This window comes from Lactuca sativa, chromosome 4 (genome assembly GCF_002870075.4).
Source record: "Lactuca sativa cultivar Salinas chromosome 4, Lsat_Salinas_v11, whole genome shotgun sequence".
Classification (NCBI taxonomy): Eukaryota; Viridiplantae; Streptophyta; class Magnoliopsida; order Asterales; family Asteraceae; genus Lactuca; species Lactuca sativa.
The window spans coordinates 105,737,834-105,809,922 of record NC_056626.2 but is presented as its reverse complement, the minus strand read 5'-3'; the positions used below and the strand labels follow the sequence as shown (position 1 = coordinate 105,809,922).

At 36.9% G+C, this 72,089-nt stretch overlaps 5 protein-coding genes and 1 non-coding gene across 16 annotated transcripts; 4 read left to right on the top strand and 2 right to left on the bottom strand.

The window, feature by feature from the left end:
• Positions 1 to 7,342: 7,342 nt before the first annotated feature.
• LOC128133993 (small nucleolar RNA R71) lies at positions 7,343 to 7,449 on the top strand. The gene has a single exon (XR_008232318.1). It is a non-coding gene; the product is annotated as a small nucleolar RNA R71 (small nucleolar RNA).
• Positions 7,450 to 23,303: 15,854 nt separating this feature from the next.
• LOC111886238 (phosphatidylinositol/phosphatidylcholine transfer protein SFH2) lies at positions 23,304 to 26,070 on the top strand. The gene is made up of 11 exons (XM_023882472.3): positions 23,304 to 23,603; positions 23,685 to 23,713; positions 23,831 to 23,914; positions 24,022 to 24,075; positions 24,185 to 24,262; positions 24,421 to 24,474; positions 24,571 to 24,630; positions 24,715 to 24,810; positions 25,012 to 25,113; positions 25,231 to 25,311; positions 25,515 to 26,070. The coding sequence occupies exons 1-11, from the start codon at positions 23,450 to 23,452 to the stop codon at positions 25,830 to 25,832; spliced, it is 1,110 nt and encodes a 369-aa protein (XP_023738240.1). The 5' UTR covers positions 23,304 to 23,449; the 3' UTR covers positions 25,833 to 26,070.
• Positions 26,071 to 26,213: 143 nt separating this feature from the next.
• LOC111886199 (WEB family protein At1g12150) lies at positions 26,214 to 28,128 on the bottom strand. The gene is made up of 2 exons (XM_023882431.1): positions 27,901 to 28,128; positions 26,214 to 27,740 (listed from the first exon to the last, which is right to left on the bottom strand). The coding sequence occupies exons 1-2, from the start codon at positions 28,126 to 28,128 to the stop codon at positions 26,214 to 26,216; spliced, it is 1,755 nt and encodes a 584-aa protein (XP_023738199.1).
• A 3,911-nt stretch (positions 28,129 to 32,039) lies between these two features.
• Positions 32,040 to 35,221, top strand: LOC111886244 (uncharacterized). 10 transcript variants are annotated; one of them, XR_002848363.3, is made up of 5 exons: positions 32,040 to 32,564; positions 33,597 to 33,772; positions 33,969 to 34,118; positions 34,653 to 34,751; positions 35,000 to 35,221. XR_002848363.3 is itself a non-coding variant. In XM_023882481.3 (5 exons), exons 2-5 carry the CDS (start codon positions 33,647 to 33,649, stop codon positions 35,188 to 35,190), a joined length of 375 nt encoding a protein of 124 aa, XP_023738249.1. In that variant the 5' UTR covers positions 32,056 to 32,564; positions 33,600 to 33,646; the 3' UTR covers positions 35,191 to 35,221. The 10 variants fall into 10 exon arrangements, 5 of the variants coding, with proteins under 5 accessions (XP_042757045.1, XP_023738249.1, XP_023738247.1 ...); XR_006190586.2 differs by having other exon boundaries at positions 32,042 to 32,564; positions 33,600 to 33,772; positions 34,645 to 34,751; XR_002848364.3 differs by having other exon boundaries at positions 32,042 to 32,564; positions 34,060 to 34,118.
• Positions 35,222 to 35,865: 644 nt separating this feature from the next.
• On the bottom strand, positions 35,866 to 53,515 carry LOC111886230 (meiotic recombination protein SPO11-1). Of its 2 annotated transcripts, none has more exons than XM_023882466.3 (17): positions 53,385 to 53,515; positions 53,160 to 53,259; positions 52,457 to 52,530; positions 52,272 to 52,373; positions 52,014 to 52,087; positions 51,884 to 51,900; positions 51,752 to 51,821; positions 51,598 to 51,634; positions 51,421 to 51,468; positions 51,263 to 51,321; positions 51,162 to 51,193; positions 50,980 to 51,085; positions 50,776 to 50,896; positions 50,643 to 50,706; positions 50,448 to 50,557; positions 50,247 to 50,324; positions 35,866 to 36,342 (listed from the first exon to the last, which is right to left on the bottom strand). In XM_023882466.3, the coding sequence occupies exons 1-16, from the start codon at positions 53,449 to 53,451 to the stop codon at positions 50,293 to 50,295; spliced, it is 1,113 nt and encodes a 370-aa protein (XP_023738234.1). In that variant the 5' UTR covers positions 53,452 to 53,515; the 3' UTR covers positions 35,866 to 36,342; positions 50,247 to 50,292. The 2 variants fall into 2 exon arrangements, with proteins under 2 accessions (XP_023738234.1, XP_042757044.1); XM_042901110.2 differs by lacking the exon at positions 35,866 to 36,342 and adding an exon at positions 42,132 to 42,312.
• A 5,060-nt stretch (positions 53,516 to 58,575) lies between these two features.
• Positions 58,576 to 59,265, top strand: LOC111886198 (protein CANDIDATE G-PROTEIN COUPLED RECEPTOR 7). Its single transcript, XM_023882430.1, has 2 exons — positions 58,576 to 58,809; positions 58,900 to 59,265. The coding sequence occupies exons 1-2, from the start codon at positions 58,576 to 58,578 to the stop codon at positions 59,263 to 59,265; spliced, it is 600 nt and encodes a 199-aa protein (XP_023738198.1).
• The last annotated feature ends 12,824 nt before the right edge of the window (positions 59,266 to 72,089 follow it).

Genomic DNA, 72,089 nt, shown 5'->3' with positions numbered 1-72,089 from the left:
TAACTACCCCTGACTTAATTGTCTTGTGGTTCTTTCTTTTACGAACAAAGGTTCGTAGTTAAACTTAGTCCATTCATTCAATATCTTTATCGATCCTTGTTTGCTGCTAGAGGATTTCTGAAGCAGTTTCGTAGTTAGTTGTGGATGTGCACAAAAGTACTCACTAATTTTAATATTTATAACCTAACAAACTTAACTAACTATGCACTTATAGGCAGTGTACCTAGTCAGATTACAGTATAGCTTGGGTAAGTCGGGTGTCGATCACAGGGAACGGTGTTACTAATTAATTTACTTACTATTAAATTAACCTAATTTTTAACAAGTTTAAAAGGGGTTTTATCTGATTTTACAAGATCAGATGAACTTAAATTCAAATTCAATATTTAAAAACACACACTCTTGTTTAGTTCGAATCCACTTCCCCCTTATGACTAGCTAATGATTACGGATTATTAAGCTGGTTTTTAGTTGTATTAGTAATTTAGTTCTATCTTACCAATAATTAACTAATTCATGTCAAACCATGTATGTTCACACATAATTAAACACAGAACTAATTATGAATGTAAATATGCTATGTAAGATTTGTTGTATAAACGCAATTATGGTCACAATACACGTTCTCTAGCATAGCTAAGCCTATTTATTCTAATTACTAACTAAGATTGGTCAATCCTAGCCCTAACAATTCAATGTTCACTAAATCATTAGGTAAACAGGTTCATGTAGTTTAATGGTCACTAAGCTACACAGAACATGCAATCAAGCAATTAGATAAACAAATAATAACATGCTAGGTTAAACAAATCAAACACAAGCAATTTTTACCAACTAAACTTAATCCATAAGTATATAACTATTCATAAGTTCAAAGCTTCATCTAGCTAAACAAGAGTAGCTAGATTCAGCTGCTCATCATAGCAACTAAATCAACACAGCTAAAACTAATGAAAGACATGTTCTTATTTGACTAAAAATAAACCTTTACTTCTTTTGGTGTTGAAAACCCTCTTCCAGAACCTTTCTTTCGTTCTAAATCGTCTTCTGGAATTCCTTTCTTCTGCCAAAAGCTTATTCTATTCGTAATTGTCAAGGATTTATATAGTTGCTGATATCCATAAATTCACGTCGTGAATAGTAAGCAATTCACGTCGTGAGTTGTAGATAACCGTGCCCGTCAAGGATTCCTTCACCCACATACATATCTTCTAGAACCAACGATTCACGTCGTGTATCATTTACGTCTCACGTCGTGAATAACCTTTTTCCAGATTTACTTCACTTTTAATCTTTTAATTCCCAAAGTTTCTTTCTTTAACACTTTCAGTCCCCTTTTCTTCAAAATGTCTTCTTTTTGGCTGTAAATAACATTTAAGCTCATAAGTACCATTATTCTAAACAAATTACCAACTTTTTAATAAAAATGTACTTAAATATTGCCTAAAAATAAGTATAAATATGGCAATATCAAAATACCCCACACTTAGGCTTTGCTTGCCCTCAAGCAAATTTAAATTTAATCCTTGATTACTAACATCACATGGAACAATCCGACTCTAGTTCAGCCATTATGCCAAGACTTCAACGCATACATTTGTGTCTAAAATTTTCCTAAAATACCCCCCATATTTTAAATACTCACAATCTTCATAAACACTCGCCCACTTTTTCCGAACAATGCTCATTTTATGCAACCCTCCGAATCCATCCGCAGAAAACCTCCTAACCTCAAGGTATTTTTAGTTGAGCAACCTAAGCATACATAATCTAGAATTACAACTTTTTCGATACCACTATGGAGCTCTTTTGGAATTCTTCAATTCTTTGACATTTGATCTTTGATTTCTTTGAATTCACCACCTTATTTGATTTCTGGTATCTTCAACTTTTTGGATTTCTTTAGAATTTTGATCTTTTGATCTTCACTTTATTTGCTCCAAAATTCTACTTTCCTCGTAATTCTTTTTTTTTATAACATGTACCTCACTTTTTTCACTCAAAACCTACATGCTTAAGCAGAGGCGCTCAACCTCAACCTTTATTGGTTAATGATAATAATTTTCCTGGATACATTTTAGGTTTAGGCTGCTAAACATATTGCATCCCTCAAACCAAGTGGGTTATGTTTTTGTTCCATGATTTCACTAAAATAAGGGAGACCACAAATGCACTATAACGTGTATTGGCTCAACTAAACATTTGAACTTTCATCGGATCATCCCACATAACACTAGCAATCATAGCTCTAATTAATATTACTAGATTCAATTATTAAAAATTTTCAAAATTTTCTAGCAATTTACTTCTTCTACCCCTACCCCACACTTATTTCATACAATGCCCTCATTGTATGCATCAAATTTAAAGAAACTTGAAGAAAAGGGAGAAAAAGGAACAGACTCCCCTGGGATAATGGCGTGAAGATCTCCAAAAGTGTGGAAAACGTGCATCTTGAATATGGAATCCAAAAATAGAAACTTGGTTCTTGAACTCGCGAAATAAGGAGTGTACCGGCAAAACACGAAATCGAGGCTTCAATCGTCTTCAAATATGGTGTAAGTCTTCAAATGTGGGAAAGCGTACGCCACATTGCATGGTGGTAAAAAAATGAGCCAAAATAATCTTGAATATATTGACAAGAAGAATAGCATTAACCCATAAAAGACTAAAATGTCAAGGGCCTTGAATCTTGTAAAAATCTAATATTCACAACGTGAGTGTGGAATAATTCACGACGTGAGATCGAAATTGAGCGTATTCTGAGAACCTCCTGATAACTGACTAACGACGTGAATAATAAATGTTCACGTCGTGAAAACTGGACAAGCAGAAAACATTGCCCAATTCTTCTTCTAATGTCTTAATGTATTAAGACTCTTCGAAAGTCATCAGTTTATGACTCTTTCGCTGACACTCCACTCTCTTTACTCACCCCACACTTATTTTGAAAATATGGGTCTCGACTCTCGGCATTAAACACTCCCGGCTAAAAACGTACGCATTCATAACTCGCTATCCCTCCTAGTCGCTCCTTAGCAATTTCTGAGAAACAATCAACAACGAAGAATAAAAGTAGCATAATATTCAAAGTAGTTCTTACAATTCCATAAAAACAAACTAAAAACAAATCAAACAAAATAAATAACGATCAATCATCCTCCTCATTATCTTGCGCTCCCCTGGTACCAGTTCCATCACCTCCACGACCACCATACTCCGACCATCGTGGGCAAATCGGGTAATGATACCCTAAATGAGGCGGCTGTTCCATCCCAAGATGTCGAACAACATTCTCCATCGTGCCGCCTATCCAATTCACACTCAACGATAACTAGTCAAAGTAACAAGCCATATCGCCCTCAAAAGGCGCACCAACCATGGAAGCAAGTGGGTGTATCGGCTGCCCGCGGTCTCCCCTTCCTCTCACGTTCCTGCGCCTCGGTCTAGGTTCTGGCGCAGGTGGATCGGCTGGCTGATCATCCTCATAATCACCCTCAACATCCGATGGAACTATGCCCCAATGCGATCCAAAATTTCTGACCACCCGCATAGTCTCCAAATATCCCATACCAAAGTCATGCTCGTCCACACACGTCATGGATCTAGTAATATCAGGAACAACCAAATGATAAGAACGGGCCAAACGAGTAACAAAATGTCCCCCGCAAATAAGGCTCCCAGGGAGCGAACTCGCGGCAGACCCGGCCAGAAAACGGGCTAGAAAATACGGGATGTGGCAACAGACACCAGGCTGTAAGATGCACCATAAGAAAAATAAGTTCTGCTTAGTCACTTTGTCTCCATGCCTCTTATGGTTGATGGAAAAGGTGATGAACCGGTGGAGTAAACGATGGATCGGGGACCGAATACTGCTCTCGGGAGATACTCCGGAATTAAACATCCCGGAGGCAATGTTATGCCAAAAAGAATACCCCGTGACACCCTCCGCATATCCTCTAGCAGCCCCACTCAAAAACATGCCAAACTCGGGAGTCATAGCCTCCTGTCTATCATACAGTCCTACTCTCCAAGCAAACTCAATCAGGCTGCACTCCCGGTACTCACCCCCCAATCGAAATACCAACGCCTGTGGCCAATGTGGATCTTGGACCGTTTCCTGAAATGTCACCGTTGCGAAAAACTCGACACAAAATTCCTTGTAGACCCGCTCTTGCACCCGGAACAGATTTTGCCAACCAGAACAGGTGAACGAATACCCATCTCCAATGAATATCTTTGTCAAGAACGGGCCCACCCGGTCTACGAGCCCTACTTCCCTCAATCTTGTCTAATTGACTATTGGAGCAACTACAATTTCCCTGTTGTAAAGCCACCCCAATCTGTTGTTCCAACGGGTCAAAACATCACGGGCCGTTGTTGCGGGAAAATTGTAAAACGGGTGCAAACCCGCAACCCCAGCTGGAACCTCTCTTCTTGGAGCCATTCCTGCAAAAACACGGAAATGAAACAGCCAAAACAAATATCCACAAATTAAACATAGAGGAATATGAATTCTGTTCAGCCCCAGAATTCACGTCGTGAATCATGTAAGATTCACGTCGTGAGTTCGTATTCCCAGAAGGCAGAATCTTAACAATCGGGGAAAATCCAGTCAAAATATCCTTAGGTTTTACTCCTATACCACTTCCAAACACTTAGCATGAACATTCCAAGGTTATTTACGAACTGTACAGAATTAATTTCGTCATTTAACAAACCCTAACCCTAAGTTCCTCTACTAGAACCAAAAATTAAACTTAATAATCAATAATTGGTACCTTTGTTGGAAGTATTACGTAAGCACAAGGGTGATTAGTAGAATTGTCGGCTAAAATCGCAGCAATGGGGACCAATTTCTGTTTCCACTTCGTGAACAATAAACAAATGAAAGGGTTTACTGGTTTCCAGGGACTTATCATGTGGTCCCGTACCTTTAAACATTCACGTCGTAAATTCTATACGATTCACGTCGTGAATAGTGTCTGGGCTTAAATTTGGGCCATGTACTCACGGACTGATCTTGGGCTTGCTAGTCTAATGGGTTAAGCCATATCATGGATTATGTGTCCGGTTCATTCACAATTCACGTCGTGAACGGCTAACTATTCACGTCGTGAATAAAGTCTGAAAAAAAAATCAATTGTGACTAAGTTCTCAATTATTACTACTTCCATTTTAGGGTCCCTACATTTTGTTCTAATAGAGTTGGATGACTTGATCTAAGTTTTTTTTTAAAACTAAAATGAAAAAAGAAAGAAAAAAAATTTCAAACCAAATTCGGGTTGCCTCCCGAGAAACGCTTCTTTTTCTTGGAGTCTTGAGCTGGACTCCGTGCCTCCTACGTTGAGTCTTCGGAAGAGTCCTCCACCAAGATCTTTTGTTCCTTGAACCGCCTCTTGTAAGCTTGAACTCGCCTTTTATATGCCTTCTTTGAATTCTCCTTTTTAGCTTTTCCCTCTTCTTCAAGCTTGCGTTTTGTGCCCTTGGATTCCTCCTTGCACTTTATGTCATTCTCCTCCTCTTTCACCACCGGCCTTGTTACTCTGGAAGTGACTTCCTCTTCATCACTTGTTATTTCCTCATCCTCTTTGCTTACCCAAGAAGGCGGGCTCTTGTAAGCTATGACTTCAATCAAATATGGAACAGATGCCCTTGGTTTTGTCCTTTTGACTTGATGAACTGCCTTTATCTCTTCTTCCATAAGCTTTTCCAGTTCTTCTAGTTCATTCTCTTCATTAATTGTGAACACCTCTTCTTTATCTTCTTGAAAGTCATCTTTTATCCTAAAGACTTCTTGTTCATCTCCAACCCTCAAAGTTAGCTTAGACTCGCGGATATCAACAAGAGCTCCAGCAGTGTTAAGCAATGGCCGACCAAGGATAATTGGAACATCGTGATCTTCTTTCATGTCTAAGACTACAAAGTCTATTGGAAAAACAAATTTTCCAATTTTCACCAAAATATCCTCCACGATGCCGCGGGGTTGTGTCACCGAACGATTCGCCATGTGAACCTTCATTCTTGTAGCCTTCATCTTCGGAATCTCTAATTTTTGATAAAATGAAAAGGCATCAAATTAATGCTAGCCCCAAAATCGGCTAAAGCATTAACCTTCAATTTATTACCAAACTCACACGGTAGAGTGAGGCGTCCAGGATCCCCCATCTTTTCTGGTGTTTTTCCTAACACAACTTTTGAAGTTTGTTCACTTAGAATCACTGTAGACTGCTTCTTTAATTGCCTTCAAGTGTCTATCAAGTCTTGCAGTAATTTTTTATGCTCGGGAGTTTTGGATAGGGACTCGACAAAGGGAGTATTAATCAGGATCCCCTTCACATGCTTGACAAACTCTATATGCTCTCTCTCCAGTGGACTAAGGGTAGCTTGGGAAGGAAAAGGCAAATGCGGCTGATAAACCAAACTAACTGCAGAATTTTTCTGTTCATGATGGGCCCACGTCGTGAACATATAAGGTTCACGTCGTGAATTCTGGAACTCAGTAGCTTCATGATTTTCGAGCTTGATCTTCTTCATCTTTTGATCGGGCTTCCGTGGTTCTTCTTCCAATGCTTCCAGGAACTCCGAGATGGCTTCTTCTTTGGTGTCTATGGCCATTACATGAGATTGGTTCTTTACTTCGAGATTCTTCGGGGATAACTTCTCATGAACTAGAGTGGCTAGTTGACCAAATTGTACTTCAAGGTTATGGATGGAGGCTTGCTGATCCTTTATCAAAGTTTGTTGTTCCAGAATAGCAGAATCAGTGGCATCGTGTCGCTTTTCCGATGCTTCAATAAACTTCATTAAAATGGTCTCTAGGTCGGGTTTCTTCTCGGCTGGTGGCTGCTCCTTTTGATAGAGGCCTCGACCTGTCTGCCTATACTTCTCTTCTTTTTGCTTCTTATACTCCTCATATGGCAGCCACTCCATCTTCGGTTTCCCCCAGTCCTCATCAAATTTATCCCCACTAGAGTAGCATACTTGAACCTTTCTGTTCCCATAATCATCTACATTGCAGTCCTTTGTCAAGTGTGGACCACTGCATCTCTCGCAACCTACTCTTATGGCATGTATCGACTGGTCCATCTGTGTTATCCTGCGGTCCATATTATTTAACATGGCCATGACCGCTGCTATTTCTTCAGTTTGGGACCCTCCTCCGCCTTTGATTCCTTCTTGCCTCGGGTTATGGTATTCGCAAGAATGCTTCGCGAATTCTTCAATTAGCTCCTTGACCTCCCTTGGATTTTTCTTTGTCAAAGGTCCTTGAGAATCAAGGAGTTGTCTTGTCATCACGTTGACCCCATCATAAAAGATTGACATCTCTTGCTACACATTTAGATCATACTGAGGGCAATTTCTGAGTAAGCCCTTGTACCGCTCCCATGCTTCATATAGGGACTCCCCTGGCTGTTGCTCAAAGTTGGCTATTGCCTTCTTGAGTTTGGCTATCTTGGATGGCGGGCAAAACTGGTCCAGGAATTTCTCACGCATTTGAGCCCAAGTGGTGATTGTACCCGGTGGGAGTGCTTTTAACCACTCCTTAGCAACTCCTTTGAAAGTGATGGGAAGCATCCTAAGCAAGACTGTGTTTCTGCTGACATTTGGGACATTGAAGTAGTCCGCAATGTCATTGACTTCATCTAGATGCTTAAAAGCATCCTCATGATCTTTCCCGAAAAATGGGATGTCCTTCAGGGCAGTCAATATGTGTCCCTTCAGCTCGAATGTGGCAATGGCAGGTATTTCGGGTTGGACTAAACCGGGACCCATATCTTCTCGGATCCGCTTCTTGTAAGCTCCCATGGACATTTCTTCAATTGCTTCCATCTCGTTCCTTGGCTCGTTCTCGGGTTCGCTTGTGTGTTCTTCAAATTCTGGGTCGGTATCGTATTCGGACTCGGTTTGGACGGGTGTCTGATCAAAGTGCTCAATATTGCTCTTGTGCCTCGCGGATGAACTTGACTCTCCTGTTTTCTTTCCCGACTTCCTTGAAAAAGCTGACTTCAATTCTTGCAAGGGCGTCTTTTTCTTGTGAATTGCAGACTCGGGATCTTCAAGTGGTGGCACCAAGGGTGTGTTTGAGCCTCTGGTCATGAACTCCTGCAACTTGCTAAACTAAAACGTAAAACTGGACTAAAATAAGAAAAATTAAAAACTGAACTCTCAGCTTTCACGTCGTGAGTTTATTAAAACTCACATCGTGAACTCTGTGACAAAAAAAATATACTATCTATGCAAGTGAAATGATATCAACGAAAATAAAACTAAAATAATAATAAAAAACTAACTAAAAACAAATAACGAATAATCAAATAAACTAAATTAATTGAAAGCCGTTCCCCGGCAACGGCGCCAAAAACTTGATGTGCACAAAAGTACTCACTAATTTTAATATTTATAACCTAACAAACTTAACTAACTATGCACTTATAGGCAGTGTACCTAGTCAGATTACAGTATAGCTTGGGTAAGTCGGGTGTCGATCACAGGGAACGGTGTTACTAATTAATTTACTTACTATTAAATTAACCTAATTTTTAACAAGTTTAAAAGGGGTTTTATCTGATTTTACAAGATCAGATGAACTTAAATTCAAATTCAATATTTAAAAACACACACTCTTGTTTAGTTCGAATCCACTTCTCCCTTATGACTAGCTAATGATTACGGATTATTAAGCTGGTTTTTAGTTGTATTAGTAATTTAGTTCTATCTTACCAATAATTAACTAATTCATGTCAAACCATGTATGTTCACACATAATTAAACACAGAACTAATTATGAATGTAAATATGTTATGTAAGATTTGTTGTATAAACGCAATTATGGTCACAGTACACGTTCTCTAGCACATCTAAGCCTATTTATTCTAATTACTAACTAAGATTGGTCAATCCTAGCCCTAACAATTCAATGTTCACTAAATCATTAGGTAAACAGGTTCATGTAGTTTAATGGTCACTAAGCTACACAGAACATGCAATCAAGCAATTAGATAAACAAATAATAACATGCTAGGTTAAACAAATCAAACACAAACAATTTTTACCAACTAAACTTAATCCATAAGTATATAACTATTCATAAGTTCAAAGCTTCATCTAGCTAAACAAGAGTAGCTAGATTCAGCTGCTCATCATAGCAACTAAATCAACACAGCTAAAACTAATGAAAGACATGTTCTTATTTGACTAAAAATAAACCTTTACTTCTTTTGGTGTTGAAAACCCTCTTCCAGAACCTTTCTTTCGTTATAAATCGTCTTCTGGAATTCCTTTCTTCTGCCAAAAGCTTCTTCTATTCGTAATTGTCAAGGATTTATATAGTTGCTGATATCCATAAATTCACGTCGTGAATAGTAAGCAATTCACGTCGTGAGTTGTAGATAACCGTGCCCGTCAAGGATTCCTTCACCCGCATACATATCTTCTAGAACCAACGATTCACGTCGTGAATCCTTTACGTCTCACATCGTGAATAACCTTTTTCCAGATTTACTTCACTTTTAATCTTTTAATTCCCAAAGTTTCTTTCTTTAACACTTTCAGTCCCCTTTTCTTCAAAATGTCTTCTTTTTGGCTGTAAATAACATTTAAGCTCATAAGTACCATTATTCTAAACAAATTACCAACTTTTTAATAAAAATGTACTTAAATATTGCCTAAAAATAAGTATAAATATGGCAATATCAGTTGTTCATATCGATCCTTTAGGCTAGATCTAGTAAGATCACTATATAAGGTTAGTATGTGGGGATCAATGTTGTTAGTTCCTGTTAAGTAAACCTTGGTGATGATGTGACTTCGTGCCTATTAGGTAAACCCTGGCGACTATGAGACATAGTGCCTATTAGATAAATCTTGGCAACGATGTGACTTCGTGCCTATTTGACCTAAATTGTTGTAGGAAAACAATGTTGTCACCCCTAATGAAAATCCTTAGGCTAGGTCCCTTGTGATAGTTGTTTTAGGGGCGTAAGGTGAGGATAATGGGAATGGGTAGTTGGGGTAATTTGGTTGACTGATTGATGTTTAAACATAATAAATTTATGTATTGTGGGTTGAAAACCCTATATGCTCACCAGGCTATCAAGCCTGACCCTCTCAGCTTTTTATGATTACAGGTAGTGGACCCCGAGCATAGTCGGATGATGATGATGAGTGATTTTGGATTATAGGCCATTAGTTATAAATAACTGTTGTAAGGCTTATAATGTCTTGTTTATGCTTTTGATCTGTATCGGAACATGACATCCCGAGGTTTTGTTATGAAATAAAAATATATATTTCTTAAAGCAAGGTTTTGATAAATTTTTATCATGTTTGGCTTTGGGAACAAATTCCGCAACACTTTTAATGAAATGATTACTCTGATTTTATTTTAAAAAGCATAAACAAAATCGGTCTTTTCTGGCCGTGAAATTGGGGATGTCACATTGACCTTCCTACAGGTCAAGCACCGCTCCACATACCATGCTACGTCCCGCTTCATGCAGGGCCACCAATAGTCAAGACGAAGATCCCTATACATCTTCGTCGCCCCAGGATGGATAGAAAAATTGGATTTGTGCGCCTCCTCCATCAATGTCTGACGCACGAATCCATGATAAGGGACCCACACCCTATGGTGGAGGGTCAACAACCCCCGGTTATCATAGTCGAAGGGGAAACCTGACCCACAATACGCTCGCTCTTCCGATGTTCCTCCTTCATAGCCTCCTGTTGGGCCTCTCGGGTCTGCTCCAACAGCGGAGTCACCACGGTCATCCGCATGCAGATATCTCTAATTGGCGCTCCCTTGCGGCTGAGCACATCGGCCACCACATTGGCCTTCCCCGGGTGGTAAAGGATCTTACAATCATAATCATTCACCACATCTAACCACCGACGCTGCCTCATGTTAAGATTCGGTTGGTCCATGAGATATCTCAGGCTCTTGTGGTCCGTGTAAATGGTACAACGAACCCCATAGAGGTAATTACACCAAATCTTGAGGGCAAAAACAACCGCCCCCAACTCCAAATCATGCTTCGTGTAGGTCGCCTTGTGAGACTTCAACTGCCTCGCAGCGTACGCAATAACATGCCCTCTCTGCATCAATACCGCGCCCAAATCCAAGATGGACGCATCGCAGTACACTAAAAAAATCCTCCATGCCCTCCAGTAGGGCTAAGATTGGTGCCTTGCATAATCTCTGTCTCAATGTCTCAAACGCAGCCTGCTGTTCAGGCCCCCAGCGAAAGACCACGGCTTTCCGTGTCAGCCTGGTCAGAGGTACGACTATCTTGGAGAAGTCCTGGATGAATCTCTGCTAGTAGCTTGCCAGCCCCAGGAAGCTCCGAATCTCAGATGGAGACCTCGGGACTTCCCACCTCATCATGGCCTCCACCTTGGCCGGATCCACCGAAATCCCGTCCCGGTTGACAAGGTGCCCAAGAAACTGCACCTCGTGCAACCAGAACTCACACTTGGAGAACTTAGAATACAAGTTATCCTTCCTCAAAGTACCCAAAACCTCCTTTAAATGCTCCTCATGCTGCTCTCGCGTCTTGGAATAAACCAAGATGTCATCGATGAAAACTATCACAGACCAATCCAACATCGGTCTGCATACGCGGTTCATGAGATCCATGAACGCGGCAGGAGCATTGGTGAGCCTGAAAGGCATCACCACGAACTCATAGTGGCCATATCGCGTCTGGAACGCAGTCTTCTGCACATCCTCCTCACTGAACCTTATCTGATGATACCCCGGGCGCAAATCAATCTTGGAGAACCAAGATGCTCCCTGTAACTGGTCAAAGAGGTCATCAATCCTCAGAATTGGGTAATGATTCTTCAGCGTTACCTTATTCAGCTCCCGGTAATCTATACACATCCGATGCGACCCGTCCTTCTTTTTCACAAATAGAATTGGGGCTCCCTAGGGTGAACTGCTCGGTCTGATGAATCCCTTGTCTAACAGATCTTGCAGCTGTGTAGACAACTCCTACATCTCAGGAGGATCCAACCAATATGGTGCCTTGGCTATCGGAGCCGCACCAGGGACGAGGTCGATCCTGGACTCCACCTGCCTCTCCGGAGGTATCCTAGGCAACTCCTCGAGGAATACATCCACAAACTCTCACACCATGGGCACATCGCCCACCGTCGCCTTACCCGCTTCCCGTGTATCTGTAACATAGGCGACAAATCATGTGCAACCCTACTGGAGGTAGCGCCTCGCTCTTGCTACCGAACTTAAAGCTGGTCCTCGTTGTGGCCTCTCGTCCTGGATCCCCAGCTCTCCCCCTTTTGGGGTCCTGATCCGCACAAACTGCTGAGCACAGTGGATCACTGCCCATTGGGGATTAGCTAATTCATACCAATAATAACCTTGTTCCCCCGCAAAGGTATGGGAACTAAGTCTACCAGGTAACGTTCCTCGAACAGCCTCAATACACAATCCTGGTAGACCTATGATACTCGCACTGACCGGTCGTCCGCAATCTCGACCTCTAGAGGGAAGTCTAACATACCCGAAGACTTAGGGAACTTCTTGGTAAGCGCAAGAGAAACAAATGATCGGGTAGCACCCGAGTCAAACAATACCTGAACCGGGATACCGTTCACATGGAACGATCCTAAACAGATCATACACATAACATATCAAAATCACAGCGACATATCATCAAGAAATAAGAGAAGAAACCGTACCCGTCACCACATCGGGTGCAGCGCGAGCCTCCTCGGCTGTCAACTGAAATGCTCAGCTCCGCACCACTGGAGCCTCTAACTTGGCCTTTCGTCCATCCATAACCCGCGTTGCTGTTGGGGTTAGCGTCGCTGTTGGTGCTGCTGTTGTCGCTGCTGTCAATCTAGGGCAATTGGCCTTCTTGTGGCCCCTCTGATTGCAATGAAAGCAAATCAGATCTGTCGTCTGCACTGTCAGGGAGAGGGAAGTAAAATCCCTGCCAAAATGCCCAACCTTGCCGCACTTATAGCAGCCAGAACCCGAACCAGTGCGACAAGCTCCCTCGTGTGACCGACCACATTTTCCACAGCGGTCCCGGCCCTACTGGCCCTTCGACCTAGAGTCGAATCCCTTGGGTTTCTTCCCCGAAGCCCCTGCAACCTGTCTAGTGTCGGCCTTCCTCTTCCTGAGGTGCTCCAAATCCATCTCCCTCTCTCGCGCCCTGGCAATCATAGAGTCCAAGGTCGGGCATGCCGAGAAGCTGACATGCTCAGACCCAAACGACAATCGCCACAGCAGCAACGACTGCGGTGGCTAGAACATCAACAATATTAGAAAGTGCAGCAGATCGATCGTCGAAGAACTCCATCATAACGGTCTTAATAGACCCAAACAACTCCGGTATCTGACCCCAGAAGATGGAAATAACCTCCTTCTGAATGATCTCCCTAACCCGGTCCTCAGTCAATGTTGGCCTATCCTGGGCACCCACTCCTAGTCCGGATCCGGATCCTGACTCAAATCGCCTCGTAACCACCATACTGAAAATAAACAAGGGAGATATCAGATAAACGCACTTAATACCATAAGGACCAGTTCCCAACAAAACCCTATGGGTTGTGACTCCCCTGCTACGCGTACGGGTCGTGTGCTTCTGGTAGTACTGGCCCATAATACCTTCCACACCTACTCGTATTTGTCTTAGAAGATCATCACAACAACCCTAATAGCACTCGCTAGAATACGCATGCACCCAATTCTCACTTCCTAGAGAAAGGCTAGACATCCCTCGGCTGGTCGGCTGACCCCACATAACTCATCCATGAAACTTCCACCAACCCTGCAACACTCGTTTATGCTAATCATACATAACACTGGATCTTATATACAATCGAATACTTGATTCTATCATAAGCCCACAACCAAACAAGGAAGGAAATAAGGCTAAATCAAACCTTTTCAGGCTATACAATCTTAGTTATGTACAATTTTGATGCATACACTAAGCAACTACAGTAATGATTAAAATTTCATATAAGGAAAATCCTAGGCTATCAGACATCATATAATCAGACAATTCTATCATGTGATTCCTAAATATCCCTAGCCTATTACTAGCATGTTGTTCTAACTTATCACAATATTAAATAACAGTGTGGTAATTTGGGGTCTACTTACTGGCTCCGACTGATCATACACATCACATCTACTCTTGATTATTTTGAAAATCGTTTATAAAACCTTTTCATTTCCTTAGTTTGAGACTGGATTCACACGGATGTTCTTCCAATTCACTCAAAACAAGACTCTAATACCAACTTGTAACGTACATAAAAATCATAACAAATTTAAACTTTTAAAAACAACCCATAGTCATAAAATGTTTACAAAATCATTTTTTCAAATTGTTTATCCATATTAGAGTATCCCAAAAATCATGAAGCCATAAACAGAGGATGTGTATGGTCACACCTTCGCCTACCCGCGATCATCAGAAGTACCTGAAACAACAACTAAAAACCAAAAGCCAAAGCTTAGTGAGTTCCCCAAAGTACCAACACACAAAAAAATAACACACACACACACACACACACATATATATATATATATAACAACATGTCGGGTCCAATCAACCATCGACCATCGGGTTGGAATAACCCAAGCCCCGTCAACCTCCGGGTCCAATCATCCTCGGGATGGAATACCCTAGGTTGGAATGCCAATATACAATGAGTCCACTCGGTCTTCGGACTAGAATAACCTCAGGCCCTCAATATGAGTCTGGCATGCTAACCAGACCTGAGCTCGTATCTGGAATGCTCCTGATCCCTCAGTATGAAGCTGGCATGCCAACCGGCCCTCGACTCATATTTGGAATGCTGCTAGTTTTCTTGGCTATAGCACAAAGCAGTACAACTTCAACCCAACACAATATGTCGACATATAACAGATAACAAACATAAGCAACATGCAGATAATCATGCAGACAGAATCACAAGTAATCCTAGAGCTCTACCAGTCTAAGCATATCGGCAACTAGCATATAATCATGAAAATATATCCCATACTCAACATATTAATGTATAGTAGGATATCAATTCAATAGGCTGGCCTTGGTGCCTTCGACCCATAAGTACAGTGAGGAAAACTCACCTCACAGTCTGAATGATAGCTGATGAGGTCCCAACTCGGAATCTAAGCTCTAACCGACACCTATTCATCCAAATGACCAATTTTCAAACACCATTGAAATTACCCAAAATACCTATTGGTTAAACTTGGTCAAAGTCAAAGTCAAATTAGTCAAAATCAACAAGTCAACTTAGTCAACCTAACTGAGTTGACACAAAACACGTACGCGGGGTGTACTCCAAATGTATGTGTGATGTACTCAAGTATTGACCACCATCGGGGAGGTTGACCACGTACGCGCTGCGTACTTAGGTTACACAGGGCGTACGCCCAGTCTTCCCAAAACCTCATTAAGAGCTTAATGCCTTAAGCTCTTACGTCCAACTTTCAGATCCAAGACTAAATCATCCTCAAGAGTCATAAATTTTCCAACTTTATGACTTTGCATGTCCATTAAGTGCTTAACTCAACATATTAATACATTATTACACTCTAAAGAATGCATGGAGCAAAACCAACCATTAAGACCCCATTTTTATGGCTCAAGACCCTTCCTAAGGTCTGAAAGGACGGCTTAATGGGTCAAGAACATTCCATGCTCAAGAATCACCATTTTAGGACCAAAAAGTGTCTTAAAAGATCAAGAATCTAGATCTACAAGATGGAGTGGTAGAGATGCAAGCTTTTTTACCTTCTGGAGCTTGCTAACAAGGAAGAAATCCCAGACCCAAAGTGCTTCCTAACTCCAAGCTCTTCATACTACACTGTTCACCTTCAAGAATTCATCTAAACACTCCAATGGGCTTCAAAAAGGCACTCTTTCACTTAGGGTTGCTTGGGGGTCGTTCTCATAGAGGGTGGTTGAAGAAGGAAGGGACATGAGGTTATAATGATGATTTTATAGTGCCAAAACCCTAAAAAATTAGGGTTTTCATGATCTTCACGTACGCCCTGCATACGAGGTGTACGCCCAATGTACTAAGGCGCACCCTAGTATGCTTAGCGTACACACATACGCTTAGCATACTCCTCAAAGTTCGAATTTACCAAAGTGCCACTAGGGGACCCTTTTGCACTCTTTCTTTTATTTAGGGACCAATATGCAATAAATCTCAAAACAATGAAAGTACCTCAAAACAAGATGTTACACCTGATAGCCTAGGAAGACTTTCTGTATGTTAGATGAAATCGAAATCATTACTGTAGTTTCTTAGTGTGTGTGCATCATAGTTGTACATAACTAAGATTCTATAGCCTTAAAATGTTTGATTCATCCTTATTTCCTGTTCCTTCTTTGGTTGTGGGCTTATGGTAGAATCAAGTATTCGAATGTCTATAGGATTCAGTGTTATTTATGATTAGAATGCACGAGCAGTTATAGTGTTGGTGAAAATTTCATGAGTAAGTATATGGGTATAGCAGGCCAGTTGAGGAAGGATTATCCAATCTCGAGAGAGTGAGGATAGGATGCATGTGTGTTGTAGATGTGGATTTTTTTGTGTAATTTGTGATGATCCATTGTGACAATATATGGGTAGGTGTGGAAGGTAGTATGGGCCTGTACTACTGAAAGCACATGACCCATACGCGTAACAAGGAAGTCATAAACCCTGAGGGTTAGTCTTTACACGTTGATTAAATCAATATGAATTGTAGCCTTTTTTATGTACATATGTGTTTATTTTCAGTATGGTGATGATGAGAGGTTTTGGTTCTAGAGCTAGTGGCCAGGATAGGCCGAGATTGACAAGATCAAAAGACCTAACATAGTAAGTGGATCCTCCTTTAGAGGAAACTGATGAGCGACCCCACACATCAAAATACACAAGATCAAAAGAAGCAAAAAAACGAGTGACACTTTTATTAAACGATAGAGCATAAAATTTTGTCAATTTACAACCACAACAGTATGAAATATCATGACTGTTCAAAAGACCTAAAACACCAGTAGAAGCTAAAAAATTTAAACGTGATACTGAAACATGTCCTTAACGAGAATGCAAAGATAAAAATCAGAAAACGAATGATTTAAACGAAAAGATAACAAATCGACACTATAGGCAGCGAAATTTGACACTTGTAGTTGGTCTAAAAACATAAAGCTCCCCAAGTCTACTGTTGATCCCAATCATGATCCGAGATTATTGATCATGTACATACCATAATGAATAAGAATATAATACATAATAACCAAATTTAGGGGTCGTTTGATAGTTATTGACTGGGTTAGGGCTGCCTGAGTTAGAAACTGGTTGGGTTAGAAGTGATGATTGAGTTAACTTCTGACTGAAACTTGTTGTTTGATTTTGCATTTGATTGACTATGCAAAATGACTATATTACCCTCAAATAATATTTTTTTTAAAAAACACTACAAGAAAATAATCAATTTTGTTCATTGATCTAATAATATATCCAAACATTTTATCCAAAACGACACTTAATAAAAGCATTAATGACTTCAAATCTTTAACCAAAAAACACTTGATATTATTCTTAAATGCATACTCACTTTGTGACACCCCCATTTTCACGGCCATAAAAGACCGATTTTGTTTATGCTTTATAAAATTCAGAGTACCTCTTTTAATAAAAATGTTGCGGAATTTGTTCCCAGTAAAACATGATAAATACGTTATCAAAGCATTTCCGAAGAAAAGTATTTTTAATTCGTTTTAAAACATTTGGGATCTCATCGTCAATATAGAAACATAAGCATAAACAGAACTTACATTTATTAAACTAGTGATCTACATCTCTTTAATCTCTTAGTGTAATGTGACTTCATCTCAACACCTGTAATATAAATATGCTGAGTGGGTCAGGTTGGGAAACCTGGTGAGTACATAGGGTTTTCAACCCACAATAATATAATTATTATGTTTAAACAATCAAACAATCGACCCAATTACTCATTTCCATTATCTTCTTTACTCTTAAGGATCTATCCTAAGAGTCATATATCTCGCATTCGTTCATTCTGAAGTCCTTTGCTTCCAGAGTTATAGGACTGGCACTAAATCCATAGCTGCCAATGCTCGTTCGTAAAACACTAATTCCATAGCTGTTGGGTACTAAATCCATAGCTACCAGTGTTTATCTAATAGGTGCTAATTCCATAGCTACCAATTCCTAACAGATACTAAGTCCATAGCTACCAGTGTTTGTCCAATAGGCACTAAGTCCATAGTTGTCGATGTTATTTGTTAGGCACTAAGTCTATAGCTGCCAATGTTTACTCACATCATCTTTTATCTCTCATCATTCATCTACCCATCTCATACCTAACATACTTGTATATTTAAAATACGTATACAGTTCAAATCATTTAAAACATGTATAAAAAAACGTTCATCCAGCATAGACAACAAGTATTCAGATAATATGCACACATAGCACGTAGTTTATATAAAATACTTCATATCTATGTGTAAGATGAAAGTAACTATGCACTCACCTGAGAAGGTGGTGACTCGGTACTCAGACAACGCTTCGTTTACTTTAAAATAATTTCCTTCGACGAAACCTAGTATTATTACCACTAGCTTTTAGTCTAATATTTATCGTGACTAATTATTAGTCTTATTATTATTATATAAGCGTTTAAACAATACTTTCCAACCACTATGTACAGACAGGGGCCAGACATAAAACACCGGAGGGTATGACCATTTTGGCGTATAGCACTTCTGAAATCTAACAACCCTATGCGGCCCTTTAAACCAGATTCCCCGTATCGTGAGTAGTTAAACGATATTATAACAACACTTTTATAAGTCATAATAATAGCTCAAATATTTATTATAAATTTATAATAACAATACTAATTTTAAATATAAACTATATTTAAAACAGGGTAAGCATAACTTACTTACAAGGGGATTTTAGCTAGGAGTCGGGCTCTGCAAGGGCAGAAATTCGTCGCTGAATCTTTCTAAGAAAGATTTGTGCAGCGCTTCAGCGCTCACCTTACTATACTAAAACTACAGAAAGAGAAGTCGAATCACGAGGGGCCGAAATGCTCGGGGGATAAGGAGAGAAAGACTCTTGAATCAAGAGAATGGTGCAAGAAATATGAGAGCCCAAGTCTCTTATTTATACTAATTGAATTTTCAAAAACTACCCTCCATAATTACTTAATGACCTTTTAGTTATATAAACAACTAAACACCCCTCTATAATACTATTTTAAATGGGTTTAATGATATTTGTACTAAACTAATGTCGAAAGAACTCAACATTAGTCTTATAATGACCGCATCGTCGATACCTTTCTAATGATATATACATATGTATATATATGTGTATGTATATATATGATTTATACTTTATTTTAATACGTAAATATGCTATTATAATTTGTAACTCATTCATACGAACTCCGTTTTTGACGTTATTTATATAATTATACCCACGCGTAGGTGGAGACGTACTTTACAACTTTCGTTTAGTCTCCGTCGACTAATTTGACTTTATTTTTAAAGTTATATTTTTAACAGGCCGGGACAGGATTGATACGTTAAAATCTCATAACTTCTTCATCCGATGTCCATTTTCGTCTGTCTTTTTTATCGTTACGCTACTAATAACGAGATCTTCGATTCTCATTTAGGTTGTGTCGGCTAAAAACTGCTCGATCTAATACTCGAACTTCGGGCTGTACACTGCTAATCCGAAACTTCGAAAAATCATAACTTCCTCATATGAAGTCAGATTTGGGCGTTCTTTTCATGGACGCTTTTAATTTAACGTATTCTACGACTTTCGTTTAGATCGCTAAGGATAAATATCGCTTTATCGTAAATTCACTATTTACGTTTCCCAGTATCTGTCGGTTCCGTTGCGAAACTTCGACGGGTCATAACTTCTTCGTTATAACTCGGATTTCGGTGGTCTTTATATGTACGGAAACCTTGTAACATATACTACAACTTGGTTAAGATTATTTATTCTAAATAATATTTTTCCGAAAAGTCATTTCCGACCCCTATTATATCTAAATTGACTAGCCTGGATCTACGGGCGTTACACACTTAATAATAAAAAAATAGAGAATCTCATCCTAAACCACCTACAAACTAAAACTTTGACCCATTCTAGATCATCACTTCACATTTGAGAAAAACTATAATGTTTTGCAATATGATCCTTTTCATTCTAGAATCTCATCCTAAACGACCCACATGAAATCATATGAGCAAAAACAAAAAATAAAAAACATGGCTATGAAGAAAGAAAGGCTTCAACTTTTGCAATTCATTCTTCACACTACGACTCTCGCTTCATGACAAAGATCATGCTTCCATCTTCCTTCCTTTCACTTCATTCCCACAAACAGGTTAAAAAGAAGATCAATAACATCATGGGCAATATCGTCCAACCTTTTACAATCATTACTACTGGTATTATAATTGTTAACAACACATCTGAAACAACCGTTAGTCAATCTATAAACCTTATATCTAACAATTTCACAAGAAACCAACTCCAAAACTCAAATGATGAATAGATGATGTTCTAGCTTTTGAAAACAAAATTTGATTAAAATCGAACAAACACAATAAATTTTGTGATAGAACATTTAGATAGCAGGAGTATTGGCAAATGTGAACAACGAAAAAGCAATCCAACAAACTAATAAAAACAAGAAGAAAAAAAGAGCAATACGCACCTGAGTCGGAGGAAGACGTCGGAATTGTTCAATGGAGCAAGCAAGAAAGGGGGGGGGGGAAGGGTTTTTCCTACAGCTTGAAGGAGGTCAATCTCAGGTTAGGCACGACGACGAGCGGATGTGGACGAAGGCGTATGTGGAGGTGCGACGCGTCAACGTACATGTCGTTGGTGGATCTATAGAGAAGAAACATCGTTGGAGCCTGGAGATGCGATGATCAAAGGAGGGGAGATTCGTATAAAGGATTAGGGCAATATGGGTAATCTCCACTTTTTCTCCAGATTTGTCTCGATCCTTCAAATTTTGAGAAGGGACCGAATCAGATGAATATCATAGACCGAGTCCAAGGTTTAGACCGAGTCCATGAGTTTAAAAGCCAAATCAAAATTTTTGGACCCAGTCTCCATTTGGACCCAGTTAGAAGCCTTATCAAACAACCCCTTACACAGCTGACTGACCTACGCAAGATTCAAAGCAACTGTGTGAATATAATAAACATCGGTCAAAGATATATGAGCAGTAACAACAAAACCAAACCTATTACCGACATAGTTGTAACACTAGTTGACATAACAGAAATAGGTGAACCAAAAGATAACGAAGCAAAAAATGACAAATATGGTGACATATGATGAGATACACCAGAATCTATTATCCATAAGGATGAAGGAATACCTGAAGTGGGGCGTGGCAAGAATTGTACAGAATACCGATTTTGCTATGGAGGCTGAAACTGTCTAGTTGGTCTGATTTGTTGTTGCTGCTGATTTCCCTTGCTTAACAACAAATGACGTTGTGATTTCCAATAGTTTTTCTTTTTGCAAAAGGCACACTCATCAAATGCAACTTTAGGGTGATTCTGATTTGAGTTTTGAGGTCGTTATGGAACAACAAAAACAATTGGAGTGGTGGTTGTCTTAGACCCTTTGTCGGCTTGAGACTTGATACAAGTTTCTTTAATAATCAACTCATGAACAACCGAATCAACAGTGGGAAGAGGGGTACAATACAAGATAGATTCACGTAAGCCTTCAAAATCAGAATGTAAAGCCATAAAAAATTGAACTAACCATTGCACATCCCTTGTGGCAATGTAAGGCTGGAAGGATTTCAGATCAACATATTTAGTAAAAGCCAATTGATCCTACAAATCAGACATAAATGCATAAAACTTTTGAATACTCACAATAGTTTGTTGGAGAGCTTAAATATCAAACTGTAATTAATACTGTTTTGCAAAATTAGAATGTATGTACAGTCTAGTTAAGTGATCCCAATCACCAAAGGGCTTCTAGCCCAGCGGTATCGGGTGTTGCCCTCCCACCTAGAGATTGAGGGTTCAAGCCTCATTGGAGACATATGTGGAATTAGGAATAGTTTAGGAGTAGAGTAGATTTTCCGTTCTAAAAAAAAGTGATCCCAAACTTCTTTTGATATGTCATACTTTGCTAACTCTATGTCAATAGAATGATTTACATAATTGTTAATCCAAATAACAATGTTGGAATTATCTGTCTCCCACTAGTAAGGTTGCATATTTTGCAGCTTTTTCATCTGTTGATTTGTCCTTTGTACCTAGCACAATTCCCCTCACATCCTTCCCCCACAAAAAAGATCTTCATAACATAACTCTAATAGATATAGCTCTTGCCATCGAGTTGGATACTAACGGGTTAAAGCAAAGCATCTTTTAGAGCTATATTGTCGGTAACAATCAAGTAACAATTAGAGAAAACGGATGAAAAATATGTTATGATGTAAAATTGTGGCACGATAATCTAAATCACGTCAAGATTATCGAACGGAAATTCAAAATTGGTACCTAAAGTAAGAGCATCTCCACAAGTCATTTTTTTATAACTTATTATTATTGATCTTTATTTTTTTTTATAGCTTATTAGTTAGAGTATGGAGCTTATTTGCTTTTTTTTTTATTAATCATTTAATATATATTGAGTGGTCAATATACTTCTATACTTTGTCATTTAACCCCCTCATACTTTATTTATATTTCATTTTACCTTCCTAAATATATTTTAGTTTTAAATATTTTTTATCTATTTACTAATTAATTATTTATATTAAATATCTAATGACATTTCTTATATGGAATATAAAATTCTAATGATTATATTTATTTTTTTCAGTATTTTTTTATCATTATTCTGTAATACGTTTTCGCATTAATTTTTCTGAACGATATTGCAGTGGTTTAATCATGATACATGACAATAGTTTTAAGTCATATGACTTAACTGTTGAAAATGCTCTAAGTAACTTTTATCAATTTTAGTTTGAGGGCCAAAATGTCATTTCACCTTGTAAGATTTGAAAACGAGATGGACCACAATATAAAAAATATCAAAACTTTGAACTAAAATTACAGATCCAATCAAACAAGATGAACCGTAATTTACTCCATTTTCCATCCAACCCAGTCAGGACATTAAATTCGAAGATATTTCTTGAAAGAAAAAAGCGGGAGGAAAAAGCATAACAGGACATAAGGAAAAATAGAAAGACGACGGTTTCGTACCTGCCTTTCTTGACCCTACAATACAAATAAATTCTTTCTCTCTCTCTCTCTCTCCTGGCACCTACTACTAATAAAAGAAGAAGAATAGACCCTTTTAGCTATATTCAGTAGTAAATGGAAAATGCCCAGAGAGTCGATACAAGACCTATAGAATGCTTCGAAACTTCAAAAAAGTCTCAATCTTTGAAGTGAAAAATCGTGATATTTCTTCACAAAAACCATTTGGTTTGGAACAACCAACAAATAAGCAAATGGGTGTCGTTACTCATGAAGCAATCAACCAGTTGAAAGCCTTGATGGACCAAGGTTCGCTTACAATTGAATTCTTCACCATTTTGTTTATGATTATCACTAATTTTTGACCTTGTTTGGCGGGGATATATGCAGTTGACGAGCCTCTTAAAAGAACATTTCAGGTTTGAAAACTTTCCCCATTAATTTCCAATTTATCTTTCCTCTTACACTTTTACATCTGTTTGTTTTAGAAAATAGAAATTAAATTGCTAACCAGAAATTACTATCTTTATTTACAGAATGTTCATCAGGGATATATAGTCGAAACTTTGGATCGATTCTTAAAAGCAAGAGAGGGGAATGTTGCCAAAGCCCACAAGATGGTTCGATCTTAATTAATTATCTTATTTTTCAATTACTTTAAAATCTCATTTTTTTTCTTCCCGAAATTGACGTGGGATCCTCATCTTTGCATAAATTTGATATACAGTTGGTAGATAGCTTAAACTGGAGGCTGCAAAATGGTATCGATGACATATTATCTGTAAGCATCAGTATTATTCATTTCAATTTTCATGGGTGTAGAATTTTCCCTTAGTTAATATCGAACATTTATATAATAATACGAATAATTCGCAAATTATTTCGTGCAGAAACCCATACTTCCTGTTAATTTTTACAGAGGAGTGCGTGATTCTCAGCTGATTGGAGTTTCTGGTTATACAAAAGAGGTGCGCATTTGCTTCCAATTTCATAAGAGATTACTATACATAACTGAGTTTGACAATTTGTATGCCTATTTTCAATGATGCGACAAAAAGTTACTGTTTTTGTTTTTGTTGTATCTTGTGTCAACTTGACTGAGATTTACTCATTTTGTCTACAACAGGGTCTTCCAGTCTTTGCTATTGGTGTAGGTCTCAGCACATTTGATAAAGCATCTGTAAGACTTTTTTATAATATTCCCTTTTTACAACTTTTATTAGACTTAAAACTACATAAAAGAGTCTTATGGTTTATTTTGATGTATTTATTGCAGGTTAACTACTATGTGCAATCGCATATTCAAATTAACGAGTATCGAGATCGTGTAATATTGGTGAGGATAGTTTTTTATATTGTTCATTAGCTTGTAAGAATTAAATGTGTTGAAATTGAATTTATTAATTTAATTGTAATGTAGCCTGCTGCAACAAAGAAACATGGAAGATATATTGGCAAGTGTGTGAAGGTTTTAGATATGAGTGGCCTTAAACTATCTGCATTGAACCAAATAAAAGTAAGTCGTTTTATAAAAAAAAAAAAAACTATTTTAGTTGTCACAAGATATAAATATACCTGGTGATATCTCTCAAATTTTCTACATAAAAAGCACTTTTTGTATATGATTAAATGCAAGAAATAGCAATGTACTTTTGTTTAAAGTACATTGCTATTTTTTGCATTGGGACCTAATTTCATCTGTGTTTCATGATTGCAGCTACTAACAACTATATCTACCATTGATGACCTCAACTATCCTGAGAAGACAATCACATATTATATAGTCAATGTTCCATACATATTTTCAGCTTGTTGGAAGGTCAGATACATACCATGTTGCTCATATCTTACAAAAACACTAAACTTTGAAATGTTCAAATTCTCTTCGAACGAAAAATATGAACAATTATATTTTTTTTTTTAAAATTATTTGCAGGTTGTAAAGCCCCTTTTGCAAGAGCGAACAAAGTTGAAAGTTCAAGTCTTGCAAGGCTGTGGACGTGATGAGCTATTGAAGGTGAACTTATTTTGTGTTATCTCCCCATTTAAGGCTATGTTTGACAAACTAGCTGTTAGCTGAAAAGGTAGTTAACTGATAAAAAATAACGTTTGGTAAAACTAGCTGATAAGCTAACTGAAAGATATAAAATGACATAAAAGGTCAGTTGTGTTGTTATGATAAAATGAGTTTACTAACATTTTTTTTTTTACCTGGTGTAGATAATGGACTATTCTGCCCTTCCTCATTTTTGTCGAAGAGAAGGGTCTGGTTCTTCGCGAAGATCTAATAACAACACAACTGAAGATTGCTTCTCATTGGATCATCCTTTTCATCAAGAACTATACAACTACATGAAACACCAATCAGGGATTCAAGAACCTACAAAACCCTTCAAGCAAGGATCCATGCATGTACAACTACCCTTAGCAGACCCTAAAAAGACCGAATTCTGCAAAACCTTGGCTTCTGAGTGGAGGAAGTTTGAAACTCAAGATGATCTTTCTATCTCTTTACATGATATCAAGATCAGTGATTAACTAAATTAAACCATTTGGCCTTCTGTTTTGATGTGTTTTCTCATAAATTACAAGCATGTGGTGAAAAACAAGCAATGTATGTAACGTAATGTAATAATCTAGGTATTTCGATGTGATTGTACATATAGAGATGCATAATAAAGCAATCATCCTATTGTACTACTTTCTGTTGTTACAATTACAAATTAAGGTGGCTGTTTTTGTATACATATATATATACATGCAAAGTTACGTACCACTGCACCTATTGTATGTATCATTAATTACAAGTGATCAGAAACATCTGTCATCCACTAAAACTAAGGGTGACAAGATAAAGATATAGTACAAGATATGATCAAAAGAATTTAGTCTGATCAAATCTATGTGTTGATTGATTAATTAATTACCATCTTTCTGATCCTTATATTTAAATTTTTTGAGTTCACTTTCGATAGCTTCTTTTGCTGCTTCAGCCATTTCAGCCATTTTTAAAGCATCAGCTAGGGACTCGTCTATACCATTAGCCTCTTCTGTGATCTTTTCCAGCTTCTCAAGTGTTTCTTTCTCTCTTTTCTTGATTGTCTCCACTTGAGCCATTGCAGTTGCTATTTTTTCATCAGCTGCTTTTTCTGCTTCATCTGTTTTCCTTTTCAATGCTTCATACTCTTCGGTTGAGATCTTGATCATGTTGTTGTTATCATTCCCAGCTTGATCCTTCTCTGAAGTCTTTTTTTGTATTTGTTCATTCGCAAGCTCTTGTGCTGCTTTTGCTTTTTCAAGCTCTCTAAGAGCAACTTCCAGACTCTCTTCGGCTGCTTTGTTGGAACCCTTGTTGTTTTCAGCTTGTTTGTTGAGTGCTTCTGTTTGTTCTTTAGCGCTCTCTTCTTCTTTTTTTGCTCTTTCGGCTTCTAATACCATTTCTTTAATCTTTAGTTCTAGTTCCTTGATACCATCTGTTGCTTTTGTTATTTCAAATGAAGCCTCTTCAATTTCGTTTTTAATTCTGTCTAATTCAGCTTGCTGTTCTTCCCTTTTCAAATCGTCTCCCCTCAACAAATTAATATCCCGCCTCACTTTCTCAAGCTCCTGTTCTAATGTCTTCACCACAGCTGCAACTGAAACCTGTTCTTCTTTTGTCTCTTCAAGTCTCTTTTTGGCTTCTACAACCTCTAACTTTGCATTTTCTAAAGTCTCCTTATCTGCTACACGCACCTCTCGTAATTGTTCCTCTAAAACGTTAATCGCTTCGGTTGTTTCTTCTAGCTTTTGTCCTAAAATCCTAAGTTCTGAAAGTTGATGTTCTTTTCTCAAAGACTCGATTTTCATGTCAAGTTCCTCCTTGGCTTTCTTGGTTGACTCTACACGATAATCTTTCTCTTCTATAAGATTGAGATGCTCTTCATGAGCTTTCTGAGAAGCAAGTTTCACCCGATGAAGGGTTTCACGCATTTGGTCAACTTCTTTAGTTAAACCAACCATTTTCTCATTGTTAACTTTTGCAGCATGTTGGGCATCTGCAGCCTGTTGAAAAGCAGCTAACTTTGCTTCTAAAGCTGCATCAAAATCTTGTTTAAGGTTAGTAAGTTCTTGTTTGGTTGAGATTAGCTCGTTAGCAGAGGCTCTATACTGTTGTCTCTCCATGTCAAGATCTTCTTCCCAACCATCGTTACTTAATTCTGTGCTGCTGGATTTTAACAATTCCAGTTGTTGAGCTTTATACTTTGCAGCTTCAGTGATCTCAAGGGCTGCATGTTTATCTTCACCTATTATCTCTAACTTGCTAGTTAGCTCATGCAACGTGGTCCTTGCCTTTTCTAGATCACGACGTGCTTGAGCTTTTATACTTTCTGAACTTTTTACAAGTTCTTTATACTTATCAAGCTCCTTTAATGTCCAATGTAGCTCTGTCTCCTTCTCCAACACTTTCTGTATCAACCACAAAACAAGTACATATATATTATCATGTATATGAGAGAGAATTCATTAAACCCATTCATGCATGCATGCATGCATAACGAAATATATATACAAACTCCTTGCTTTATCTATATCATAATATCAATATATCAAGATATTATATATATACCTCATCATTTTTACTTCTGGATCTTCTGAGAGCGGGTTTTCCTGATTTTGGTGATGTTTCTCCAAATAAATTAACAGCAGCTTTGACAGATTGGAAAGGTGCCCTTGTATCGATCTCTCCAACTACAGGAGAGCCTTTGGGAGAACCTGTTAATGGAGAGGGAGAAGCTGCTGGTTTTGAAGGAGAAGTTGCCACATTTGGACGAGTTCTTATTTGAAAACTAAACATTGTTTCCGGTTATCCACCTTTGATTCATATAGATAAACATAAATCAAAATCACGATAATAAGATATTAATAAAAGGTATATTATATGACCACGAATCAAAGTTCAACGATATTTCTGATTGATGTTATTCAACATAACGTATATATGGATGCATGTGTTAAGAGAATGTAATCAAACGTAAATACCTCGAGGGATCCGTTGCGTCTTTGTGATCCCGCTTTCTGGCTCAGACGTGTAGATCTTTCGCCTTTCTTGTTTTCTACATGAGATACACCATTAAATTGGAGGAAAAAGAATGGGGAATTTTCTTTTCTCTTGAAACGGGAGAGATCCGACTGCAAAAAAGCGAATAACAGAAGGAAGGATGGTGACAGGAGGTCAGCCTGGTTTTTTGGGAGGAAGATAACATGAACAAGTTCAAAATGTTGTTTTTGGGAATATCATTAGGGTGAGGGAGAAAGAGAGAAAGAGAAAGATTGAAGGCCTTTTTTTTTCTAAATTTAGAAACCTCACTCTTCTCTATTATTTTAATTTGCTTTGAAAGAAACTTGCCAAGGGGAAGGGGGAGGAAGATCATGAAGTTTTGGAGAAATTCTCGGATAATATTTATACAATTATTAAGGAAGTTTAATTTTCATTACAATTTTCAAACCCCTTCTCATTCTTAACCATCCATTTCTATGCATGACAAACATATCTTTCAATTAAAATATGAAATATTTCATCATATATTAACATGATATTATCATCAAAATTCAATTATTGCTAATCATGTAACAAATGTGTCAATACATAGGCGAAAAGATGAATGGGATCATGTCCCCCAGCTTTTTAGCCGACTGATATTAACATAGCTTTTGCAACAGAATCGATCAATGTTGTGAAGTGATTAAGAAGCATAATTTATCAACAAGCGGAATCCAATATCAGTGTATGTATTTCTTTTCTAACAAATCTGTTGATTTAGATGCATATAGAGTGTTTGATGAAATGGAAATGATTTTTTTTAATCCAAACGCCACATTTGTGGTTTATTGTTTTTTTGATACTGCAGTTACTGATTTCATAGATTATGATTTTTTAATGATTCCATAGATTATGTCTTCTCATATATATATGGGATCTCAAATCTTTTACATGATAATCTAATATTCATGTTAACTGACATGAAGGACTCCTAATTTTCTTTTAATTTTTACGTCGTTGCTTCTATTTTTTCTTCATTGCACATAACTCTTTTGATTAATATAGGCGAACGTAGAGGCAAGAAACCAAAGCTATGACACATTAAAATTTAAACCAAAAAAATGGACACCAACAATATGGACAGAACGGAGAGCCAAAACTAGTATTCACAATCACAGTCACCACCCAAAGCACCACCTTTCTAAGAACATGATTCAACGGAGTCAACACTTTATCTAGTATATATAGTTAATATATATTATATACCCACAAAAAATTTGTAAACTTTATGCATGATGTCAAATCATCCAACTAAAAGTTATCTTTTTTTGCTTCGGGACATTGTCTTTACCATATGCACTCTCAAAAGGGGTGGTTAAGCCTACATTTACTATTTTTTTTTAATCATGTTGCATAGAAATTCATATAGAATTTTTACATCATCTTTTTACAATCCATATAATTTTATTATTGTTTTCCTATAATTTATTGAACTCAACTTTATTATTGTTTTCCTATAATTTATTGAACTCTGAGAATATTACAAAAGCTAATATATATATATTGATAACGTTAGGTCTATTTCTAGACCTGGCTGCTAGCCAGCCGGCGAATTGGCGAGACGGAACTGTCCGGCAGTTTTACCCGACAGCCTTGTCTCGCAGCCTTTCCTGACAGACCCTTGGCTACACTACAAGAAATTAGAGTATTACCGGCGACAATCGTCCTCGCTAAAAGTGGGGCGCCGCTAATACTATTAGCAGCGACGCGTTGTCGCTAAAACGTCGACGTTGATGTTTCGTCGCTATTAATCAAATTGTCACCGCTAATGCTTGTTTGTCGTCGCTAAAGACATGTCGCCGCTAATAAGCTAATGTCGCCGCTAAAGACCTGTCACCGGTAATAACCTATTGTTGTCACTAAAGGCGTCGCCGGTATTGGTGTTTTTCTTTTATATATATATATATATATATATATATATATATATATATATATATATATATATATATATATATATATATTTCTCATTAAAATTGAAAAAAAAAACTTGGATGATATTAATTAATCTAATCCTACATCATTCCATTCCAAAATATTAATACAATATTTGTTTAAAATACTCGTCTGATTTAACATATAACAAAATATCGAAAATACTAGTCTAAAATACCTGCACATATAAAACATAAAAAAAATCCTACAACTATCTACTCGTCATCATCGCTCTCTTCGTTTCCTCCAGTTTCATTTCGTTGTGGCAACGAACGAAACCAATCTTCAAGTGCAACACTACATGTCGGATCTTTTAACATTGTTTGAAGCATTTCCAACTACAAATAAAACAACATAGTCTTATAAAATACCAATATATCAAACTATAACCAAACTAACAATTACCAATATATAAACTACTAGGTTAAAACCCGTGGGACTCACGGGTGCTAATTTTAAATAGAATTAAAAAATTAATTATGTAATAAAATAATATATCATTAATTTAGAAAACTTATGAATTGTATTGTGTTTTTATTAACTTTATAATTTATAGATATTTAATAAGTATGTAAGTCCAATTATTTGATAAAAGTCATGAGTTTGCATAATACAACATACATTTGAGTAAAGAGAAATAAATAGAAAAAATCATTGAAATTGAATTGCTATAAAACAAACAAAACATTTTAGTTATGTAATTAACATAAAAAAAATACAATACGTATTTATGGATAAATTAATTAATATGATGGATGAACTGTGGTTTGCTAAAAGTAAGTTTATCCTAAATTGATATACTATTGATAAAATAAAATATAAACAAATTAAATTTATATTAAACACAATTAATATTTGTAAGATGTAAACCCAAGACAATAAATATAATTTTTTTATTAAAGTAGAAATCTGTTAATTATTTATAGAATTTGACGAGCACATGATATGATTTTTAACATGAAATAAATATTAATTTTAAAAAACATTGATACAAAGTAAAAAGTTCATAAATTTTTGTTAAAAGTTCAATTTAAATGTAATAGTTATTTGTAAATTCGTAGTATTATGTTGCTTAGTACGTTTCAAGTAGGGGTGTTCGTTTGGATGGATCGGTTTGATTGGATCCAATCAAGTAAATCCAAATTGATTTCGGTTTTCAAAACATGGATCTGAATTGTCCAAACTAAATTCAAATCCGATCCGATCCGATCCAATTACAATTCGGTTGGATCGGTTTTTATAATTCGGTTTTTAAAAACCGAAACATTTTAAAACGACATATAATTATAATATTATCCAACTTTACATAAGAAGCAAAAACAAATAATTTATTTGTGATTTGAAATTTATAAACAACTAATAAGAAGATATATTATAGTTAAATATTTTATAGATACAAAACTTTTGAGAGAAAAGCATATTAATGTTATTTTTATCGGGTAAAACGTTTTGAACATATTTGAAAAAATAAATTACAAAATTAATAAATAATTATAGATATATATATTTTAAATAGATAAATAATAAATGTTTATTCGGTTTTTTTGGACTATTCGGTTCTTATTTTATAAACCAAAACCAATCCGAAATCCAAAATAATAATTCGGTTTTGTTGAAAACCAATCCAAAAATCTAAATATCCGAACCAAATAGTCCAATCCAAATTGTCCAATTGGATAATTAGTTTTATCCGAACATGATCAGTCTTTCAAGAAATGGATCGCCTAAACCACATACCTAAATTCCACTAAATGGGTCGACCCTAAACCACATACCCTAATTATACAGATGAATCCTCCATTTACTCTATCCAACAATCCGACGTCCTGATCGATCCCTATTTGATCGAGTTTCATAACCGGATGATTATGAACGAATCATACCGACCGTCTCGAATCTTCGACGACGATCTTCCGATTTTGTCAGACACCGACGATTTTCAGAGTGCAGAAACTGTTAGTCTTCTGCGGTTATGTGATGGCCTCTCATCCATCTGGAAATGAGAAATTACGTTTAGTCGTTTGGGTTTTCGATTGATTGCAATAGCTGGCGTGCCACCACTCATATAATAGCTTAATCGGTGGAGTTGTTACCGCCACTGCCGCCAGACTGATATGATACTTTCAGATGCTAGACGACAGTTGATGTTAAGTTTCCGGCACCTGATTGAGTTCGTTAGAAAGATGACGGGGTATGGGCTCACGGGTCCGGTGAACAGAAAAGAGTATATTGATTACTCGAGTACGATTGATATTGAGGTAAGCCTTTACACTATCAAATAGTTGGTGTTCAATGCAGTATACTAATTCTTATGAACTTGACACAAAAATAGCAACTCATATTCTCAATATTCATTGAATAAACGAAAATGAAAGAACCAGTAACACATTCAATTTATACACGTTACATGGACCATTTTTGTAATTAATATAGCTATTTTGAGAAAAATGTACTTATTTGCAATTATAGTTTAACGGGAACCATCTTTTTTTGAGTTTATACTTTACGGTGAGCATTTATAGGGACCATTTATGTGTTCAATAATCCTTCCTATTCATATATTATATGAATGTGTAGTTATTTGATGCCTTTTAGAAAAGCATATTGGAAGATAACTAAATATGATAGAATCCTAAAAAAGACAATAATGCCCTTTAGTTTAGTTTTACACTAAAACTTCAAATAATCACACCGAATTCTGCTATCCCTTGCCTACAAAAGTCATCATAATTCATACATACTTGAATAAACCTATCACAATTGACAATAATTATTAAAAAGACCAATTTGCCCTTTGACCTTTTTACAAATGCCTTCCTAACCCGAATGGATATTGCTGCAATTATCATGAAAAAATACCATAAAAACATGTAGAAATTTTATTGTATCCATGTTTTGATCCATCAAAAACCAGAAAAAGGAGAACAATACCCTTTTAAAAACTTACTACATTGATTATTAAAAAAATTACAACAATCATTTTCCATTTGACGCTATCTCATCTGTATAACTGGTACATGTATGGATGATATGTCATCATGGTAGAGACTATTGCTTTTGTTTTATTTTTAAATAACTAAACATATAATTATGAAATATAGTTTAAATAAGCAGATTCAAATTACATGAATTTGTTTATAGTTTAAAACAATGAAAAAAAGCATGAGATTATCAGAATTTCCATATTTGCCTGTGTTTATGTACGAAAGCTTAACTCAACTCAACTAACAATAATGGTTGAATTGGAAAAAAAAATAGAATTATACCTTTGTTTATTGGATTTGCTGCAGTAGAAAACGAATGCCAAGGAAGAAAAGCAAAGACGGAAAAACTTGAAAGAATGCTTATTTGTGTAAAGGTGATGAGCCGATTGTATTTTTAATCTCAAATAATGCATGAATGATGATTACAATCGGTGAAGATACAATTGAAAAACTAAAGGGATCATGTTTTTACGATATTTAAGGTAATAAGTTGCGTGATTTTTATTAATGATAATTAGGGTGTCATATATTAAGGGGTAAATTGAAATTTTGTTCCTGATTTTCTGGGATTTTTTTTTCTAAACTATATATCTTATTCTTTGTTATCTGTCGTAAAAAACAAATAGATAATAACAAAAAAACGAAATAGAGATGATTGTTGTTAGCTGTAACTTGCAGTAAACACAAAACACAAGCAGAAAACGGTGAATGAAATAAAGAACAATGACAAATTCAAAAGGCTAACCTGATTTGCAATGTGTTGCGGAAGGCTGACTATATGAACTTCAGAAACGTGAAACAATGCACGACAGAGGGGAATAAAATCAGGTGAGAATGATGAACATTTTAAATAGTAATCTGAATTTAATTGAAATCATAGAATGATATTATCCCGTTAAATATGCCATCTTTAATGCATTTCATTTTATAAATTTGAATGCATGTAAAAGCTTTATCAGAATTTGAATTTATTTACATGTATTTTCGATCAGTACAATGTTATTTCAGAAAGAATAGCAAAGCAAACAGAAATATATTTATAAATAATAGATCAATTTTATATGAAGTGATGTGAAAGTACAGTGCTAGTAACAGAAAATAATTTTTGTACTTTCACATGGTCGATCTGTGAAATTAGACCGTAGAGCAAAAAATGTGAACTTGGTAGGCAAAATTCGATTATACAAGTAAAAAATTCTTGTATGTAGTTTAAACGGGAACTGTTCTTTATACATTCAATGTACAATTTTTTTTAATGAAAATGTTAGCAAAAACTATAAATTATAAACATATAAAAAACACGAATTATGAAAGTACCAACCTGCTGTTGTTTGATCTTTGTCTTTGGTGGAAGAGGTGAAGAAAACGAAAGCAGTAAGAGGAGGAAAACCACTGTGATATGCAAACAGAATGTCAGGGACAACGTATTCTGCAACAGCAAGGAGCCTTTACGTTCAACAGGTAAATAAATAATATATGAAGAATACGTGGATTGAAATCTATTTCCTGATTTTTTTAGATTTACTCTATTCTAAAAGGAATGGAATGATGAAAAAATGTTGATAATCTTAACAATAAAAAAACGAATTAAACGGGAGAAGATATGGTATTGCCGAATTCAATATGGAAAATATGTATATTGTGGATAAATAGTTTTTTTTTCGTTATGATTGAATTATATAAATTCTAAAATCATGGCTGATTTACAGGGATTACAAAAGGAAATGAAGGGCATTTTGGACAATTTAGTTTAGTAAAAGAAGCGGGAAAATTCGATTTTGGGGGGCTTGGAGATTGCCACGTGGCGAAATTGTACTTATTTATTAGATTAGGGGATTATCAAACTAATAATTACCAAAATTTGAAACTATTACTAAACCAACAATTACCAACATTTTAAACAATTACCAAAATTAAATAGTCTTGTCACCTGTGATTATGGTGGTGGCTGTGTTAGTGGTTGTTCCTGATCGTACATCGACACAACTGTAGAAAGTTTACGTCCGATGCCTCTGATATGGCCACATCGAACACCCAAAATTTTTTCAAAACAATTTTGTGTATCATTTGGTGTTAGACCGCTGGCTTCAGAAGAAGCTTGAGTTTGTTGACTGATCTCAAAGAGTAAAGCATTCTGTATTTTCAAAAAATAATAAATATAATAAAAATTAGATTACTAACTACCCATTGACGATATAAGCACTTATATAAAAATACCAATTAACAACTAACGTATTGTTGCTCGACTGCAGGACTACTAAACACCCATTGGCGATCAATGTTGGCCTTACGAAATGCTTCGATTCGAGCGATGTCCTATTTAACATTAAAAATTAGATTAATTATAATTTAAATAAATAGTTAAATATATCATAGCCTACTTCTTTGAAACATGCATTCCTATACGAGCACGATCCCCTTCTATTTACAACTTGTTGTTATGCACGGACTCCTTTGTTTGACGCCGAACGCTTTAGAAATTCAGGAGTTTGAAAATGCTCGATTGCTTGCACCCAATTTTCACGTGACATACCATCGGGGGGGGGGGGGGGGGGGGGGGGGGGGGGGGGTTGGCTAATGCCCTTGGGATATCTATAAGCCCCCCCGACATTCTCAAAATACGTATGCGGTTTATTTTTCCGGCCTCTATAAATTCTTTGCAAGGTCGCATCAATGCTCTGCAATAACTGAGCACGCTCGGAATCCAAGTTAACCTTATCTAAATCAAACTTATTCTACAAATACAAAAAAAGTTAATTAGTTAAATACCAATTAGAACTAAATTTAAAATATTGTCCAAGTTACATTTAAATGAACCACTGTGGCATTCCTTAAAGCGAGGGAAACATTGTCCCAACCAGATACGTTCAAAGGGATGTTCATCCATATATACTTCCCAATCTCACGGGTAAACCAATTACCATGGTTCCCGACAGGGGAATATGTCAGCTCCCTGTCGAAATCCAAATCTACAGGCTTTCCCTTGTTTGCCATATTATCTTTGATAATTGAATGTTTTTTGCTAGGCCTCTTATTTTCTTAGGGAGCTCAGCTGAAAAATATAATTAAAAATATTAGTCACGATAGCTTATAATAAATGAATAAAAATATATCTAACAAATATATCATAATAAGACTTATCATCATGTTCGTACTGACCACGACCAAAGCCTCCGGGAGGTGGTGGATCCCCAGCTCCATCACCTCCATGTCCTAAGCACACAATCTAACAAAATGCATACAATCCAACAAAATGCACAACCACTTCATATCTCAAAATACAAACATCATCACTCAACAAAATTGAAAATTACTTACAATTTATCATCTAAATTAACACCAAAACAGAAAAATCATAAAAAAGAGGAGGAATTCGACCTTGATTGGGGGGTAATTTCGGAATGTAGCTCAAGGTCGCTAGTTTTGGGGCTGTGGCGGTCTTGGGGGAAGGAGGGGCTAGCACCGGTCCCAAAAGGCACTTCCTAGTCCACCAATTTGGAAGAAATAAGCGAGATTGAAGAAAGAAAGGAGAGAAAAAACGAGAGAAGAAAGAAAGAAAAGTGCAGAAAAGAAATCGCAGGAAGGGTAAACTGGAATGGGATATCTGCACGCGCATTAGCGGCGACAGGCAATAGCGGCGACGGATGCGCAATAGCGGTGACACTAGGGCACTAGCGGCGACCAGTGGAGGGAAAAGTCAGCGCGTCTTTTCGCTTTCCTCTACAGCCGTTAGATTGAAAAGAAATCGGACAGATGGGGTTAGTTTGACGCAGATCGCTGTAACAAAGCATTAGCGGTGACACCAGACAATAGCGGCGACATGTAACGCGTCAATTACATGTCGCCGCTATTGTCTGGTGTCGCCGCTAGATCCTAGACTGCTTCTTTCAAGAAAACAACGTCCCTAGATGACATAGCTTCACTAAAAGTCTTTAGATCCTCCTCAATAACAAAACAATATCAATGTTGAGACATAGTCTCATACCTAGTTCCTTCAACTAAATAAAATTGAAAATCGGATCCCAAAGATTCGCTTTTCTACTTCTAGTGCTTTTCCTAGATCCAGGTACAGAATCTGTACCACCAGAAACATCTTTAGCTTGAGTTGTGTTCGTGTTGGAAGATTGTTGAATTGAAATGCTCAATATACTCAATGAAGATACAATGTATTCCTTTCTCACCCAAGGTTTTCGTTTTGGGTTCAGTAAACCTTGCAACTGGTCTACAACCCCAAACTTTGAGATAACTCAAATTTGGTATCTTTTATACCAAAGCTCATAAGGATATTCTTACTCCTTTTGTTTGGACTTCTATTCAATATATAACAGGTTGCCAACAAACCTCACACCAAAATCTGTCACTCAAACCAAAATAGGATAACATGGGACTAACCATTTCCTCTAAACTTCCTTTTTCCATTAGACTTCTTGGGATTTTTTGAACTTTCTCCTTCCACCATGAACTTTCTCACCCAAGGTTTTCCTTTTGGGTGTAGTGGGTCTTACAGTTGCTCTACAACCCTAAACTTTGAGATAACTCAAATTTGGTACGTTTTTATTCCAAAACTGATAAGGGGTATTCTTACTCCTTTTATTTGGAGTCTATTCAATATATAACAGACTGTCAACATAGCCTCACCCTAAAATCTTTCACTCAAACTAGAATAGCATAACATGGAATGAACCATTTCCTTTGAAGTCCTATTCTTTCTTTCAACCACATGATTTTGGTATGGTGTATATGGAGTTATGGTTTGGTGTATTATTCTAGTAGATTCAAATTTGGTACGTTTTTATTCCAAAACAGATAAGGGGTATTCTTACTCCTTTTGTTTGGAGTCTATTCAATATATAGCAGACTGTCAACATAACCTCACCCTAAAATCTGTCATTCAGACCAGAATAGCATAACATGGAATGAACCATTTCCTTTAAAGTCCTATTCTTCCTTTCAACCACACCATTTTGCAAAATGAAGTGCAAAGAAAAAAATGATAAATCTTCCAACAAAAAGTCCAAACCGGCGTGTTAGAACTGTAACAAATCTGGTCATTTGAAGAAGAATTGTCGTGTTCATAAAGTGACTAAAGATGTTGGTTCAAGTGGGTCTAAGTATCCAGAAAAGCAACAAGGTCAGAATTATAATTTAGTGTAAAATTTTAATTTGGTTCAAAATTATGTTTCTGTAATTTCTAAGGTGTTTTATGTGCATGATGATGCTTGGTGGGTAGGATGCAAACGAGCCAAACTACTCGGGATCGACTCATTAAAAGTTTGACTTGAAACCAATTTTAAGTGATCCCGAGCCTAGCTCGAGCTCGAGCCTTTGTAACTAGGCTCAAGAGCCTAAACGAGCCTTTATATAATATAATTTGTTATTATATTTATATATTAAAATAAAAACATATTTGGGGAATTGGGGATTTTAGGTATTAGTAAACAAATTTCTTAATGAGCTCGAGCCGAGCTTAAGCTTATTCAGACACATCAGACAAAAAACAAGCCGATCCTGAGCCGAGCTTGTATTATTCTTTACGAGCTCGAGCCGAGCTCAATACAAGAACGCTCGAATCAACCCAAGCTTGAGCCCGAGTCGAGCCTGACCAAGCTCAGGCTTGACTCAACTCGTTTGCACCCCTATTGGTGGGTTGATTCTGGTGCAACAAGTCATGTTTGCAAGGATCTTCGTTGGTTTAAAGAATGTTAACCAATTGAACATGGATATGTTGTGAAGATGGGCAATGTTGCAATTGAACCAACCAAAGGATTAAGATATGTACTAGGGATCCGAAAGAATTTCTTGTATGGAATTGTGTTAAATAAGTGTGGTTGTAAACAAGTGTTGGAAAGTGACAAGTACATCTTTTCAAGACATGGTACTTTTTTTTGGGTTTGGTTATGTATGTAATGATATGATTAGGCTTAATCTTAATTATCCTTCTTATGATAATTCAATTTGCATGACTTCATCTAATACTAGTAATAACTTAAATACATCAGATTTATGACATGCTAGACTTGGACATGTTCATCATAAAAGATGAAAATATATGTCTAAAATGAGTTTAATACCCGTGTTTTAAATGAATAATGAAAAATGTAAACCTTGCATGTTAACTAAGATCATTATACAACCTTTTAAGAATGTTAAGTAGGAAAGCTAAGTATTGGAAATCATACATAGTGATTTATGTGATTTTCATGGAACACTTTCTTTAGTATATAAAATGTATGTTATTACTTTTATTGATGATGCATTTAGATATTGTTATGTCTATTTGTTGCATTCAAAAGATGAAGCTCTTGATGTATTTAAAATTTATAAAAAAACAAATAGAGTTGCATAAAAATGATTTGATAAAAGGTTTGTGTATTGACAGAGGTGGTGAGTATTATGATTTGGTTTATTTTGAATCTACTGGAATAATACACCAAACCACAACTCCATATACACCATAGCAAAATGGTGTGGTTGAAAGGAAGAATAGGACTTTAAAGGAAATGGTTCATTCCATGTTATGCTATTCTGGTCTGAATGACAGATTTTAGGGTGAGGTTATGTTGACAGTCTGCTATATATTGAATAGACTCCAAACAAAAGGAGTAAGAATACCCCTTATCTGTTTTGGAATAAAAACGTACCAAATTTGAATCTACTAGAATAATACACCAAACCATAACTCCATATACACCATACCAAAATCATGTGGTTGAAAGAAAGAATAGGACTTTAAAGGAAATGGTTCATTCCATGTTATGCTATTCTAGTTTGAGTGAAAGATTTTAGGGTGAGGCTATGTTGACAGTCTGTTATATATTGAATAGACTCCAAACAAAAGGAGTAAGAATACCCGTTATCAGTTTTGGAATAAAAACGTACCAAATTTGAGTTATCTCAAAGTTTAGGGTTGTAGAGCAACTGTAAGACCCACTAGACCCAAAAGGAAAACCTTGGGTGAGAAAGTTCATGGTGGAAGGAGAAAGTTCAAAGAATCCCAAGAAGTCTAATGGAAAAAGGAAGTTTAAAGGAAAGAACGACAAGTCTTCCAACAAGAAGGTTATGTTGGTTTGTTAGAATTGTAACAAACCGGGTCACTTCAAGAAAGATTGTCATCTTCGCAAAGTGAATAAGGATGGTGTTGGACCAAGTAGATCCAAGGATCCAGAAAAGGTCAAATTTCTATTTGCATGTAGGATTCTAAATATGTTCAGAATTATATTTCTGTGATTTCAGAAGCATTTTATGTGCAGGATGATGATGTTGCATGGTGGGTTGATTCGGGAGCAACAAGCCATATATGTAAAGATCTTCGTTGGTTCATGCAATGCCAACCAATTAAATATGGATCTGTGGTGAAAATGGAAAATGTTGCAACTGAACCAATCAAGGGTTTAGGATCTGTTTTACTTTACTTTACTTCTGGAAAGTGTTTGTGTCTGAACAATATTTTATAAGTACCAGGGATTCTAAAGAATCTTGTGTCTGAAATTATTTTAAATAATTATGGTTACAAATAAGTATTAGAAAGTGACAAGTGTATATTGTCTAGACATGGTTCTTTTATGGGATTTCGATATGTATGCAATGGAATGATTAGACTTAATATTAATTATCCTTTTGCATGGCTTCTACTAGTACTAGCAATAATATTAGTAAATATGAATTATGGCATGCTAGACTAGGACACATTCATTACAAGAGATTAAAAGACATGTCTAACATGAGTTTAACTCCCGCTTTTGATTTGCAAAATAATGAAAAATGTAAAACATGCATGTTAGCTAAAATTACAAGACAACCTTTCAAAGATGTTGTTAGGGAAAGGCAAGGTGTTGGAACTTATACATAGTGATTTATGTGATTTCCATGCAACACCTTCCCTTGGAAACAAAAAGTATGTTTTTTCTTTTATTGATGATGCATCTAGATATTGTTATGTCTATTTCCTACATTCTAAGGATGAAACACTTGAAAATTTAAAATTTTATTAACAAGTTGAGCTTCATAAAAATGAATTAATAAAAGTCTTGTGTATTGATAGTGGTGGTGAGTATTACGATCCAGTTTATTTTGAATCAACTGAAATAATACCTCAAACCATAGCTCCTTATATACCGCAACAAAATGGTGTAGCTTAAAGGAAGAATAGGACTTTGAAAGAAATGGTTAATTACATGTTGTCCTATTCTGGATTAAGTGAAGGGTCTTAGGGTGGGGCAATGTTAAATGCATGTTACATCTTGAACAGAACTCCAAATAAAGGAGTAAGAATATTCCTTATGAAATTCAATGTAAAAAGGTACCAAATTTGAGTTATCTTAAAGTTTAGGGCTATAGAGCAGTTGTAAGGCTCACTGAACACAAAAGGAAAACATTGGGTGAGAGAGGTGTAGATTGTATCTTTATTGGATATGCTGAGCATTCCAAAGCATATAAGATTATATGTTTTAGAATTTAATGACTCTGGTGGTGCAATTTATGTACCTGAACCTAGGAAAAGCACAAGAGCTAGAAAAGCTAAGTCTTTTGGATCCGACTTTCCACTTTATCTAGTTGAAGGAACAAGGAATGAGACTCTATGTCAACATCAATATTGTTTTAATATTGAGGAGGATCCAAACACTTTTAGTGAAGCTAGGGCTTCTAGGGATGTTCATCTCTGAAAAGAAGCAATTCAGGATGAGATTGATTCTATCATGCATAACAATACGTGGGTATTGTTATATTTACCTCCTGGTTGCAAGGCATTGGGAAGTAAGTGGATCCTCAAAAGGAAAATGAAGGTGGATGTGTCACAGCCCCAAACCAAGGATGGCGGAAACGTCCGGGGGTGGAGGACTTCATGTATAGTATCATAACAACAATTACAATAGTGATCAAAGTAAACACAACCAACATAAATATAATTGAAAAAGTTACACCATAGTATGAGTTTACATGTTTCCAAATAAATTACATTATGTTGACAAAAAAAATGAAATCTTTGACGCCTTACGTCCCATCCTCAAAAGCACTTAGTTACCTGTTTATGGATTTCCCGAGAATACAAGTAGTTTTGAAAGAGTGTCAACAATTAAGTTGGTGAGTTCATAAGCTTTTGAAGGTGATGCTAAAATCCTTTTCTTGTAAAAGTTATGTTTGTTCGAGAAAGATCCCATGTTTTCTTATGTAATGCATTGTAATCTTAAAAGTCAAGACCGAAGTGTACAAGTATTTTTCCATACTTAAAGAAATTTATGCAAGTTTAAATCGACATAAACTCGTTAAATTTAGAAGTAAAACCCGTAGATCTTATGTTTTGTTAACACCACATGTGAGTTATTATAACCATACTATGACTCAGACGGCCTCGTAATACGACATTCTTCAGGCGTCGCAAGTTAAATGACACTTGTCATCTCAGACCTGCCGGTCTAGCTATTGCATGCAGCTCAGGTGTGGATTTGTCATACCCAATATAGATCTATACACAACTATCACGTTCTCCCTACAAGAGACTCTGGTTACAATTTACAGGACTTTTGATTTCGTTACTTAGATGTAACGCGAAGCGAATGTCTCACAAATTTATTCATTAACAGATTTACGGGAACTGAAACCTTAGGTAAAGAGTTTGAAATGTAATGAAACATAAACTATACCTATTATAGTTTATTATAATCATTTATAATGTAAAAGCAACATAAACTATATTTCCTTAGTTTATCAAATGTTTGTATACAACAGATGTAAACTTTGTTTATAACAACAAATTAATTACCATACTTATGAAGGTAAAAATCCATTTGTTTTCTAATGTATGTCAATACACCAAGACGAAATGACATGTAATGTAAAAACACACATAATGATACACACCTTGCTCAACAAGTTACAAGGTGCAAATGAAATTGATAGCATTTTTCTAGTGTTAACATTTCTATTACTGTTCTTAGAAAATTTATATAAAAATCATCAAAGGTCCAAATCAGAATCTGTAAATTCTGAAAGTTTGGAAAATGATTCTAGTTTGTTCATAAATTTTATTATGATTTTTAGTGACCTCCAACTTGTGTGAAAAGTCCATAATCACAGACTGGTCCGGATTTGTTCTTGAAATGATAGGCAGTTTTGTAAAAATCACCATAAATTGTAGAAAAATCGTATGGAGATGTGCAGGTAGTCATTTTAAAGGTATAAACCTGAACTATTTGCACCTAATACAGTTTTGAAAACTAAAATATTCAAGTTGACCAAAACAGTCTGTGAATGGTGTTAAACTTTTCTGATGAAAGCTGTTGGATGAGTTTAGTTGTGTTCTTGGTGTTTTAACATGTATTCCCCCCTTAAAACTTAAGAAAATCGTGAAAAGATAGGGGTATGAAATCACCTTGTGTGTTCTTAGTGAATGGATGTTGAAGAAAAGAAGTGTTCAACTCAAGAACACTTAGAAGATGCCTTAAAGGTTCGAAGATCTAACACAAATGTGATGGAATTTGTGTAAATATTCTATGATTTTGGGTAGAAGGAAGTGAAATAATCATAAGGAGGATAATATCACTTACCAAAAGTGGAAGAAAACTTGATGATCAACCCTTGAATCTCGAATTTGAGAGAGAGAGAGAGAGAAGTGAGAGAGAAAGGTGTTTGTTCTTTGGTGGAGAATGAGAGAAGAGTGAGGAGAGATAAGAGTTTTCTAGACCTTGACCAAGAGTATGGTTGGAATTATGGTAGGAAGAGGACAATGATTGACTAGGTATGGTGGAATAGTGACTATGGATGGTCAAGGAATGGGTATGGGAGGTTGCTTATGTTACACACTAAGGTAAAGTCAACACTCCACCTCAGATATTCACCCACTAGATTTTATTCTTAAATAAAGATTTCCATAAAAATATGTTTAAATTATGAATATTTAGGGTCGTATATGTTAAAATATGATTTTTGGAGAAAATCTCGCGTTAAAATCACGAAAAACGGGCTTAATATGTGAAAATGGTCAAAAACTGGGAAAAACAGGCGAAAATCTGAAGTTTGGGCCGGAGGTTCGGTTCCTGATGCTTAGAACCGAAAGTAGGTGGGAGCCGAGAGGAGGGTTCGGTCGCTGGAGAGGAATCGAGAGAAGGGGAAGAGGAATCGAAGGTGTGAAGAGGGAACCAAGAGTGCGAGGAGAAGGAACAGAAGGCGAGGCTCGGTCTCGGTGGCTATCTGCGAGGTTCGGTCTCGGCTGTTGCCTTTCGGTTCTATGAGAAGGCTTGGTTCAAAGGAAGGTTTCGGTTCTTGATTAAATTAAGATTCGGGATGCCCCGAGTGGTTATAAGAAGTTGAGAGACATGCTTGGAGAGATTTGGGAGAGATTTCACATACTTAGAGAGATTTGGGAGAGATTTCACATGCTTGGAGAGATTTGGGAGAGATTTCACATGCTTGGAGAGATTTGAGGTATAGAGAAATAAAGTGAGAGAGATTGGGAGAGGCTTCTTTTGTGACCTTTTTGTGTGTCCGGCTTCGCAACGCAAGGTCCGTAAACCCCGTTAAGCCATGTTTAAGGATCTTACACACTCCCGATGAATATGAAATAGTGTTTTATCGCTTGAGTAAATTACACGAATGGTCCTTATGGTTTGGGATAATTTGCACGCTTGGTCCCTAACTTACTTTTTAACTTGGAAGGTCCCTACTATTTGGTTTTGTTACGTGTTTGGTCCCTACTGTTTGTTTTTGTTACACGCTTGGTCCCTGTCTTACCTTAAAAAACTATTATTTAAATAGAGAAAAATGATGAAATAGTTTTTTTAGGTAAGACAGGGACCAAGCGCGTAACAAAAACAAATAGTAGGGACCTTCCGAGTTAAAAAAATAAGTTAGGGACCAAACGAGCAAATCACCCTATACCATAGGGACCATTCGTGTAATTTACTCTTATCGCTTTGGTTCATTACTTACCACAGTTTTAGGTTAAAGAAATCTAGATATACGAACTTTTCAATTGATGATTTCTCATTAGAATAGCGTGTTGTACAGAAATTTCATAACGTAAACCCTAATATACAAGGGTTAACTAAGTTGACCGGTTTGACTTGTTGACTTTGTTTGACTTTGACTTGACCAGAATTTGACGGTTGTCACAGGATGGCACAACTGATAAATATAAAGCTAGATTGGTTATCCAAGGCTTTAGGTAAAAGGAAGGCATTGACTTCCTTAATACTTATGCTCCTGTTGCTAGAATTTCCACAATTATATTATTGTTAGCTCTTGCAGCTGTACATAATCTTGTGATTCACCAAATGGATGTGAAAACTGCATTCTTGAATGGTGATTTGGATGAGGAAATTTATATGACACAATCTGAAGGGTTTGTGATGCCTAGTAATAAACATAAGGTGTGCAAGTTGAAAAAATCATTATATGGTTTGAAACAAGCACCAAAACAATGGCATCAAAAGTTTGGGGATGTGATATTGTCTAATGGTTTTGCATTAAACCAAGCTACCAAATGTGTATATAGCAAATTTGATTCTTCTGGTAAAGGAGTTATAATTTGTCTATATGTTGATGATATGTTAATTTTTGGTACTTATCAAGGTGAAGTTGATAATACCAAGAAATTTTAATCATTTAGTTTTGACATGAAAGACATAGGGGAGTCTGAAGTAATTCTTGGTATAAGAATTAGAAAAGGAAACAATGGTTTCAATTTCTCAATCTCATTACATTGAAAAGATATTGAAAAAGTTTAACTTTGAGAATTGTTCTCCTGTAAGCACTCCTATAGATCCTAATCTTAAACTTCTACCTAATAAAGGATCTCCAGTTTCTCAACTTTATTATTCTAGAGCAATTAGTTGTCTTGTATGTCAAGATTAGTACTAGGCATGATATAGCTTTTGTTGTGGGTAAACTTAGTAGATATACTAGTAATCCTACTGCACATCATTGGCAAGCAGTAAATAGAATATTCAAGTATTTGAAAGGAACCAAGGATTATGGTTTGACTTATAGGTGCACGAATAAAAGAACTACCTATATAAGCAAGAAGTTTAGCTGCTTCATGAAGTTAGGACTTGGCTTTGATATGCTTATTGAAGGATGGGACACAAGCTAGTAAAATATAGTGTCAAGTTAGAACTTATGAAAATGTAAATTGTTGTGTGTATTATCTTCATGTATTCACTATGGGTAGAAAGGGTTCAATCCTTAATGACACCCTGATATTCGAATATTTGGATTGTATAATAATGTGAAATTCAATCGTCACGACATTTCATTTATGCATCAATTAGTTGGTGTTATGTTTCATTTTGAGTTAACCAAGAGTACACTTAAAGGGGGGGGGGGGGGGGGGGTTGGTGATTTGTTATCATCAATATTATTTAAGTGTAATGGGATTACTTTGGTGTGGAGTACACACTTGTTTAAGTTTGATAAATATTATAATGTGATATTGAACGGGGTTATGTTACTATATAAAAATGCATTAGAAATCTATTTTTTTAGAATTAACTCATTTTGACTTTTATTCAAATACCCGTTTTATGACCGTTTTTAGTAGTCTGTGATAGTTTGAAACTGTCATATGACAGTTTTCAGACAAAGATTTTAAAGTCAATTTTAGTCTCATTTTCTGGTATATGTGAAAACATCATCAAAACACTCTATGTTCTTGTCTCTCTGAGTCTTATCCGATTAAAGAATATTGTGATTACCATCTAAATACTTTAATATGAAAGTGTTTAACACGATTCTCAGAATTTCCAAGCCTTTCTATACCCCAAATTTCTAACAGAAGATGTGTTACTAAATAGTACATTATTCACTATACTGGTCATTACCGGCTAGTTACTAAGTAGTATCAAAGGAACAAGTAGCAATTTCTTTGTTTTCGGTCACAAATTTCAAAGTTCAGTATAAATTCCAACTTTTCAGGTGCATCTAGCCATCTACTAAAGTAGTTTATGACTCTATTTCTAACTAGCCGACTACCACCTTCCCATTGTGAAATTATGAAATGTTTAGGAATTAAGTGGTCATTGATCTAGACTAGCAAGTAGCAATGTCTGGTGATCTTTGTTTTTATGGACATATTTGTGACTTTACGCATTAAGTGGTACCTAAATCATGTTAAACGTTAAGGGGTCTTTGTGTTTGATAAACATGTTTGTGTTTCTTCTATTTTTAGTTTAGGACTAGCAAATAGAAATGTAGCAATGTCTACTGAAGAACCTGTAATTGATCTAGATATGGATAAAACAAAATAAAGATTTAGATGAAGAACCATGGCACCAACACGTGAAGTTAACATCAAATAGGAAAATAAGTTTACAAATAAAAAACATCAATTGTTTGGAGGCATTTTACATGTGTAGAAGGCATGTAGTAAAAGATGAAAAATACTAAAGTATTGGCTTGTACCAGTAGACAAGTGCATACTAGACCTTTAAGTGTGGCAGGGCTTCATGATAGATCGTAGCTCAAGATTGTTTATTGATTATGAATAAGGAGTGAAAAAAGTAAAAGATATGCCTAAATATCAAACAATTTGTCTTCTTATTGACACTTGGTCATTGGTTCAAAATTAAAATAATATGTGCCTTACTTTTTGTGACATTGGATCAACGATGACTGGGTTTAACCAAAAAAATATATAACTTTTCGACCGATAAAGAATCATAAGGGTGACACCATTGAGATCCTTGTATAAGAGTGCATAAGAAAATGGGGTATTGATAATGTGTTTACTGTCAAGGTGGATGATCCGTCCTCTAAGGATGGAGCTATCTGATTTTTAAAAGGACATTAAAATGACCAAATGATGTATTGAATTGTAAAAGTCAGCGCCAATGTTGGTGTGCAAATATCATCAATCTCATGGTTAGAAATGGTTTGGAAGAACATTTTTATTATATTACTTAAGTTTGAGGCACGATAACATATGTGAGATCATCACCGGGTAGACATAAAAAATGTGAAAACTATTTTGCTTGGGTAGCTATTACATGTAAACAAAATCTCTCTTGATGTTGATACTAGATGGCATTCAACATATTTAATTTTGTGGAAAAGCATTTAATAGGTATATTGTATATTGATTTTTTCTTTAACTAAGAAAACTAATACCTTGTGTATGTTTTATTTTCTCAATAGAATAGACTCCAATTATGGAACTTATTTTGAAATGAAGTAGATGCACAAGAAAAGGAAATGAAATGATATAGTAATCGGTGCTTCGAGTGAAGTTGATTGGAAGACTGCCAAGTACGATTAACTTTTTAGATTTATAGTTTGTATTAATCATTTGAATACTTTCATGTTGTTATTTATATTTAAAAGTACTTGAATTTTTTTCCGATGTTACAACCAAGACATGATGGTACAAGTATGTAACATCGAATAAATTATATTTCCGAGCCCATGATTGCCCTCGAGTCTAGATGAACAAAAAAAATGGGAAATTCGATGAAGGTTAAATATGATAGATATTGGGACGACAAAGATAACATGGATTTTGTATTTGTATGTTGTGGTTGTCTTAAATTAACATTTGACATCACTTTTTACATTGAAATAATTTTGGTAAAAGTTCCAAAAAAAAAGATACTAGAAAAGATGGAGAAGATTCTTCAAGAATTCGTTAACCACTACAAAAATAAAAATAAATAAATAAATAAAAGGAAAACAAAATTACAAATGGGGATGGTGTTTCCAATAAAAAAACGAGTAGTTTTGATGACACAACTATTGGTGACTTGGAGCTTAAATTTCACAAATATGATTATGAATATCAAGAGACTAAAATTGAAGTGAATATTTATTTAGCGGGCGGAAAAAAAAAATTCTATTTTTTGGGGTGGTGGAAAGCAAATTCAGTTGAATCTCTTATATTGTCTAAACTAGCTAGGCTTGCCTTGACAATGTCGATTTGTACAGTTACATCGGAATCGACATTTAGTACCGACGATTGGGTCATTCATGGAAGCCTTAATTTATATAGAAGATTAGATACGGTCGTCACCTATGGTTCTTAAGCTAATTGGTACTATACCGGATTAACAAATAGAGGAATTGAATGAGAAGTTGGTGGCTACCTTCATATTTCAAACACATACTAATATTATCATATATTTTTTTTTATGTAGATACACTTTTAAAGTGCAAAAAATTTTCCAAGGATGCACAAGATATGGATTCACTTGCTAGCACATCACATATTATATTTTGGTGTATATTTCTCTTGTGTTATTTTGGTTTTTCTTTAACTTTTGTTTGGGCTCTTTGCCTTACTTTTTACGGTTTTTCTTTCTATTTACAATGTTTAAGTGGATAATGATTTATTGTTTCTTTTTCATGGTGATAACAAGATGTTTATGATTTCTTTATGAAATGTGAACTATGATGGTTACTTTTTGTTGTGGTTGCATGAATTTTAATATACCACATATATGACTTGGTAGGAATTTATCAACTTACGGCCTATTAGGCTTTAAAAATGATTATATATAGTATGAACTTGGTGCACATGTATTTCAATATTTTTGTTAGCAAATTGTGAAAAAAAAAAAAAACAACAACAACAATTAAATTAGTCCATATAACCTAAAATAGTGGGTTAGGCTTACACACCGGGTTATTAGTGTTTGTGGGCTGGAAATCGAAGAAATGGACTATTAACTTAATGATTTTTAATGGTTTGCGGGCGGTTTGGTTTGATCCTATGCACAGTTGCACACCCCCTAATTCAAGCCTACCACTAAGACAAAATCAAATAATAAAATAAGGAAATAAGCTAATAGTACTATTTTATATATATAATTTAATAATTTATTATTTTAAATGGCATTGATGCGGGTTGGTTTTTGAGGGTCAATTTCCACCCAAGGAGCATGGGTTTTTGTTTTGGTTCTGGTTTTTTTAATCAATTTCCTTCATATCATTATTAAAACCCCTAATATAATGCAATTCAAAATAAAAACTTACCAGGGATCGAAATAACCTAAAAGACTTCAATCATCTTCATCTGTATTCATAGTTGAACTGGACTTTCAGATAATAACCCTTCAAAACCAAAACAATATTCAGTTAAATCCATCATCTTCATATTATACACACATTAACCACATGGTTTTACGATGTCTGCACATGGCACAACTTCACCATTAAAGTGGAAGAAAATTTTACCTTGAATCTTGGATGGTAAATACTCTTTTGATAAAAAGCTAAGTGAGTGCACAGATAATGCTTCAATCTCAAACTTTACTCCATTTTTCAGCAGCAACTCTAGTTCCAACCTAATTACCACAAGCAAAAGATATATAAATTTTTTAAACGCTTATTATTTGCAAAGCTATACAGACAAAAAAAAACATCATCAACCTCCACTTTGGCACTAGTCTTTGCAAATAACATCGATTCAAAATTGCCTCTGTTTTCACCTTATCTGATAACAAACAAACAAACAGTTTTCAAATTCAAAAAGAAAAAAAAAATGTAAGAGTAATGATCACACCTTGGGGTGTCATAGGGAGGAGACATTGTTGTGGAAAATTATATTTCTTTACATCTGATGGAAATACTCCAAGCCACTTAATCTCAGGAAGCCTCAGTATCTTTGCATCATATGCCATTTGCTTCATGAGAGAAAACTTATAATTATTATTATTATTATTATTATTGACATGAAAATTAAATATAATTGTTACAATGCCATTACCATTGAGCCAAAGCGATATGTGGTTAAGATGTCAAAGCCATATGGATCACAATCAACCAAACAATAAGCTGGCAATTGCAGCTGTTGGATTAGTAGCCTCAAGAACCTGATTCAGAAATACATTAATTGCTATTACAATTTATGGATAAAAGGGAAAATCTACAAATAACTGAATCTTTTACCTTCTTGTTGGAATATCAGGATAACCTCTTCCCTGTAGAAATACAGTTAGTTAATGGCTCTGATTCCTGTGGAGATTTTCAATGGATGACAACACACTTACAGTGATGACAATGCAACGATTACTCTTGCAAAAACAATCATTTGCTAATCTTTGGAATACTGTATAGTGGAAAGTGTAAAAAAAAAAACATGTATCAAAATTTCAAATAGCAAAAAAGTCTTCTTGCTTTTTGCTAAAGAAAGAATTAGACCTCTCACCTGATTCCTTCTCCACAACTAGTATATAGTCTGCAACACTCATTATATCTATGCACAATAAGAACCAAAGCCAAAGGATATATCAGTTATCATTGTTGAATGTTGATAGATATATAGATAGATAGATAGATGATGGGGTTATGTGATTGAATAAAAAAATAAAAAATAAAAACACACCTTTTACTTCTTCTACATGTACTGGAATAGAGTGTGCCTACCAGATATAAACCAATCAACTTGTGTCTCAAAAAAATATGTGTATATATATATATATATATATATATATATATATATATATATATATATATATATATAACATTTTCTTTCTTACATGATCAGGGTGGTTTAGGCAATTGATTATCCTATCAGCTTCTGAGAATCTCAACCAACCCATCACCAATCTGAAAACTTTTTCACTCAAATTTTGAAACAAAAATGATTTTAATGATGTTAAACTACTCACCCTTTTGAAACAGAGACCTACAGAGGAAGGGGTAGAAAGGGGAATTAGACTAATTGTGAATTGTGATGATGCAAATTCATAGATATACTTTTACAGAAATGGAAAAAGGTGAAAAGACAAAAATACATACAACATTTAGGTTGTGGCGACTGCACTGAAGAAGGATGCAGATGTCATTAATAGCTCGATCTACAACTGATTGTTCTGGTATTGTATGGTATGATATATTAAGGGATTAAATTAATCTTGAAATTTAAAGTGTCAAAGAAGAAACACGTATGCAATTGAAAAATACTTTGCGTATAAACACATTTTATCTATAGATTAAGATGGCATGATACACTTTAGTATACATTATACAATCAGTGCTATAAAGATTCAACTTCACCTTGAAACACAGAAGGATGCATGTAATAAATGTCTCTCTTTGACCCATGTCTATTCTCTTGCAAAAGTTGTTGAACAATAAGTAGCACTCGCAATAAAATATCTGTGAAAAGAACAATTTTAGAAATTTGTTGAAATTAAAGCAATTTGAATGCAAAATTTGTTACATTGGCCAAGTGTACGCACCCAACCTACGTGCATGGCACTCTCTTTGTAGTGTGAGGATTTCCACTCCCTTAATTGAGTCATGGCTGCAATAGCTGCAAACATAAGAGATCATTGCTTCAATATGTATTATGAACTTTTTCTTTCATCTCTTTCTTGTTAATTGTGCATTTGTTCCATTTTTTCAGACACATAACATAACACCAAAACATCAGTTGAACAACTGTAAATGGTCAAGCAAGCTTATAGCTCATCATCTTTTTCACCAGAAAACTTGACAGTTTCTGGATCCCAAAAGTAACAATAGAGTTCCATTAATGCGCCTCAAAGTACCACAAGAACTATAAAGTAATACAATCAGTCGCCTTCTACAGATGAATAAGTTACCAGTTTCCTAAAACATATTTCTGTTTGTAAAAGACAAGTCACAGAGTAAAAGAGACCATACAATTGTGTCTAGAGATTCACATAGTAAAGGAAAAGCCATGTTATGTTGAAGTATATTTCTATAAACCATTTGAATCTCCCGCTCTTTTAGGAATCCCTACGAAAATTAGGACAAAGAATGGGATTCACATCCATCATCAGAATTTGAAAAAATTTAGACTGGTTCTCAATGTCTGGGTTTCGGAAATATAACACAAAGCAGTTCGTGATTTACTGAGTGACTGTGTAGTCCTAACTCGTGAGAATTTTTGAAATTGGGAGAACGAACGTTACTAACCAGTTTCCTGAAGTATCAGTGCAGTAATTACGGAAACGATGAATGTAAATCACCGGAGAACGACCAAGAGAAAGATCTTCAACAATAGAACGAGTAAAATCTGCATATGCACGTCGGTGTTCGTCCGGCGTATACAAATTGCAAGGAATAGTATCAAAATCATCGTGGAGAATGGTTGTAGATCGTTAAATATAAGAAAATTTATCAAACTTGAATGCATCTTACCTCTTATCTTCTGCAATAAATGGTTGGATCCTGAACTCGAACGTTTTCCCTCTATTTTGTTTTCCATTATGTGCGAGAATTACGAACCTGGTATCTAGGAGTATTTCTATCGTTACTTCCTTAAAATCCGGGCGTTTAAATTTGGAATGTAAAAGATGGTAACTTCTTTCTATACCAAAAACTAAGCGATTCGTCCGGCGCGAATATAAATATTTAATTTAAATAATAAAATTTTATAAATTATGATTTATGTTGTGTAAATCGTACAGCAAACATAGTATGAAAAAATAAATACTACTATAACTTTTAATGATTTTATAGTGTTTTAAATTGTACAATTATATATAAAACATATGTTGATTTGTATATAAAACAAATAATAAATAATATAAAAAATACTATAACTTTTAACAACATAAAAACGTTATACATTTAGTATAACATTTACATCAAAGAAAACTTATTAAACATTTTTAAATCATTTAAAATAAATATTTAGAACTCAACATACATTTGATATATATAAACATTGTTATAAAAAAATCGCAGTGAAATACGACATAACTCATTTTTTCAACTTTTTTTATATTTGAATCACAAATATTTTCAAATACATTTTGATCAAAACATATTTATATAGTACCATGCTATACTGTGTATAGATAAGTGGAAAATAAAAAAAAATATTTAACATTAATAATTATAACTTAAAAGAACTCTTGAATGTAATGAAAAATAAAGAGACATTACTAATTACATTAAATTTGGAATCAAAACTAAATTTAAATTAGAAAAATCTTGTGTTGTAATAGAAGTTTCAAACACTTGAGCTGTATGCAATAATGTAGTATAAATATTGACAATTATATGTTATACTAACAATATTTTTAGAATTTATCATTAAAATAATGATTTTTAGACTAAGTTGTAACTAATTTTATAACTATTTTAAGTATGCGATAAGATAGAGATAATAAGTTGTGTTTGAATTGAATTAAATAAAATTTCTAATTTAAAAATAATTATGGATAATTTTAAATGATTTTGAAATAATTTATATAAGTATTTTTATTTCATTTATTATTATTATTATCATTATTATTATTATTATTTCAAATAACAGTCATTTTAATATAATATAATCTATTTGTAGTTTTACTTTATTTTAAACTATTATTATTTGTATTTAATTAAAAACTATTTGTTCGAAAAAATTTCATTATTATATTTTAAAAAAAAGTTATCGTACTTCATTATTATACTTTTGTTTTTGTCATTATAGCTATGAAATATTGGAAGGGAATGAAGCGTCCAAATAAAATAATGATTTGAAATTCAAAGTTATAGTAATATTTAAGTACCAAGACCAATCTTTAAAAAAATGTTAAAAATGGGTTAAGAGTAAGGAGTGTTACACTTGAAGTATATTTTTATCATTTATATTTCTTTATAAAAGTATTAATATTTCCTGTATTTTTACTTGAACTTTATGGTAAATAACGAATAGGAAAATGGAAATTGACTAATGTAATAAGATATAATACAGTATTCATTTTTATTATAAAACATATAAAAATGGATACATACATATAAATTTTGCAAGATCATAATGAATGTATTTTTATAACACATAAATAATCCTTGGTTTCAAAAATAAAGTCATATCATATGTAAAATCATTCGTTCTAATTCGTCATTATCACCAACAATTTGGAATAATAATTGTAAATTCCTTTTAACAAAATAAATTATCAAAGTTTCATCGATTTTATTTATAACAAAATAAACGATAGAAACTAACATAGGATATAACTAATAGCATAAAATACATGTTGAATAATGTTCTTTTGGATAGAAAATGGATTGTCTTAACATAAATAGAAAGACGACATAAAGATACATACATGTTAACAAAGTTAATTATTCTAATTGATAAATAGCTTAAAGATTGATTTGTCAAAAGCTTGTGAGAAGTAATTATCAGTCTCACTTCATCATCTTGTGATTATAAAAAGATCAATAACATATAAAATTAAAAATTTTGTTTCATGTATGCCTTTACACACATACCCAAATTTGAAGCTTGGTTAATATATAAAACTTTACATGCACCAATATTTACATTTACTTGCATTTACATTTAGAAAAGTTGTAATTGCTCTCTTACATCCATGGAACCACTCACATAACTTTTCAAACGCTACCAATAAAATCTATCATTTTGTGTTGACAAACATGCAATATGTAAGTTACAATGTTCATATATAGGCTAAATATTTCATTTAACCCATCAATTAAATATAATTATTCGAAGAGTTTTGAATGTTACAAATCACAACATTTCAATTAATCATAAATTAAATTATATAAGTTGAGTAGTCTTGGGAGTTTCAAATGTATGGGGTTCAAGAAAAAATACTAGCTTTATTTTACTTGCATTTACAATGTTCTTATATAGGCTAAATATTTCATTTAACCCATCAATTAAATATCATTATTTGAAGAGTTTTGAACGTTACAAATCACAACATTTCAATTAATCATAAATTAAATTATATAAGTTGAATAGTCTTGGGAGTTTAAAATGCATGAGGTTCAAGAAAAAATGTTAGCTTTATAAGATACCAGGCGAATGCCCGCGAGTTGCACAGAAACACCTATATAGTTAAAGTCTTTACAAATATATATTTTTTTAAATATAGCAATAACGTTGTTAAATTTGATATAATAATTCGTATACTAAATTGATATAATATATTGATTATTTTAAATTATATTGTAATATATACATCTATTATAACTGCATAATCTCAATCGTTTGAATAATTTCTATATGTGAGTTACACATGAATAAAATTAAATGTAATATATGGTTTAATGCTATTTATAGTTGTTATTTTTAATTAATTTTTTAAAATTTATTTGCTTGATGTTTTAATTTCTATCATTATAATTATTTAAAACATCAAACATTGTTTTTTTGATTTTAAAGATAACAATATAATCATTTATATAGAGTTACTTTTAACTATTGTTATTGTAAGTTATTTTAAGCTATTTATTTGAAAACTTTTAACGATTATAAAAATATCTTTAGAAAATAGTTTAGTTAAATTGAGATTACAATTACTTTTGCATTTATCAGTACAATTTATCACTTTTAACTATTTACAAAATATTTTTTGGTTTTTTTAAGTGGAACTGAATTTTATATTTAAGTTGACATTTTAATGTTATATTTAAATTAACAATTTAAGTATTTTGTCTAAACTGTTCAAAAGTTGTAGCTTTAAACTGATAATGGTTTAAATACAACAACATATTAAATCTAATAAATTAAGTATAATATGTTAAAAGTTAAAGACATAACTTTATAAGTAGAAGTAAAAATATTATTTTAAAACTGAAATTTAGTATATTTATGATTACACTTTAGGTTTGATATTTAGTTAACATTATTAACCAACTTATAATCATTATTAGAAAGACACTACAATTAATAACTTTTTACTATTTACAAAATATTTATTGGGTTATTTAAGTTCAACTAAAATTTATATCTAAGTTGACTCTGTAATGTTATATTCAAATTAATAATTTAAATATTTTATACAAATTGTTCCAAAATTTTATCTTTAAAATGATAAGGGTTTACATCCAACAATATATTAAAACTAATAAATTATTAAAAAAATATTTGAAGGCCAAAATAGTCACTTCAAGTTGAGAAGAGACCAAAGAGTTTCTAGCCCAGCTGTATCAGGTGTTGTCCTCTCTCTTTTAGGTCAAGGGTTCAAGTCATGTCGTGGACATAGATAAAATTAAGTGTTAATTTAAGAGTAGATTAGATTTGTCGGTTCAAAATAATAAAATAAATAAAAAAAAATTTGAGAAGAAACCAAAACCACGATAAAAGTCGTCAATAAATACCAAATCCGCAAGTTTGAAACTTTTTAGACCTTAAGCATGTTTGGCACTGAGCGTTTGAAGGCTTCTAGCTTTTAGCGTTTTTCAAAACGTTCCTTTTTGAACAGAAAGTTTTGTTTGACACTACAAATTTCTAGCATTCCGTTTAAACAAAACGCTCCAAATCCAAAAGCTATTTCATATAACGTTTAACAAAACACTGCAAACTACCCGCTACCAGTTAGTTTTGTCCAACACACCACTAATCAAAAGAAAATCGCAAACAAAGACCAATTTTTCAGTTTTGTCTTGTCTCTTACTATTAAGCCAAAAAGAAAGCAAAAAAAATTGACATCAAAACAAATAAAGATTCTGAGATGGTAACAAGGAAGGTTTCCTCGCTCCTTGGAATAGCTATTCCACAATGAGAGGGAAATCTGGATTATGGAATCGTTTTATCTCTATCCCTAGTCTCTCTCCTACTTTCATATTTAAACTTGATCATTGTTATCCTTTTTTTCTTAAACTTCATCTGTATCCCTTTTTTCTCATCCTATTTATTTGTCTTCGCTGAAAACACCTTACTTTGTGATGTTGTTTCTCTGAACTTTTCACACCACAGGGAATCCAACATGAGAATCTTCAGGAAAATTATCGTTGTTGTTCTCCTCCTCTTCTTCCTCTTCAGTGCACCATCTACGGCGGAAATCATATCTAAGAAGCTCCGATCCGATAACAGGTCTACCATACTCTTCTCGGAGTTTGGATTCTCGCATACCGGTCACGTCTCCTTCGACATATCCTCTGTGTCCGTCAACTCCAACTTACCGGAACCTGATCCTTCACGTATCGGTTTCTTCCTTCTCTCGTTTAAAGTGGAAGACGATTACCTCCAAGAATCCAGAAAAAACCTTGAACTGTGCCCTTTGGATAACAACTTCATCTCACTCCTCTTTACTTTCCAAGATCATGTTTACCCTTATCCGCAATCTTCCTTTAACAAAACGTATCCAGTGTCATATCCCGTGTACACTCCCTCTACTTCGTCAACTGCAACCACCAATCCTAGGTAACGATGGACGTCCGGACAGAGCTATACAACATTGATGTCGACGGCACTATCAAAAACTATTTATCAGTTGGGCTAATGCAACCACCAATCTAGGGGTTTTGGTAGTGCCGTAGACATCAATGTTGTATAGCATACGAAGATCCACTAATCTAGGGGTTCTGGATCTTCGTATGCTTCAAGAACAAGCTATGTTTTCACAAGATTCATTTAGTAATGGGTGTGATACTTGTTGTGACTTTGATTCACGTAATGTCTGCCGCAGCTGATCAACATTACCTCAAGGTTACAGGCATTTATGGATGGGATGTCTTGTTTTACATACTTCGGTTTATCAGAACTGTTCTTTGCTTCACATTGATCGTGTTGATAAGTGGCGGATGGTGTTTATGGAATCCGTCTTTGCAAGAAAGAGAAAAGATTGTTTTGCTTGTTGTGTTCTTGTTTCAGGTTATAGCTAATGGATCTGTTATGTTGATAGGGGAAACGGGCTTTTGTAATGATGATATTTCCCCTTATAGTCAACACTGGTTGAATTAGAACATAGGTTTTATTCATTTCGATTTCCTCACCTGCTTTGTTATTTTCGTTCCCATTTATCGTTTGTATATTTTGTTGAATGAGACTTGTGAGGTTGATGGGAATGCTGCTAGACATTTAGCGAAATTGTTATCATTTACGAAGGTGGTTTCTGTATATCTTTTTATGAGGATAGTTGTTAATGGATTTGCTGACGATGTAGTTTACGAGTGGTCGTGGGTGATTAATGCCGGAGAGGAAATCGTCAATCTTGTTTTCTGCATGGTGATGTTTTACATGTACAGACCATTTGTTTCGGACGATGATGAAGAAAAGACAGCTAGGATGGGTTTGCTGGATGAGGAGTATGGGGTTCGAAATTCCTAAGAGAATATCTTTTCTTGTTCATACTATGTTTTTTTTTTGGTTTAATTTTCTAGAACAATTTGATATTCTTTTCTTCTTTTAAAACGTCCACAAGCTTTAGGTTTGTGTAGGTACGTTGATAGGTGTTTTCGTGAGTAATGAGCTACTATAACTTTGGTATGTAAGATAGTTTTGGATTTTTTTTAATAATTAGAGTTGTTTTTCAGAACATGATACCTACATAAATCAAAGCCATCAAACCCAAACTTCATATTCCTTAAAACATGAATAAAAGTTCTTTAAAAACAAAATTTTAATACTATTTCATGTATGACACGTAAGGTGGCAGAAATCTTGGTTTTGAGAGCATCCACAATGGGGGTTTAATGGAAGAGTTGAATGAGGTGCCATGCCTACTTGTCATTCAATGGATACAACTCCACCATTGTGAAATGCCACCTTGGCATTCAATGGATTTGGAGTTCAATGGCCATTGAACTCTTTAATGAGAAAAATGAAAGTCTTTAAATCTTTAAATGAATATTTTTTTAATATGTTCTATTGAACTTGTAGAGTTTAATGCATTGTGAGACAAAAATGAATAGAGTTGTATGGAATAGTGAATGATGATGTGACACTCCATTGAACTCTATAGAGTTCAATGCATTGTGGATGCCCTGAATGAAGATGGAGATGATTAATATCAAAGCTTGGTTTTAATATTAATTTCAAACCAAGAGGCCACACATTTTAAGATTAAGATGTTAAGATTAAAGCTTGAAATGGTTTAAAGAATATTTTCAAATCCAAGACTTCACATATAAATAAAATTTAACGACCCAATTTTCACAACCAAAAATTTCATTTTTCAATCAACACTTTGGAAAACATTTGTGAATAAACATCCTTTGATCCCATCATTTCATAAACATATTTCGTGTCTGAAAACCAAAACATAAAAACAACCATAATGTCAAAGTACAAATCCCAGAATAACTCATGGTGTGGAAAACAATGTGCGTGTATGATGTACCGCTACCGCGTCAGCTCCTTCCCCTTCGAAGAAGAGGTACCTGAAAACAAAACTGTAATCTGTAAGCATAAAGCTTAGTGAGTTCCCCCATAATACCACATACCACACAATCATATAATGAACAGCTAGGAGATATGGGCCTTGCCCACACTCATAGAGATACGAGCCTCGCCCACGCTCTGCTAGCTGGGAGATACGGGCCTCGCCCACACTCCGCTATCTGGGAGATACGGGCCTCACCCACACTCAGCTACTAAACCAAAACATACAAGTATCACACAGACAACGAGTATAAAAAATTCTACCACACTAGCATATATCATCATCAAACTCAACTATAAGATACGGGCTCTACCCACACTCCGATATTATCATATCGTCTATACGGGCCGACCTTGGTGCCTTAGACCCGTTCCTAGTGGAAGGAAAACTCACCTCGAAAAGTAGTTGCTGAAAGTTTGCTTGCTAGACGTCTGACTGCTGCACCGGTAATCCTCCGGCTATAAATTCATAACATAGATTAGTCACTCATACATACCCTTAGGTCAAATGACTGACCTACCCCTGGTCCAAGGTCAACTCCTTTGTCAAAGTCAACTTCCAATTGACTGGACTCGCCGAGTCATGGCACAGACTCGTCGAGTCCCTCTCCTATTAACCCAATACTAACTCATCAAGTCCCTCTTCCACTCACTGAGTCACCCATAACTCACTACTTGGGACGCTTGGACCGACTCGCGATCCGACTCGCCGAGTCCGAGAACAACTCGTCGAGTCCCACGAGCAGATCTCCTACTCGATTTTAAATCCTCACCAGAGCGTCCATCTTGAGGATTTAGGTTTCTGGGACAATTGCTACACGTTAAATTGCTAATTCCGTGTGCAGCTACGAAGGGTTGGACCTTCTACACTTAAACCCGTCTTAACTCAGTGACAGTTCATATGACTCGCCGAGTTTGAAGAACAACCCGTCGAGTACCAGGCAATCTTCAAAGTACTCGCCGAGTTGTTCATCCAACTCGTCGAGTCTAAGACCATCTTCATAGAACTCGTCGAGTCCACTTTGGAACTCGCCGAGTCCCTTCCACTCTCCTCCCATACAAACCAAATCTGAGACATGCAATGGTTCCAAACCGTAGATCTAAGCTCCTAGGGCATGCTTATCACGTAAAGTTGCAAACTTTACGTGCATGCATGGCCCTATGAGCTCCAAAAGGAAATTCCAAGCTCTTTATGGGGTCATGCACTCAATAGGGACCTCAATCACTTCAACCACAGAGACTTTACACTTCTAAGATGTCCATAAGGTCCAGATCTGAAGTCCTTTCAGAACATAGAGCATAAACACATGGAGTTTGAGGTCTTAGGGCTTGAAAACCACCAATTTGGGACAAAAAGGGGATCTAATGAACTAGTGATCAAGGTAGGAACTTTTCTACCTTAATGGAAGCTTCTCACAGTGTAGATTCCGGATCTACCTCCCCTCATTGCACTCTTCAACCTCCTCATTCTTCTTCTAAGCTCCAAACTTCCTTCATAAGGCCAAAATCACTCACAAAAACAAAATGGGGGCTAGGGTTTCGCTCTACAGCTCTCTAGAAGTGTTAGGGACAAAGGAGGCCAAGTTAGAGCGTTTAAATAGGGTGCAAACACCTAGGTTAGGGTTTTTGCCCAGACAGGGTCTACTCGCCGAGTCCAGGAACCGACTCGCCGAGTCTACGGCTTAGACCCCGCATCTTATCCCACTTCTACTCGGCGAGTTGGTCCTTCAACTCGCCGAGTCCAAGACCAAAAATGCAATATTTAAATAGTTAATTACAAAGAATACGTACCAAGAACCAGGTGCTACAAATCTCCCCCACTTATTTTAGACTTCATCCTCGAAGTCTGCTGCTCGTCCTTGAAACAGCTCAGGGTAGTGCTCCATCATCTCTTCCACCGGCTCCCAAGTCCACTCTGATCCCTTCCGGTGCTGCCATTGCACATTCACGAGTTCCACCCTCTTGTTCCTCAAATCCTTCGACTTCTGGTCGAGGATCGCTACAGGCCGCTCGATGTAATTCAGGCTGCCATCAACCTGAATGTCCCCCAAGGGTACTACTGCTGAGTCGTCCACCAGACACTTCCACAACTGAGAGACATGGAAAGTGTTGTGTGTCTGACTGAGTTTGGCTGGAAAATCCAGCCTATATGCCACCTTGCCCACCCGGGCTATAACCCTGAACGGTCCAATATATATTGGGCCCAACTTGCCCCGCTTCCTGAATCGAATGACGCCTTTCCAAAGCGACACTTTCAGGAGGACCATATCTCCGACCTGGAACTCCAGGTCTGATCGACGCTTATCGGCATAACTTTTCTGTCGACTCTGAGCAGTCTGAAGCCTGCTCCGGACCTGCTGAATCTTCTCTGTCATCTTGAGCACCACTTCGGTGCTTCCCATGACCCTCTGGCCAACCTCTCCCCAACATATCGGGGTCATGCACCTCCTCCCATACAACATCTCGAAGGGAGGACGGTCGATGCTCGCATGATAGCTATTATTATACGAGAACTCCGCCAACGGAAGGTAGGTATCCCAACTACCTCCGAAATCCAGAACACATGCCCGCAACATATCCTCTAACGTTTGGATGGTCCGCTCTTCTGACCATCCGTCTGCGGGTGAAAAGCGGTGCTGAAATGCAGACGAGTACCCAACTCGTCATGAAACTTCTTCCAAAACCAGGAAGTAAAACGCACATCCCTGTCTGAAATCACCGACACTGGCACCCCGTGCCGCGCCACTATCTCCCTGATATATATGTCGGCCAATTTCTCGACTGAGATGCTCTCCTGGATCGGAATAAAATGGGCGCTCTTGGTCAATCGGTCCACGATGACCCATATCGAATCCACTCCTCGCGCGGTCCTGGGAAGCTTCGTGATAAAATCCATCATAATATCTTCCCATTTCCACAACGGGATATCCAACGGCTGCATCTTACCGTGTGGCCTTTGGTGCTCGGCCTTGACCTTCCTGCAGGTTAAGCAGCGCTCCACGTACCAGGCCACATCCCGCTTCATGCAGGGCCACCAATAATCCATACAAAGATCCCTATACATCTTCGTCGCCCCGGGGTGAATGGAGAATCTAGATTTGTGCGCCTCTCCCATCAGGAGTTGGCGCACGCCTCCATGGTACGACACCCACACCCAATGGTGTAGTGTCAACAATCCTCGACTGTCATAGTCGAAAGAGGAAATCTGACCCACAATCCTCTCACTCTTCCGATGTTCCTCCTTCATCGCCTCCTATTGAGCCTCCCGAATCTGCTCCAGCAGCAAAGTCACCACTGTCATCCTCAAACAGACATCCCTGATCGGTGTTGCCTTGCGGCTAAGCGCATCGACCACCACATTGGCCTTTCCCGGTTGGTAAATGATCTCACAATCATAATCCTTCACCACATCAAGCCACCGACGCTGTCTCATGTTCAGATTCGGCTGATCTATAAGGTACCTCAAGCTCTTGTGGTCCGTGTAAATCGTACAGCGAACCCCATAGAGATAATGACGCCAAATCTTGAGGGCGAATACCACAACCCCCAGCTCCAAATCATGCGTCGGGTAGTTCGCCTCGTGAGGCTTCAACTGCCTCGAGGCGTAAGCGACGACATGCCCTCTCTGCATCAATACCGCGACCATACCCGAGATGGACGTGTCACAATAAACAATGAAATCCTCCACGCCCTCTGGCAACGCTAAGATTGGCGCCTCGCACAATCTCTGCCTCAACGTCTCAAACGCCGCCTACTGCTCAGGCCCCCATCGGAAGACTACGGCCTTCCTCGTTAGCCGCGTCAAGGGTACAACTATCTTAGAGAAATCCCGAATGAATCTCCGATAGTACCCTGCTAACCCCAGAAAACTCTGAATCTCAAATGGAGACTTCGGAACCTCCCACCTCATCACGACCTCCACCTTGGCCGGATCCACTGAAATCCCGTCCTGGTTGACAAGGTGCCCGAGAAACTGCACCTCGCGCAAACAGAATTTACACTTGGAGAACTTAGCATATAAGCTCTCCCTCCTCATGTCTCCAACACCTCTCGCAGATGCCCCTCGTGCTCCTCCTGCGTCTTGGAATAAACCAAGATGTCATCAATGAAAACTATCACAGACCGGTCCAGCATCGGTCTACATACGTGGTTCATGAGGTCCATGAACGCGGCAGGAGCATTGGTGAGCCCAAACAGCATCACCACGAATTCATAATGGCCATAGTGCATCCGAAACGCGGTCTTCCGCACATCCTCCTCTCTGACCCTCATCTGATGGTACCCCGAATGCAGATTAATCTTGGAGAACCAAGATGCTCCCTGAAGCTGGTCGAAGAGGTCATCAATCCTCAGGAGTGGGTAACGGTTTTTCACCGTCACCTTATTCAGCTCCCGGTAATCTATACACATCCGGTGCGACCCGTCCTTCTTTTTCACAAACAGGATCAGGGCTCCACAGGGAGAACTACTCGGTCTAATGAATCCCTTGTCTATCAGCTCCTGCAGCTGTGTAGACAACTCCCGCATCTCGGGAGGAGCCAACTGATATGGTGCCTTGGCTATCGGAGCCGCACCAAGGACTAAGTCGATCCTGAACTCCACCTGTCGCTCCGGAGGTATCACAGGCAACTCCTCGGGGAATACATCCGCAAACTCTCGAACCACAGGCACATCGCCCACTGTCGCCTTACCCGCCTCCCTGGCGTCCATGACATAAGCGACATATCCTGTGCAACCCCGCTGAAGGTAACGCCTAGCTCTCGCTGCTGAACATAAGGCTGGTCCTTGCTATGGCATGTCGCCCTGAATCACCATCTCTCCCCCACTTGGGGTCCTGATCTGCACCAACTGTTGCGCACTGTCGATCACTGCCACATTGGGGCTTAACCAATCCATACCGATAATAACCTTGTTCCCCCACAAAGGTATGGGAACCAGGTCGACCAGATACCGCTCCTCAAACAATCTCAATACACAATCCCGGAAAACCTCTGATGCTCACACCGACCGGTCGTCCGCAATCTCAACCTCTATAGGGCAATCCAATATGTCCGAGGACTCAGGAAACTTCTTGCTAAGCGCAAGAGAAATAAATGATTGGGTAGCCCCCAAATCAAACAACACCTGAACTGGGATACCGTTCACATGGAACGATCCTAAACAGAGCACATACATATAACATATCAAAATTACAGCAGCATAACATAAAGCATAAATAAGAAATCATACCCGTCACCACATCGGGTGTGGCGCGTGCCTCCTCTATAGTCAGCTGAAAGGTCCGACTCCTCACCACTGGAGCCTCCGACTTGCCCTGTCGGCCATCTGTGATCCTCAGAGTCGCTGGATCTGGCGCCTTCACCGGCGCTGATGCTGCTGTCAACTAGGGGCAATTGGCCCTCTTGTGGCCCCTCTGGTTGCAGTGGAAACACAGCAACTCAGATGTCTGAACAACCGAGGCAGGGGCAGTACAATCCCTGCTAAAGTGTCTCATCTTGTCGTACTTGTAGCAGCCCAACGATCCCAATCTACATGCTCCCTCGTGCGACCTTCCGCATTTCCCGCAGCGGCCCGGTCCTCCTTGGCCTTTCGGCCTACCATATGATCCCTTGGGCTTCTTCCCCGAAGACCCAGCCACCCGCCCCGCCTCTGCCTTCCTCTTCCGGATATGCTCCAAATCAATCTCCCTCTCCCTTGCCCTGGCAATCATGGACTCCAGGGTAGGGCAAGCTGAAAAGCTAACATGCTCTCGGATGTCAGCCCGTAGCATGTCATGATAGCGGGTCCTCCTCATATCCTCATCTCCCGCATACTGGGGCACCAGCAATGCCCTCTCCCAGGACTTGGTGGTGATCTCCGCCACAATCTCCGTAGTCTGTCTCATGTCCAAAAACTCTCTGGCCAGCTGCTGAAGCTCTACCGCTGGCGCAAACTCTGCTCGGAACAGGGTCACAAAATCCGACCATGTCATAGCCTCAACAGTCGAGGCTCCCAATGAGTCACCAACAGACTCCCACCAGTCTCTAGCTCTGTCTCTCAAACACCCTGCTGCGTATCTCACCTTCGACCCCTCAGGGCAGAAGCTGGTCAGCTGTACGGACTCAATGTCCACAATCCATCGTCTGGCAGCAATGGGGTCCTTCGCCCCATGGAAATCCGGCGCACCACTGCCCCTGAAGTCCTTAAAGGACAGTGTGCGAGACCCTGACTGGCCAGATGCCATGTCACTCCTGAACGCCCTGAGGCGGTCCTCCATCAGCTCAACTATCCCTTCCTTGATCGACCCGAAAATGATGGGGGTGGACTCAAGGATGCCTATGGTGATCTATGACGCGATAAACTCGCATAGCCTCTCATCTACTGGCTCGGAACCTGATCCCGAACCCAATCCCTCTCCAGAACTGCCACCTGCTGTCCTCTAACGTAATACCACTATTCTGTAATACACACAGGCAACCATTAGTGATACGGATACCTCTAAAGGGATCACATCTATTACAAGTCCCTGGTCTTGCCTTAGCCTTCCTTAATTCGGGTATAGATCCTCTGCTTTCAGTAGTACGGGCCCATACTACCTTCCACATCTATCCGTACCTTCCTCAAGGACAGCCTTGACTCCACCAGATCCCTTTCTCCACTATTGATCCTCTGCTATTCCCATTCTAGGCTTGCCCTAGGGAAATTCTCTGACTCCACCCAAACCGGTCCTCAGCCGTTGAAGGCCTCCTTGTAATGCTAGTTAGCCATTACTTGAATACCATCACATGTGATGAGGCTCATATAATCCTTCGAGTAACATACTCGTCCCTACAACGGTTAGACTCAAACAAGAGCTGCACAATAGGGCCAAATCCAGTACTCTAAGATTATTCAACCCTGATCACATGTATTGTGACGTATTCACCTAATGACTAACTGCCATCACGCAGAGTCCCACATAGCACGAAGCAAGCAACATTCGGACGGAGGAAAACTACTCAAGCAAAACTGTCTTCAAAATGAGAAGTTGAACTAGCATATAATGCTAAGCTCATACTACCAGGCATAACCTAATTAGGCTATCCTACTACTGTCTACTCAATACTAGCATGCAATTCTCATAAGTTGAAGCACATAAAGCAGGCACATAAGGCATCATCCCTAGATCCTTAGTCCTATTCTAGCATGCTGTTCTACTGAATCTGATAAACATAATATAACATTGTATGGGTACTTTGGGGAAAACTTACTTGAGCTCGGACGGTCGCGGACATCACACACTTCGTTCTTTCTTAAAACTCTTTACTTAATCCTTTAGAAAACTTTTTCTTTTTCGAAATCCTTTTATCCCTTGATTTGAGTTCAGACACCCCCGAAGGTGTGTCTGAATCCCTCAAACCAAGGCTCTGATACCAACTTGTAACGACCCAATTTTCACGACCAAAAATTTCATTTTGAAATCAACACTTTGGAAAACATTTGTGAATAAACATCATTTGATCCCATCATTTCATAAACATATTTCGTGTCTGAAAACCAAAACATAAAAACAACCATAATGTCAGAGTACAAATCCCAGAATAACTCATGGTGCGGAAAACAATGTGCATGTATGATGTGCCGCTACCGCGCCAGCTCCTTCCCCTTCGAAGAAGAGGTACCTGAAAACAAAACTGTAATCTGTAAGCACGAAGCTTAGTGATTTCCCCCATAATACCACATACCACACAATCATATAATGAACATCTAGGAGATACGGGCCTCGCCCACACTCATGGAGATACGGCCTCGCCCACGCTTCGCTAGCTGGGAGATACGGGCCTCGCCCACACTCCGCTATCTGGGAGATACGGGCTTCGCCCACACTCTGCTATCTGGGAGATACGGGCCTCACCCACACTCCTCTATCCGAGAGATACGGGCCTTGCCCACACTCAGCTACTAAACCAAAACATACGAGTATCACACAGACAACGAGTATAAACAATTCTACCACACTAGCATATATCATCATCAGACTCAACTATGAGATACGGGCTCTGCCCACACTCCGATACTATCATATCGTCTATACGGGCCAGCCTTAGTGCCTTAGACCCGTTCCTACTGGAAGGAAACTCACCTCGAAATGTAGCTGCTGAAAGTCTGCTTGCTAGACGTCTGACTGTTGCACCGGTAATCCTCCGGCTATAAATCCATAACATAGATTAGTCACTCATAAATACCCTTAGGTAAAATGACTGACCTACCCCTGGTCTAAGGTCAACTCCTTGGTCAAAGTCAACTTCCAGTTGACTGGACTCGCCGAGTCCCTCTCCTATTAACCCAGTACTAACTCATCAAGTCCTTCTTCTACTCACTAAGTCACCCATAACTCACTACTTGGGATGATTGGACCGACTCGCGATCCAACTCGCCGAGTCCGAGAACAACTCGTCGAGTCCCACGAGCAGATCTCCTACTCGATTCCAAATTGTCACACCCCAAAACCGGAACGGCGGAAACGTTCTGGGGTGGATGAAGTCATGTCAAGTATCACAACACATGTATTATAGTAATCAAAGTACAACAAAACATTGCATTAATAGTAATAATTTTACATGGTTTACATTACAGGGTATCAAAGTAATACAAGCAAATATACTAAATACAACATGGTACTAAGCCATCTTCATCAACAACTCCGGGGATGTACCTGTTTAATGCTGACCTGAGAATACAAGCTATTTGAAAAGCGAGTATCAGCATTTTTACAAATGCTGGTGAGTTCATAAGTATTTAGTGACATTTTATTCGAATAACTTTATAATGTAGTAGTTTAAGAATTTACAGTGTATTAGAGTTCTTTCCAGAAAATCCTATATTTCTTTAATAAAAGCAGTCTTCTACCAAGACTGGACGGAGTTAGTGTGGTAAAAGTAGTTTTCCCTTAATCGCTATCATTATCAAAATACTGAATTTGATTATTAAAGAAGGCAAGAAGAATCAGGAAATAACATATGCCTCAGCAGTGAGGACTGCTGACTAAGGCAAAGGAATCCTAGACTCCAGGAGAGTATCGAATGAACGACACGCCTGGCTCAGTCTACCAAAAGGAGACACAGACCCCAGAAGGTACCAAATGAAAGGTACAGTTGGTAAGGTCTAAAACAGTGAATACAGACCACAGATAATATCAAATGAAAGATACATCTTGCAAGGTCAAAAACAGAGAATATAGACCGCAGACAGTATCAAATGAAAGATACAACTTGCAAGGTCAAAAACAGTGTGACTCTGAGAATGAGTTACCAGCATACAGTGTAAATTGCTGGTGAAATACTATTACCTTAAGGCCATGAATTATAAGGTAACCCGGGATAATCGTAACCATATTAACCGACACTAGAGAACCAGACGCCCTACAAGCATCTATAAAATATGACATTTGCCACCCCTTGGCTTGGTGGGCCGTGGACTGTAGCTAGCAGTCAGGGTGTTGGGGTGTCAATCCCGTATAGATCTATACACACAATGTCCGCTCTCCCTACAGGAGACTCTGGTTACCAACTAGACGACGGAGAAGGTCGTGTCCCGAAGATGCATCCCAAATAGTGGGTAATGACTTCCAAACAGTGGGTAGTGGGTTTCTAATGTAAGTGCTGAACTAGAGGTAGAGACTCATAACTGAACTGACTAGAGTAAACCTATATGGCTATGCTTGTATACATAATATATAACTAATGAATCAAACGACCTTTGGATGGACATCCGATCCCACCAGACCACATCTCAACGAAGAAAAGGAAATAGGGCGGACAAGCCTCCCTAAGTCCTTTAATCATTATTTATATGCATCTATACAAGCACAGACATACATCTAACTATGTTTGAGTGTGTAACAAGTGGAATCATATCATGAAGTATAACCAAATCGTGATGTGTAACCGAATCGTATGTAATAACCGAATCGTGAAGTATAAGTGTACAGTGTGGAATAACTGAATCGTGAAGTATAAGTGTCACCAAATATAAGTGTATCACGAAGTAGAAGCGACAACAAGTGAAGTAGGAGCGTATCAAGTATAAGTGAAGTAGAAGCGATATCAAGTATAAGTGAAGTAGAAGCGATATCAAGTATAAGTCACTAAGTAAGAGTGTAAACAAGTATAATCATTTAACTAAGTAGAAGTATCCACTAAGTGAAAGTATAACAAGGCAGTGGTATATAATGAGTGGGGTCTCAAAACATGGAAGAAAATTTTATACTTAAGAAAAACACGACTGGGTATTCCTTTGTAAAATAAGTTGGAAAACCTTTAGAATTTCTTTGGAAACCTTTCATAAATCAGTTTTAAATGAAACTTTGGTAAAACAATATAAGTAAGATATTTGAACAAGTGGAAACATTTTAGAAAACCATTTACAGTATCAAACTCAGTAAAACAGTTAACAGTGTGGTAAATCCTTGTACATGCGGGTTATCAATCACATGTGATTTATATGATAACTGGCATGTTTAACTTGCATTCCCCCCACCCCCCTATAAAACATGTAAAAACATTTAAAAGGTTCATTCAGGGGTATGAACTCACCTGTAGTGAGTGGTTCTGATGACAATGTTGGATCTGTTGCTAAGTATCAAGTGGTGACTTGAGTACACACGCGAATCCTATTTAGCACATATTGATACATATATGAATATAATTAGTGTTATGAACAACTAACTATTGAATTGGGACCACTTTAGGGACTAGTAAACACTTATATTGAAGTGTTACAACCATAAATGATTGTACGAAGGGTTAAAAGGCTATACAAGAGAGTGTATGGCCTGAATACACACTATATGTGTGTGCGGCCATGTGTGCGGCCAGGTGTGCTGCCAGCACGTGTGTGTGGCCATGTGTGCGGCTAGGTGTGCTGCCAGAAGAGTGTGCTTCCAGAAAACATGGTGTTCTTGGTGTTCTTGGTGTAAGATGTTACCTTTCCGGATGATACTTGAGAGGATTTTCGAGTCCTAGCTTTGTAAGAGTGTAAGAAATGATCAGAATGACCAAGGATAGTATATATAGGAGGGTGTGTGTGGTTGGCCTGTGTGCGGCTGGCTGGCCGCACACACTAGTGTGTGGCCGCACACACCTGGTTTGGTGTGTTTGGCTCGTTTTTCCAATGCTACACCCAAACTAACCCATCCTTCGACACATATTTCAATTATACTAAACCTTAAGCGCTCTTTTAGACTCCAGACTTCATTATAAAATGGCAAAACGAAGCTAACTTTGATAAAAATGAAGAATGTAAACTAGAAATTTCGGGTTGTCACACAAATCCTCACCAGAACATCCATATTAAGGATTTGGGTTTCTGGGACAATTGCTACACGTTAAATTGCTAATTTTGCGTGCAGCTACGAAGGGCTGGACCTTCTACACTTAAACCCGTCTTAACTCAGTAACAGTTCATATGACTCGCCGAGTTTAAAGAACAGCTCGTCGAGTACCAGGCAATCTTCAAAGGACTCGCCAAGTTGTTCATCCAACTCTTCGAGTCTAAGACCATCTTCATAGAACTCGCCGAGTCCACTTTGGAACTCGTCGAGTCCCTTCCACTCTCCTCCCATACATACCAAATCTGAGACATGCAACGGTTCCAAACCATAGATCTAAGCTCCTAGGGCATGCTTATCACATAAAGTTGTAAACTTTACGTGAATGCATGGCCCTATGAGCTCCAAAAGGCAATTCCAAGCTCTTTATGGGGTCATGCACTCAATAGGGACCTCAATCACTTCAACCACAGAGACTTTACAC

Excerpts from the sequence above, each read along its gene's own strand:
- LOC111886199 (XM_023882431.1), bottom strand. The coding sequence starts at position 28,128 with ATGTTTAGTTTTCAAATAAGAACTCGTCCAAATGTGGCAACTTCTCCT. Across the intron at positions 27,741-27,900 it reads CCAGAAGTAAAAATGATGAG|AAAGTGTTGGAGAAGGAGAC; the intron begins GTATATATATAA and ends TGGTTGATACAG.
- LOC111886198 (XM_023882430.1), top strand. The coding sequence starts at position 58,576 with ATGGGTGTGATACTTGTTGTGACTTTGATTCACGTAATGTCTGCCGCA. Across the intron at positions 58,810-58,899 it reads TTGTTGTGTTCTTGTTTCAG|AACATAGGTTTTATTCATTT; the intron begins GTTATAGCTAAT and ends TGGTTGAATTAG.
- LOC111886230 (XM_023882466.3), bottom strand. The coding sequence starts at position 53,451 with ATGGAAAACAAAATAGAGGGAAAACGTTCGAGTTCAGGATCCAACCAT. Across the intron at positions 50,897-50,979 it reads CATATCGCTTTGGCTCAATG|CAAATGGCATATGATGCAAA; the intron begins GTAATGGCATTG and ends TCTCTCATGAAG. Across the intron at positions 50,707-50,775 it reads CCTCCCTATGACACCCCAAG|ATAAGGTGAAAACAGAGGCA; the intron begins GTGTGATCATTA and ends GTTTGTTATCAG.
- LOC111886244 (XM_042901111.1), top strand. The coding sequence starts at position 32,421 with ATGATACTTTCAGATGCTAGACGACAGTTGATGTTAAGTTTCCGGCAC. Across the intron at positions 32,565-34,056 it reads CGAGTACGATTGATATTGAG|AAGGCTGACTATATGAACTT; the intron begins GTAAGCCTTTAC and ends AATGTGTTGCGG. Across the intron at positions 34,119-34,644 it reads ACAGAGGGGAATAAAATCAG|AGGTGAAGAAAACGAAAGCA; the intron begins GTGAGAATGATG and ends CTTTGGTGGAAG.
- LOC111886238 (XM_023882472.3), top strand. The coding sequence starts at position 23,450 with ATGCTTCGAAACTTCAAAAAAGTCTCAATCTTTGAAGTGAAAAATCGT. Across the intron at positions 24,076-24,184 it reads GTATCGATGACATATTATCT|AAACCCATACTTCCTGTTAA; the intron begins GTAAGCATCAGT and ends TATTTCGTGCAG. Across the intron at positions 25,114-25,230 it reads TATTTTCAGCTTGTTGGAAG|GTTGTAAAGCCCCTTTTGCA; the intron begins GTCAGATACATA and ends AATTATTTGCAG.